Below are 56,275 nucleotides of genomic sequence, written 5' to 3' on the forward strand. Positions count from 1 at the left end.
TTAATGTTTTATTATTATAATTGTAATTGTTATTTAATATTAATTTTTTAGACAAATGTATCTTTTGTTAATATGTAAACTTCTTAATGTATTTATTTGAATACTTATGATTAAAAAGACCACAAATTTTAATAATATTATTGAATTAAGTACGATAATGTTTATTTTTTTAATATTATAGTGATATTTGTATTTTTAATATATATATATATATATATATATATATATATATATATATATATATATATATATATATATATATATAAATTGATAACTTAAATGATAATTCTTAAATGTAATTGTATAAAATATTAATCATTAGTTATGCAAATTTTGATATTGTGTGAACTAAATTGTGTATTATGAATGATAATGACACAATGTTGTCTCAAATAATAGTCTCTTGTCATGGTCTCATTAGAAAAAGTTGAAAAGACATCTCATGTTTGTCATATCTCATATTTGCACTAATATTATTTTTTAAGTGAGCATTAATGAATGAATGAGTTTTATAAATATTTGTAAGTATATGTACCATATGTGAATATTTATTAAAATAAAATATTTTAATAAAATAAAATAAATTTATACAAACAAATTTGAATTAAATTTTGAATTGTTTTTTTTTAATGTATACAAACAAATAAAATAAACATTTATTTATACTAAAAATAATAATTTTGAATTATTTTTTTATATATACTAAAATTAAATTAGATCAACTTGATTATATTGTAATTAAAGTTATTTAAGTTTTTTCAAATTACAACTGGAGCATGTCCTATTAATAAGAAGCAAGTAGCGAAAATCTTTTTTTACCGTAAGTATACTCTCATTCAACTATTTATTTTCAATTTGTAGTAGATTTTATTTATGGGTACAAATTTTTATTTTGTCATTCCATTTTTTTCATCCCTAATCATTATACTTAGGACCCAAATTAAATGATGGATGAAACAAAATAAAATTTGAGTGTTCAAGCAGGGTTTTTACAATTTGAAATATTATTTACTAATTTTAAAAAACCACATTTAAATTAAAAATAAGGCAAGAAATATATATTAATATTATCAATTAATTTTAAGAAATCATATTTAAATTTTAAAAAATAAGAAAAGAAATATTTTTTTAAAAATATGACAATAGAATAATTTTTTTATTAAAATGCTAAAAAATATTTTTAGAAACAAGATAATGATTATTGTAATTAAAAACATTCCATTAGATTTAATAAATTGATTGCCATATATAATATAATCAAAATTCATATAAAATCTAATTGAATGATTTAGTCAAAGTATATATTCATTGTATTCATTATAATTACTATAACTACGTATTTTTATGAATTAAAAATTTGAAGCGATATTTTGACAATATTTAAAGCATGCATATGTTTGTAAGAAATTATAAATTATATCCATAAACTTGAATATTTGGAGTTATTTTAGATGAGAAATTTTAGATATACTTTATCTTTTTTTTTATATCTTTTAATCGAATAAAGAAAATTAAAATGTGAACTTAAAACATTTAATAAAATAAGTTCAAATAATATACTTCTCGTCCAATCAATTTAAATATGTTATTTTTATTTTGCAAATTTCAATTCTCAATACTATTCCAACACATGTAAATCTAGTTAATGAATTTTGGGAAAGTTTTAAAATGATTGTTGTTAATGGATAAAAAGTAAAATTAACAATGACTACTAAGTGAAAATTTTAATATAATAAAAATATAAAAAATCATAAACAATTTGATAAAAAAAAATGATAAATTGTACCACATGAATCTAAATGTCTTTTATTTATTTATTTTTATTTTCAGTTATAGTTTTATCTTTATTTCTTAATTGAAAACAAACTCATAATTGGATTAGAATTACAATGTGTTTTTATTTGTCAAATTTTAATTTTAACTAACTTAAAAAATTCAAAAAATATATAAAATTAGAACTAATCCTTTAAAATGCACAATTTAATAGTTAATTAATAATATTAAGATATAATACAAGTATTTTTTACAATGAAGTGAATCCTTGTAAGCATGCAATCCAATCAAGCAAAAATAACAATAACTATATGAAGGAAAGACATAAATGAGATCAAATAACTATACGAAAGAAAGACTGCCAAGTATCACAAAGGAGTGAATCCTTGTAAGCAAGCAATCGAAAAAAAAGAAAAGAAAAATAATTAGTTTTTAGAAAACTGAACAAGAGATTCTGTTACATAAAACACACAATTATAAATTTTCCCAATTACAAACTAAATCACACCATTATAGTTTTTCCCAATTACATAAAGAAAACAAAGAAAACAAGTTTTTGTTATGTATGTTTAGCATAATATATACTCACAACAAAAACAAATTTTAGTTGTGCATCTGATGCACATACACAATATAAACTTGTTTCCATTAATTGTGTATCATGGTGGACATATGCAACAAAAATAATGCCAACGTCTTGGGAGGTTTGAATAACAATGAGGTAGGTGGCAATAGTAGCTAGGGCCCTTAAACCCTCTTCCACTGCACGTTCCACTAGCTATCACTTGAGCTACACCTACACTGCAGGGATATCCATCATGGTTTTGCAGAGTTCTCTGTATGACATGGCCATCGAATCACTCAGGCCCATGTCGAGAAAAAATGAAACGCATGTATGCAGATTGTTTTCGGGCAAACCCAAATATGCAACGAACTTTTGTGTGTGTACATAATGAGATCCACACATTCACTAACAGTATGATACTATTATACGGGAACATATAATCATAACATTTATATTAATAGTTTATTTTATTGAATTTAATATAATATAATATAGTTTAAAGATATTTTATATTATTATTTAATCACGAATTATAAATGTATATGACAATATATTATTAGTTTTTACAATAATCATTTTAAAAACAAATTCAAGATTAATTGGTTTACAATAACACTATATTAAAATTAAATTATTTTAATTTAAAAAAATATATGATTTTTTTTACAATAAAGTTATCAGAAAGCATATTAAATGAGAATATTAGAATCGCTTATTATTTCTTATTTTTGTTCTATAGAGCTGAAATAAAATTAGATGATCCAAAAGGAATGGAATTGAAACAGCCGGAGATTAGTGATATAAACTCCACCAAATACGAAAATGAGAGAGTTGTACAAGTGAGAGGATCCTTCAAGAGACTTCTAAAGTCTAGAAAAACTCCCTCCCCCCAAAGGCACAAGCTCATAGATTATTAAAACTCACATCTTGATCCTAATTAAATATAAAATGGGAAAAGGAAAATAAAAAGATTGAGCCCTAGATCCTTAAATAGATAATTAATATAACAAAAAAAGGGATACCTATATGGCTATATCGATCCCTTTAACGCGGTTGTTCAAGCGATGAGGGTGCCATCTTCATTGATTCCAAGCTCCTTGAGGAGGTCCAAGCAGCCAGGGAGACGATCCTTCTTGAGGAAACCAAGAGGGTTGGCCTGGCGAATTGGGGACACAATTCCATTGTTTTTGGTGATGCTGATCCTTGCAGCTTGCTGAAGGTGAGACTCTTGATCAACCTCGGAGCAGTCTGCTCTTGGACTCTTCAAGAGGGTAACCTCACACGTGTCTTCTTCGTGGTCTCCGTCCACCTCCACTTTGTATGACCCTGATGCATCTGTCACTGCCTCTTTGCTGAATGTCACGTTCTTCGCATTATCAACTTGTGAACACACCACACGCACGGTAGCTCCTTCAATATTACACCATATTCAACGTTATTATCTCTTAATCGTACATAAAAGCAAGCGTGCACTTATAGTTATATGGTTTGTCTGAAATTCTTCAATCATAAAAGTGTGACGCGTTATTAGATTGTATTAACAAACTAGCAACCATAAAGTCAACACAGGTTAATTTATACAAGTGCTTAAGAATTCGATACAAACTCCCATTATTTTTATATGTCTCCTGTTTAATGACTAGTTGAATATATAGTACGTTGTTACTGAGCGAAATTTCCTTAAATCTTTTAGATAGACTTTAGTGGGTGGTCTTAATATGTCATTGGAATCTTATTCGATAATATTAGGGTTTTTTTTTTCATTCTATCACTTTTGTAAAAAAAAAAACTAGCAACCACAAATGACAATTTAAAATTGGCCTATGCATGGTGACAATTTTACACCATATTATGTCGTACGTGTGTCGTACAAAATGCAGTTTAAATTATATACAATTCATGTGTCACATGTGTGCATTGGTATGAAACAAGTACCTTCAAGGAACTCAGACAACTTGGTGAGGAATTGGACGCGACACGTGTCACAGTAAACGGTGCCCTCCACCATGAAGCGGTCTCGGGCATAAGCGGAGCCTAGGAAGGATAAGAAGCAAAGGGTGGAGGCAAGGATGATGATTGTAGTTTTTGCCATTGTAAATACTGCTTGCTTGCTGGTTAATTTGGATGAGGGTTTGGTTCAAAGGAGAACGTACTACTGTGTTAAAGGAAGAGATGATTGCGTTTTTATAAAAATATGGGTCAGTTTAATGTGTGAGGTTCTCATTCATCCCTTTACTTGTTGATTGTTGAAATTGTTCTTTTAGCCCACTTTTTTCGCTCCTTCTTTTTTATACTCCCGGACTAATTGAGATTGCACTGTCAATTGGGCAATCAGAACCACAAAACTGAGATATATAATTAGTCACAAAGAACGATTAAATAGGAAGATGCATGGCAACCATGCCCCCATTGCTCGTTTCTATAACAACACTGACCATATTGTCTTAGAGTCCTATTTTTCTAAATAATTAAGTGATGCATTTTTACGCAATACACATTTATATTTAGATTTGACATCAACATGAAAAGTCGGGCATTTTCTTCCATCCATTCATGTAAGGTACACTCTAAAAAAAGCAATAAATGTTTTAAAAAGAAAACAAAAAAAAAAAACAGAATTTTTTTTTTGAGAAATGCATACACATGGTAAACAATCCCAGAGATATAATTAATTTATTTTAAAAAGTTCTTTAATTTTAATAGGAACTAATGTAACTATTATATTTGTTATATAATCCAAAGTTCTTCAAACATTTATAAATATTGCAAATATTTTACTGATTATTTGATGTTTGGTGCTATATATTGACTACTTATACTGTTATCATGTGTTTCAGTGTTGAATTGTTTTTTCCCTTCCTTTTTTTTTTTTTTTTTACCTCAATAACCTCTGAGATTACTTTTACTTGTGAACAAGATGAAGATTTATTGTAAAAAGATGACTCAAGACTCAATCAAGTTGTGATTATACAAAAGATCTGACCATAAGATACTTGTTAAAGTAGAACGAGAATAGAATGACCTGTCATAAGATACAAGAGATGAACAAGCTTTGAAGATGTCAATATAGATAAAGGTAGAGGTAAAGGTTCTGTTTGCAGTTGAAGCAGAGGCAAAGGAAGGTAGTCTCCAAACAAAGCTACAGGGGAGCATTTTAAGCGTTACAACTTATAAACAACAACAATAACAAAGCCTTAGGGGAAGATATCAGAGAAGTCGAAGGTATGAGAGTTTTGGGAAGGGTGTCACGGAGAAGCTTGAGATGGAGGTGTCGGAGGAGAGGCGGTGCTGCTATAGGAGGTAGAGGGATTGTTGGAGAAAGAGGGGGAAGAAGGGGTTGTCAGATTTTCTTTAATTTTTACTTAATTTAATTAAATGATAATCATATTTATGTTTTAATAAACCCATTTTTAAATGTGTTATATTATCTAATATCAATTATATCAGTTAATACTAGGAATTCATAGAATGTTACAGTAAAATCTCAGGAGGATCAAAATTAAAATTTTATAAAAATAGAAAAATCAAAATTATAATTTAACTTATTTTCAACAATTTTTCTTATTCTTTAAGAAAACATTTGTAATTACTTTGATTTGGTAGGTCAATTGTTACTCTTAGATGGATAAAGCCACATTACTGGTTGAAGTTATTAGCCAAGTGAAGGAATCGAAAGAATAATGCAGCGGAAGCAAGCATAGGTTTTCTAATCCCAATCAATTATGGGGAAGTAAAAGTTGAACCATATATATGAAGATGAAGGAGGAATTAGATCAATGTCTTCCTGGGCATCTGTCTGCGTGTGATGACCCACCTGAGCTGCTATCTGAGCTAAGACAAAATCTTGAGTCCCTTCAACTACAATTGGTGAATCAACCTTCGTGAGACATAGTGAAGAATGCATTTGTCAATAAATGCTGCAAAGAATCTTGTGCATGTTGATGCCAACCATTTGCTTTGTTAATAAAGTACTAAATTAATAAAATGTTTCATAGTTGTCTGTTTGTCCTAGATTGTGTAGATAGTAGGGTTGCTTTTTTAATTTTGCAGGCAAAATATAATGTACTGAATTCCAAAAATATTTTATGTTGATGTTATTGCCTCCGTCATTGCTATTTGTTAGTAACTCAGTATCATCTTAATTAGTCTAAGATGGGACTATGGAAATATGCAAATCAGTTGTAAATCTGTTATTGATAGGGTAATGGGTGGGTTTGGGTAAATTTTATTTTTAAAAGAAAAACACTTATTTTAATTAAAAAAGTATTTATTGTAATTTTTTAAATGTTTAAATAATTTTTTTAAAATAAGCAGAAGTTAAAAATAAAAAAAAAATTGCTTATTTTGAAAAGATACTTAGAGTTACTTCTCAAATAAGCATCTGTCAAAGCAAAATTGTAAAAACATGAAGATTCATTTAATAATTTTATATATATATATATATATATATATGAGCGAATTTAAAATCTTCATATACTTTGTCTATCATTTTCCAACAAAGCACCAGTGGTCTAGTGGTAGAATAGTACCCTGCCACGGTACAGACCCGGGTTCGATTCCCGGCTGGTGCAATTTTACTTTTTTGTCATTTTTTGTATTTTTATCCAATGTTGTCTCTTTAGATTTAGAAAGACAAAAAAAAAAAAAAAACCCGGTTTCGAATATTTGCATTTTATGTATGAATGGGTCATATAATTTAATCTAATGTTTTATTTGGCAGTCATCTTTGTTGGTCACAAACCACCCAATAAAAATCTTCCAATTTTGAAGAAATTGTTATTTTGTGTGCAGATTAAGCTTAAGTTGGCCAAATTAAACACGTATATCAAAAAGCAAAATCGGGAAGAACTACAAAGAAAGCAGAAGGAAATTTCCTGAATTGTTTGAATGACTCGTGGATCATTTGACCATTGCATTAGCCAAGCACTTAAAAAAGATACATAGCAGATCAGCTAGCCTTGAATGATACTTGGACCACGTGGTGGACTATTAAGAAGTTCAAACTAACCGTAGTATAGAAGAACCTTCGTGAATTGGGCTTAGAAGTTAGAAACAATGAAAAGTGTCACATGATGGGGGTCTTAGGACTTATAATAATCCAAAAAGGCTCCTGCCTCCAAATTATGGAATATGCACATTGCAGGATTGCACGCAGAGCTTGCCCTTGTGGTGGGTCTTTTACACTTTTTCTTTTTTTTTTTTTGTCTTTCTCAGTCTCAAGAGCCATCATTGGATAAAATTGCAACCAAGAGCCATCAATGTCATCAACCTATCAACTTCTTTTATCCCTTTGGTGGCACTGCACTTGGTGCTTGTTGTGCAAAACCTTTCCACCTTTTTAAACTCAAGATTTTTCATTAGTGGGGCGCCCATTTTGACTCCTACATTCTTCATTATGCATCCGTGTGAGGACAAATCTCTAAATGGTATATCCCCAACTTGAGTCTCCCACGTGTGATGACAAATCCCTGTTCAGGTTTTGCCGTGATATGAAATTATGAATCCATGTGGTGCTCTGATTGATGCAATGAGGCCTAACAGCCACATATTTATAATCCGTGAACCTTGATTTCTACGGTTGGTATGGAGTTGCATTAACCAATAAGAATGTGCCGGATAAATTAGTTTACAAAAGGAATTTAACTGTTTTTATGGAAGGAAAAAGTAAAAAGGACAAAAGCTTTCTCACTTGTTCCCATTTTATAATTTATTTTTGGGTTAAAGAATACCGTAGCCAAATATTTATACTTTTCATCCTTAATTGAACTTTAGGCTATTTGTTTCTGATGATGTCTTATTTGTAACTCTTATATATCCTTTTCTTGTGTTGTTTCTTTCTCTTTTTTTAAAAGAAATATTTCAAAAAGGTTAATGTTACACATTGTTTGGCTTAGCTTACCTTCAACTGTTTATGTATAACAATGTTTTAAGAACTTTCAAACAAGCATATAGATATAATTTTACACCCATGACATTGGGTCAAATGGGCACCGTGCAATGTAGTAGGGCTAGTAGAGTTACTCGATAATACTCTTACTAATGTTTCTTTATTTTTTTTTACACTCTTACTAATATTTCGATCCTTTTAATTAAAATCTCTTATCGTGTACATATCATAAAAAAATCTCAGTAATACAATAACCTTTTGTAATTACTGTATTCAATTGTTTCCAAAATACTAAACATAGCTTTAATTTTAATCTCTACTTGATCAGGGGAAGAAAGAAAAGTGGAAAGTAGAAAACTTCTATTTGGTAGTAGAGAAGTTTTTGGTTTCAGGAGAATCAGATAATTTTTCATATATTTTAAAAAAATAACAATTCTGAAAAATAAGGATTCCTAAGAATTTTTTTAATCAATTACATACAAGAGTTTTCGTATGGAGATATGAGAATCTTATTTTTCTTAGTTTATTTTTTTATCATAGTAAAAATATTATATTATTTTTTATTAAATTATATAATATGATAAATAATTAAAATAATTAGTAAAAATATGTTTAATTCTTTAATTCCTAAAAATTTTATCTAAATTCTTATTGATCAAACAAACAAATTTTATTCATTATAAACACAATTCTCAAGAATTATGATTCACCGGAAATAAAAAATTTATCCCTATCAAACACCCCTTCTACCACTATCTGGTTTAAATCAAACATTATTAATTAAAATTAATAATAAGGTAATGTGTGTGACACGAGTTCGTGGTCCTCTCGTTATAGTGTTCATGCCGCGAAATCTCTGGTCTATCTTTGGTCAATGGCCAGTATTGATGGAAAGCGTGTCTGAAGAAAGATTTACCTCAATCATCCAAGACTAGTTTTATTGAGAATACCATGCAATATGCATCAGCAACTTGGTCACCGTATGTATATGTATACGTCTTCACGTGCGCAACAAGTTGACACATGACATGAACATAATCAGATTTTGGAATTTTGTTTAACTTTACTAGCTCCGTGCAAAAGATTCCTCTTCGTGGGTTAAAATTAAAGTTGTAATTTTGTAAACTAGCCTCAACTCCTTGGGAGGAGATGACACGAATTAGAATATCAAAATCGTAATTCTTGTAAGAAAATTGCATAACTGGAAGAAAAATAAAATACTCGCGTTAAATACTAGTAGTTCAAAATAAACTATGAATACGCGAAAAATCACTTGTGTGTGTTAGTTTACTTGTGATAGTTACTTGTTGACTTGAGAAGAATTTGACTAAAAACGCTAATAAAAGAACAATTTAACTAATAACGCTGTTGATGCAATTTAACTTTGCTTGCAAAACACATTTGCGCACATTTGGAACTGTAACCAAATTGTGCAAGCTAGACATTAATTTACGATATTCCTGGCAGTAAGAAACAAATGTTTATGGTGATACGTAAGTTCTGGGAGTGGCACACATCATATTTGCACTGTCACACACACACACACTGCTAACATCAAAACGAAAATGTAACTACTAATGATGAATGAGGTGCTTCCTTCACACGTGGGAAACTTCAGTGCCTGCAATTCACGAATGGATAATTACTTGTAGTGGACTCCAACATGGATATGCCACAGCCATCAAAATCTCAAATATATCTCTTTCTCCCCACCCAAAGAAGTCTATACCAATGTTTATTACTGTTAACTAAATAACCTTATTTTGTAGGTCTAAATTGGTCATGACTTTGCATACGAACGGTGCATTTAGATACACTTACAGGTTTTTAACATCAATCAAATTTAATTAATTGAATTGAATTTGATTATTCACTCAAAATACCTTAATGCCGACATCAAACTAATAAAATAATATTTTCTCTTTAGTCTTTAATGCATTACTACCTATCCATCTGGCTTCTTCAGTTCTTATTCTAGATTATATTTCATTTCTCGAAGAATTCCACCAGCATAGCCACATATTCTCCTAGCTCAAATCTCTATGATAAATCTATAAACTGCATGGTTTTAAATGCATTTTTAATACAAAATAAATTAAACTTAATTTCTCTTTCAGGATCATAATCGAAAAAGGAATCCAAAAAATTAATGAATGGCTGCTCCTCTTGCTCCACCCTTCATTCATGCAAGGGAAGCTTGGCATGATCAATCTCTAATGCATGTGAGAATATCACAGCTACCGATCCAGATCAGATTGTGTAGCCAATGAAGGATTATGAAATGATATATTAAGTGACCATTAATTAATGTTGACGCGTGTGCACTGCCCCAAATTTTATGGCTCCATAAAGGAATATATATAGGCTGGGTCTCCCTGATTCTCACATGCCCTGGACGTGAGTTCACATCAAAACCAAAGTCTATATTTGGTTCGTTGTTGTCTCTTTAAATGAATAAAATGCCAAGTCATATTACGCACCCTACTTGGGACCAGTGAACAAAGAGTTTCTCATCTATTATCCACCCAAGAAGGTCCCCCAAAATTGAATTTGACGAAGACATATGATGGGTCCTAAGCCCATAACATTTCATCTCCACTATTTTATAGATTAGTTAGGTGAGATCGTGAAGCAAAGAAAGACCAAGCATCAGGCGTTAGTGATGTAGTACCAAATAGTTTGTTTATCTAAAAAAAAATGGCTATATAGACTATGGACTTTTAACTAAATAGATTTAACTACAATTAAATCTACAAGCAATGCTACTTAGTATATAATATTTTAGTTCAAACATAGTCACAACTGCATAAATCATTATATTAGCACCTTGTGTCCCTAGTGAAGTTCAGGTACGGAAATCTTTTTTATTAGAACAAATGATGCATAAATATTAAATTCCATTACTTAATAAATTCATAATTTGAGATTTTGCATCATAATATCAACCATTACATATTTACATTTACATTTAAACGGGACAGCACTGTTTTATGCATGTGCCCTGTGCTCCCCCTGTACTTTAAAGTTCACGGAGCTCTTCAAATAGTTTCATTGATTCGTTTTCTCTCCCTTCTCCCTCTGGTCTCTCTCTGTCTCCAAAGTCAGAAACAGAAACTAAAATTGTATAAGAACCAAACCCCAAACACTCACTTTTCCAAAATTTCAATATCTTGCTTTGTTTTCTCCTTCCTCTCAAGCATGTCTACTCCTTCATCATCATCATCTTCTTCTTCTATTTGGGTGTTGTCTAACATAAAACTTCAGTTCTTTGGCCGCATCAGAAGGTTTCTCCAATCCAAAGCAACCAAAAAGCGTTATGACCCCTCTGATCGGTTTGACACAGCTAAGAGCAAAGTTGAACACAACAACAAGGTTGAAAATCTTGAAACGGTTCAAGTTATGGAGAAGCATAAAGAGGAGGAGGAAGAGTCTGTGATCATGTTGCAGAGAACTGTGAAGATGCTTCACTTTGGAAGCTGGGAAGAGAAGGAGGTGGCAGCAAAGGAGATTGAAAAGTTAGCCAAGGAAGATGTTAAGGTTAGAAAATTGATAACAGAACTTGGGGTGGTGCCGGTGTTGGTATCTATGGTGGCGTCGCCGGTGGCTAGCCGCCGGCGAGCAGGGTTGACGGCGTTGATCCACCTAGCTGATGGAACCTACACGTAAGTTTTGCAACTATGTTCTGTTAGAATTGTCTTTTAGTTTTTGCCATGCAACACTTTATGAATGATTGCCACCTAAACCACTGTTTTTTAGTGCTTGATAGTCTTAATTTTCTTGTTTGATTTAAATGTAAAACTATAAGTAAGAAATTCAATAATATAAAACTTATGTTATATATTAACTTGATGTTGAACTTTCTGTTTGATTCAAATTTGAAATTCTGTTATTGATTTAATAAGTTCTTTAGATTTTATTTGTTGAAATGTTGAATTGATTTTACATAAGAACAGTTTGAAGAGTCTAAACTGTTAGGTGTTGCTAACGTATATTCATACCCAGAATAGATGCCCATCCAATGGCACAGAAAGATATAAAATGAATTATTAAAATTTTTAACTGTGCAATTCTTTTTAGGTTAACATAATGTGAGAGAAGAAATAATAAAATAATTAGGACCGAATTTGTAACATTGGTTAAGGTCCACTAACTAGAAATCAAGGTGCATGAATTATAACTAAAATCTTATTTATCTTAGTCATACTTTTATTGTCTTCTTATTTGTCATATTGTTTGATATGGAATAATATGTAATCATATTTTATAAAGAAACTGGCGAGAGTGGAGCCTTCGTGAGCATTGAGTACCCGCTCATTTTGACTTTGGGGGGCGAAGACAAGACTGATGTACACATAGTGGCGGTTGGCCTTGGCGGGTTTGTTTCATGACTCCACAGTCACCACAACCAAAGCGTTCTATACATTTCCATAGGGTAAAAAAATAAATACTCCTAAATAAAAACAAAAGGCAAAGACATCATGTGGGTGGGTGTAGAAGCATGAAAGTTATCAAACTAATTAAACTTGTATCCATGACATTTTAAATATGAGAAAGAAATTTAGCCAGTATTTTCGGATCAAATTTTCCCAAAATCACACTGTGCTAGTACCATGCTGTGATGTGTTATGCCAGTATTAGTTGGAAGAAACATAATTAATACTAGTATAAAATCACCAAAACGTGCAGTGTCTACTGAGTTGCAGGGTTGTTAGGATAAGCTAGAGCCTAGAGGGGACAAAGTTCATATTGGAGCGACATTTTTGTCCTAGAATTTATAAATTACTGATTACTATAAAATATAGGGTAGTTAATCAGATTCCTTTATGATCTTTAAGAAAATTTTATGTCTTTTGTTGACCTTCATTTTCCAACACATATATTTACTTCAGATTCTCGTTGACTTCAGTCTGCTATAAATAATATTTTTTTAATTTAGTTGGTTTGGCCTTCTCATTCTTTATTACACAAATTGCACCAATCCCATCAAAAGAAGAAAATATGAATTGAACAAGGTGGGTTGATGCTAGTAGTTGAGAGTTGAGTTCCCCTCTCTGGTTTATTCTGACTTTTAGAAAACTTCAACTGTAGGAGTAGTATTATTTGTTTCTGACCTAACTTTGACTGAGTTGAAGCATGCTTTCCTTCCTTACCTGACGTATCTATTACGTTCTTTCTTCAGGAACAAGGCTTTGATAGTGGAGGCAGGAATATTGTCCAAGCTTCCTAAGACAATTGACCTTGTAGATGAATCAACAACAAGTAAATTGGTAGAGTTGCTTTTGTCATTGTCATCTCTAGCAAACACTCAATTCCCTCTTGCCATATTAGACTTTCTACCGTTACTTAGAAACATTCTTGAGAAAGGCTCAAGTTTTGACACCAAAAATTCATGTTTAGGTGCCTTACATAACCTATCAACTGTGTTAGAGAATGCATGCCCTTTGGTTTCAAGTGGGGTGGTCCCTATCCTCTTGGAAGTATCCTCAATAAAAGAAATTTCAGAGAAAGCACTTGCCACTCTAGGGAACTTATCAGTGACTTTGATGGGAAAGAAAGCAATAGAGAACAATTCAATGGTGCCAGAAACCTTTATTGAGATCTTGTCATGGGAAGACAAACCCAAATGCCAAGAGTTGTCAGTGTATATTTTGATGATTCTTGCACATCAAAGCTCATTGCAAAGAAAGAAAATGGCACAGGCAGGAATTGTTCCGGTGCTTCTTGAAGTGGTTTTATTGGGGAGTAATTTGGCTCAGAAGAGAGCAATGAAACTATTGCAATGGTTTAAGGATGAAAGGCAAACGAAAATGGGTCCACATTCTGGTCCACAAACACCAAGATTTGCAATGGGGTCACCTGTGAATCAAAGAGAAGCAAAAGAAGGGAAGAGATTGATGAAGAGTTTGGTGAAACAAAGTTTAAATAGGAATATGGAAATAATAACGCAGAGGGCAAATGCAGCAGGGGAGTCTTCTAAATTGAAGTCTTTGATTATTAGCACTAGTTCCAAGAGTTTGCCTTACTAAGGGGTTATTCTCTTAACCTTTTTTTTTTCTCCCCTTAAAATTTGAAATTGACTTGGTTTTAGCAGTTTAGGCTTTGGTGATATGTGCTATTGTTTGGCACCAGCCATTGACGGGCATCACTTTATGAGAACAAAACGTGAAAAATGTCACCTTGACATTTCTTTCTACAACATTGTAAATGTTGACAGATATAAATGAAAAGTTTCCAATCACAGGAACTCGTTGAATATTAGAAATTCAAACTAATTGATTTAAATAAAAAAACGCAAGTGCTTTTCATAATCACTTCAATATTTCAAGAGACATATTGATAGTATATTTGGATAACAACACAAATAATTGATTTAACCCCACAAAATCACGATGTCACCATAAAAATATAGATTTAATCCTTTGTTGCTTTGGTTTGAACAAGGGAGAGGAACATAATTTTGGTGCAACACATCATCTTAAATAATATTGAAATATCATCTAATGTAATTTTAGGTAAATGTTTATACATTTGGTTCCAAGGGAATTGATGATTGATTCTTCTACTTTTTTTAATGAACCTTGGTTAATGACTTTACAATAATGTAAGAGATTCTAACTAGGTTGACACTACAAACATTAAAAATCCTAAGACACATACCAAGAAAGAAATATTATTGATAAAAAAAGAGCAGCTTGAGGGGACCAGAACCAAAACTCAAGCTGGTAGAAACTATAAGAACCTATAGTTAGGTAACAAAATTTTTTTATTCTAAAATCGAATAGAAAAAAGAAAATCTTTCTTTTCACTAACCTCTAGTAAAAAAAATGAATAGGCAAGCTATCTCCCGATTATTTTAGTTTTTTTAGAGAACGACTCGGGAGACATTACGAAATTTTTTCAAATAGAAATAAGAAAGAGTATAAGTATGCAAATGAATCTGTCTTCAATCAGTCCCATACTGATGAAAGGGCTATGCATCGTATCACATTCTACACACCCATCTATCTATCCTGAACCTAGCTTAAGCTCGTCTATCAAAAGGGGTTCACTCGGCCAAAGCCCAATGTGACATTGTAAATACTTGAGGGAGTGAGATGCCCACCCACGCTAACCAACGATCCAATGCGCTTGAGTGGATGAACAGGATCCCTTGTTGGAAGAGAAAAAGCAGAGAATCTTCTTTCTTCTACAAGCAGTTCCGGAAGAACCCCTATTAATGAGGAAACGAGAATAAGAAGGTTTGGTGAATAAGAAGGCAGAACGACAATTGCTTAAATACGTTCGTATCGCCGAAAAAGCTAAAGGATCAACTGGTCAGGTTTTATTACAACTACTTGAAATGCCCTTGGATAACATACTTTTTCGGTTGGGTATGACTGCGACTATTCCTCAATCCTATTTTTTTCCTATTCATTTTTGCTGCAACAAAAAAAGAGGAAGTGTCCCACCAGCAAAAATCAGAAATAGAAGAAGCATGAGAGACAACGAAGTCTGCACAAGAGTTGTTCTCTCTGTAAATGTGACCAACTGAAAAAAACATATTTCTTGTTAGATCTATACAATTCAACCACCTATTTTTCCACCAACATTGAATCGCACTCCAGCCAAAGATTCTTCCAACCTTTTTTATTAGCCAACTCTATTGCAATAATGGCGCCCATAATCTCAGAAAACAGAGAATTTTGGACCCTAGAGGAGTTGTGAAACAACCAATGGGAGAACCCTTGGAATTTCTAAAATACCTCCACAACCAGCTCTTCCAAGACTACTTTTTGTTGATCCATCATAGTTACATTTAAGCCAGTTCAGCTTGGGAGAATATCAAATAACCTCATTAATTTTGTTGGCTTTCCTAGGGTGTCCATTAATCCCTAATTTCTTCAATATCATCAAATCAGAGTGATTCATCTTGAACGAAGAGAATTATAAATTTGTTTCTACATTTTACAAACATCCTTTCTAACACAAAATAATGGATTTGAGATCATGATTCTTACCGATAGAAAAAATATACTATCTCCTTTATTTAGCACCACTTAACATGCATTAGGTTAAAAGTTGAGTGTGTTTAGTTTTCATTTTCTGAAACCTGTTTTCATTTTCAAAAGATTAGGATTCTAAAAACATGTTTGGTTTGACTTCTTATTTTTGAAATAAAAATATTGAAAATATATGATATATTGATTTCTTGTCTTCTTGTATTTTTAGATTTACTTAAAATTACATTTATTGCCACGCAATTTCATTTTACATGAAGTGAGGTTTGTGTTCTCAACTGAAAACACTGAAAATGAGAATTTATTGTTTTCATTTTCTGGTTGTTTCCTGTTTTCATTGTCACTCTGAAAATGTTTTCAGAAATTTAATCAAACACATTTTCATCACTGTTTTCTGTTTTCCGTGAACATGAAAACAGAAAATAATCAAACCAAACACCCCTTAATACTTACTATTAGATATATAATTATTTAAATGAACGCATGGATAAGTTTTTTAGTTAACATAAGATACAAAGTTTGTAATAGTTACATGACAACAACAGATTTAATAATAATATAATTTCCTATTTTAGCTAAATCTTGATTTAGCTTATGAAAATATGACTAAATTTTTTACAAATTAAATGAATAAATATCATTTAGCCAACATACTGTCCTCATGTCCAGTCCCGATTAAATAATGAAATTTTTATTAAGTTTTGGGCCAAAACATGGTTTAGCCGTTTAGGCCCTTGAGTTTTAATTCAACCAAGGTTTTTGAAATCAAATTTTCCAGCACCTACCGGGCATTGTTTCCCTCGGTTTTGGGCTTCCAACACAAGGTTTCACACATGCAATTTTTTCCAAGAATTAGTGGGAGCTCACGATTATTCATGAGAAAAATGGCAAGTTTAGGGGTATTTTGTTTGGTTATTTTCTGTTTTTATTTTTACTAAAAATAGAAAATGATGATAGAAATGTGTTTGGTTTGTTTTTATTTTCGGTAAAAATATTTTTTCAAATAAATCAAAAACTGAAAACAATGTAATCTCATTTTCAGTTGAAACCAGGAACCTCATTTGTAAAATAAAAAAGAGGTGACAAATATTGTAATTTTAAGTAAATCTAAAAATACATCTCCTTTTGAAAACACATTTTTAATTTTTTTATTTCTTGAAAGTAAAAAACAAAAAATTAAATCAAAAATATTTTCAAAATTCTAGTCGTGTGAAAATGAAAACAGTTGTCAATACAGAAAATACAAATCAAATACATCTTTAATAGATCACATGAGATTTTATATTAGGGTTACTTATGTCATTTTACATTATACCTAATTTGAAGGTGGCACATAGTGGAGTACGACGCTGCAAAGTCACAAAAGTAATTTAGCGTACACAACACAAGTTTCGCGAGCATGGTGGACACATGGTTGGGTCCCACCTTCTGTAATACCCTTCCCCTCTCCTTCCCAACTTGTACCAGAATCCTCTCATCATCGTTTTCTTCTTCCTCGTCTTCAATGGCTACCTCTCCGTCGCAGCAGCACCACCATCACCATCGCCGCTGTTATTCAAACCCTAACCCTCCTCACCCTCACCCTCAGCCCGCTCTGCTCGTCTTTTCCGGTGGGACCGCCTTCAACGGCGTCGTCGAGGAGCTCAAGAATTTCACCACCCGCGTCGCTCACGTTCTCCCCGTTTCCGACGATGGAGGAAGCACTGCTGAGATTGTTCGTGTTCTCGGTACTGCGTTATGTTAAATTAATAATTATGATTACTAGTGTTTCTACATTTGGGAATTTTTGTGGAACCAAATTTCGGGGGCGAGGAATTAGGGATTTTGATTGATTGGGTGCGTGCGTGCGTTGCAGGTGGTCCTGCTGTTGGAGACATACGTTCCAGGTGCCTGAGGTTGTCTGATCAGAGTACCGTTGAGGCTCTCGCAGTTCGGAATTTGCTTGGGCATCGTCTACCACTTGATCCACTGCAAGCTAAATCAGAATGGTTGGTACCACATTCTTAATTATTGTTGTTGCTTGCCCAATGCCTCATACTTTCTGGTTGAATTATGGATATTTTGGCTTGGTCCCCTTTCTTCATGTTACTTGCTTTAAGTGTTACTGTGTTGGGCTAGGCATTTTGAGTTAATAGTGCGCTAATAGCCAAGTTGTGGCATTTAGGAGCGGTAATTTGTTACCTAATGTGGGAGGCCAGGAGTCATGGCCTCTTCAATTTTTTTGGAATCATAACATTCTCCTATACTCTCTGACCCTTATTTTTGTAATATATTTAGTAAAATTGTTGAATTGTCCCAGTCTCCACCCTAATTTTGGGTGGGGATAGGTGTAGGGAAAAAAGAGGTAGGAAAAAAAAAGAGTGAAAGTGAAATATGTGATAGGTGATATTATAAGAAATGGAGAGAGAAATAGGAAAAAAAAATGTGGTGGAAAAGGAGATGGAATCATGAAAGATAAAGTGAGTGTTTGAATATCAGAACCCATGTATTTGAGTGTTTGGAACTCTGAAAAGAAGTTATTTTGTAAAGGTCATTATGTGTTATATTTTGTGTGCATCTTTTTTTTTAAAGTATTACTTCATTCCTTGTGACTTATAGGTACTCTATTGTGGAAGGTGATCACTTTTTATGGAAAGGTGTGTCAAAACCCTACAGGGAGACTATTCGAGCTTTTCTGGTTTATTTCCAGAGTCAGGTGACTTCTACAAACAAACTGGGGCTATTTCTGAATATTTCTTGGTTGCCTCTTAAAGGATCTCGCTCTCTTATTTTTTATTGCATATCTTCCCAATGATCTTTTTTTTGGGGGGGTAAACTGCATTCATTTCCTTTGAGGTTTAGCAAAATTCCACCCGATACCTCTTTTATTTTTTACCTTAAAATAACCTTCCCCAATTCACATAACATAAGAAATCCGGGAGGGTAGGAGGGCCAAAATAGCAATGGAAAGGTTTGTTTTGGATAATTGCTTAGTTGCTTAGTTGCTTTTGATCAAGTTTTTTTTCAATCTTTTTGGCATTTTTTTTATAATTTGTCATTAAATTTGTGCTTTCTTTTTGGTCCTTTTACAGATTCTCTGCCGGGCCGAAGAATCATTTTGTTTCAGCAACGGCAGGTCCCTTATTTCTAATTCAGTAACATGCTTGCTGTGTTTTTTTTTGCCATAGTTATTTCTCCCCCTAAATAAGCTTGTTTTTATTGATTATATTCATCATGCTATAATGAGAAAAGTGGCTTCCCATTGCATTAGAAGCAGAGAGGGCATATGGTATTCAACAACAAAAAAAAAACAGATTAGGCATGGTGCCCCTTAACTCTTTTGTTGTTTCTTTCTACTTTCATCAGTGGAGAGAATTTAAAGTTCTAGATTTTGGAATGTGGCAATTGCCAGTGGGTTGAGTTGTGAACTTGTTAAGATCCAATTGCAAGGTATGGGCCTTGAGTCCCACATTGGTAGTATGAGATTCTAGTGAGGCATTTATAAGGCCTCGGGCTCTCTAACTACAACAGCTAGCTTTTGTGGTGTGGTTCTCCCAAGGTTCTATCGGGCATTAGTGAATGGTGAAAGCATAATTTATTACTTGGAGATAAATTGGTTTTTTCCAAGCTGGTTTCATGTCCAAATTACACATAATAATTATCCTTTCCAGCTGGTTGACCTTTTGGTGTGAGACATTAAAACATTGTAACTGACTTTTATAAACTATGCAGCATTGGGAATTTCTTTTTTGCAGGAGCACGCATATTTTTTCAGTCCTTGGATGCTGCCATATTTTTATTTTCACGGGTTTCAGATATTCCCCCTGAAAGCCTGGTTCTACCTGTGATTTCAACCAATGACAGACTTACTTTAGGGTGTGAATTGTGGGTATGCTATAAATCTATTTAACTGTACAACTATGGTTTATCAGCTTATCACTATTCTGAGGGAAAATTTATCTGTTCTTGTCAAAAGAACATGATATAATAACTATAAAAAAAATGATATAAGAATTCACAAAAATGTTTGATCTGTTATTTTAATAGTTATTGCAATATATTTTTATTCTCTTACATCCACATAGGATGGAACTATAATACGGGGACAAAATGAAATTTCTCATCCAACCAGTGGAACAATGGAGCTTATTAAGAAGGTATGCCAGTGTATTTTTTTTGTACATTATGTCTACTCCAATGATAATTTGTTTAAATCTCCAAGGATGTGAAGGGAACTTGCCTGAGATGAAAGCTTGCATGTTCTTTCAAGTCTCTTAATGAAAGGAAATGAGCACTTGTTCTTCAAGGGGATCCAATAGTCATCGTAATTTAGTAATGATATTTTTGGGTTATTAATGACCTGGAGTTTAAGCTGATGTTGGGAGCTAATTGAGTTTGAAATAGATGAGCTCTTGGAAAAATTTAGAAACGATAGATTTTCAGAATTAGTGTATTCCTTTGATTTTGCCTGTTCTTTTATAAAATCGGGTGAGGGAATTTACCTTCCAAAGTAATGGTGGATATTGATTTTAAATTGAAAAATAGAAATGATTAGTTTATTCCTTTGATTTTGCCTGTTCTTTTTTGAGGGAATTTTACCTTCCAAAGTAATGATGGATATTGATAATAAAGTAGAATATAGAAATTATTTTCTCATACACACACCTAGTTAGTAATTACATAATAGTGATTGGTAAGTCCAATCAAGTGGAAGTAAAGTCTATGTAATTTGTTCATTCACTTGATTGAGATTTTACAGTGCTGCTGGGCTGGTTCTTGTGTGTGTGTGTGTGTGTGTGTGTGTGAAAGCCATTTTTTACAAATGACAGAAGTAAATCTAGGCTATGCAATTATACATTTTTCAAAAAGTCATGAATTTTTTTAAAAAACTTCCATGGCTTGCAGTTTAACATTTAACCTTTCATGATAAGATCTTTGGTCCAGATTTACTTTTCTTACTCTCACATAAAAAGGCCCTCGCACTAGATACATTTTCTCTATATATTGTATTTCTGGTGTTAAAATTTTATATTTTCATGGGTAGGAAAGCTTTTCAGCTCCAGCACTTCCTTCGAAAATAAAACGGGTGTTCTACATGTCTAGCGAGGGAAAAAATTTGCTCCATGAGGTAAGTACTGTGTCTTGTTGGGCCTACTTTTTCACCATTTTGTTGAAGGACATTTGCTGTATATGTCTCTCACATCATGTTATGCATTGCCATCAACAATAGGTAGAAGAAATGCATTATATGGAAGATGCCACCAGAGAAGGCATTTATTTAATTATTTTTGTTGTAAATGAAAATTTTGTAGAAAGAAACTAGGGAAAGTTATCCAATAATTGGCATGGATATGTATTCTGTCTTTCTTTAAAGTATTTAACATGATATTAGATTTTAAAAAATGTGTTTTTTCTTTTGTTAATGTTAGAATAAAGAAGTCATATGAGATGGAGGATAAGACATGCTGTTGACAGAAAAGAAACAGTAAACACAAATAACAAAATATCAATAAACTAGAAACCTTCATTCTAGTTGAATGTCAATTAGAGAACCTGATGTGGAGGAGAGCCATTCTTATTGTAATGATACATACAGCCATTCTTATTGTAATGATACACACGACTAGAAACTCTCCTTGTTTGCGCCAGAAAACTTGAACTGTGGGGAGGGGGAAACACTTGTTACCAAGTGGGTGACCACCAGGCCAATGGCCTGATGGCTTATATCATGGAGCTAAATACAGCTAATTCTGCAAGGGTAGTAAGCAACATCTTATATTTTGAAGGTCGGTGCTGTTTTTATTTGTTTGCTTCTGTGATGAAAATATCAATACTCAGTAACTTTTAAACTTGCTTATCTTACTGTAGGAAATCTTAATATGATTTTGGCTATATAGTTGCAAACTTAAAAACAATTTATAATTGGAACTTCTTTTTCTCTTCTTTGAATAGGTCTTTCCCTCAGCTAATGCGGCTGTATTAGAGCAGTTAAATAATGTAGACTGCATTGTGTATGGCATGGGCTCCCTTTTTACTTCAATCTGCCCCTCACTGGTAAAGATACTGACAATTAGTTTTGTTGATGTTTGTGATCTCACATGGTAGAATTGACCCTTGGAATTGACACCTTTGATGATTATGGGACAGTTTGTTTAAACTTTAAAAAAAATCTGACAAAAATGATTTTTTTAAGTAGACAGGAGTTGCTTCTAAAAAAAAAAGCAGAAAAATTTTGTTTTTTTAAAACAGTTTAGACAAACACATCAAAAAAGCATAAAACTACTTATTTTATTAAAAGAAGTGTTTTTTTAAATAAATAAAAAAGAAGCTTAAACAAACATTTTAGCAGTTGAGGTTTAGATGCTTGGCCCTCTATGCTGTTGGTATTGTGAATGCATTGAGATTGTGTCTAAAATGTGGAAAACATGATTGTTCAACTCCAGTATTTATCGTGCCATTTTTACTTAATTATCTAATTTGTTGGAACAACTTCTAGCTTTTATTCCTTGCGACAATTTGGTTCTCCCATTAAATGTTTACTGACTTAAAAATTATTCTAGGTGTTACTGGGAATTGGGGAGATTATTTCTTCAAAGTCCTGCCTCAAGGTATTTCCTTGTCATGTTACTTTTTGCATTGTCTTTGGTTATTTGCTGAACATGTAATAGAAATCTTCTACCCTCAAAATAGAGAATATAGACTTGACAAGATTACTTGTTTGTTGCGGAAGAAATAGTTTTAAAGTTGTACAACTTGGCTTGACTGCTTCACACTGAGGGAAAATGGACCATAAGCTGATATCTTTTAATATGGGCACAAAAATCTCTGTTCCCATAGTCCCTTGCTTTCTAATCTCATACATGTAGTGACTTTGGATGCTGCCATCAAGTCACATGCCTTTATTATTCAATTTGTAAGCATGTTTCTAGATATGTGAAGCTTAGTGTTATTAAGTGGAAATTAATTCTTGCATAATTGCAAAGTTTTGCTGAGCTATTCCATGCATGAGGTTCAGAATGTTCTCTCAGTTATTTCAGTGGTGTCATGTTGGATTAGATTTGGCAATCTCTCAAACATTTAAAGCCATACTTTTTCAGCTCGATTATTGCTAATTTGATTGAAAAAATGGCAGGTACTTGTGCTAAATGGAACACGGGACCGGGAAACTAATGGGTTTTCAGCTTCTTGTTTTGTAACTGCCATTACGGATGCTCTAAATCGAACATATGGAGAGCCTAACAATCGCTTACAGAATCCCGTGAGTGATAATTTATTCTCTATTGAAACTGCTTAGTGTCATACGAAAAATTATTCTATCAATTCTTGTTCAAAATAAAGTATTTGATTCACATGACTCTTTAAAGAGAGATCAGATTATATAGTTTCAATGCCCACTTTTTATCCTGTTGAAAGCAGTACACGGTTAAAATCTAAAAATGATTGATTGATCTATTGGATAAATTTCACTTTCCCCCTCTTTTCAGCTGCAAATATCCCATCAATGCAGAGTTTACACATTCTTTGATTAATATATTATTTATTTTTGGTATCTCTACAAATTACTTATTTCCTTAGTGCCAAAGCTAATTGAAAATCACATTTTTTTAAAAAGGACAAATTATATTCTTTTCCTCGGCAGAATTAGTTGTATGAAGTGAAGTGCAGTGTGTGACCTCTATTTTTATTTTTCTGTGAATTCTTTTTACTATTGGGTTTTGTTAGGATATACGGAGAAGGGAGAGTTAGTTAAGATAGTTGGACTATTAATGAGTTAGTTACTTAGTTAGAGGGGTTTATTAGATATAAATAGAGGAAGAATGATAGGAGAGAAGCAGATTTGGTATCATTGTAAATTGAGTATTAGCTCTTTGTGAAAGGAGAAATCCTTTCTGAAGCAGAAACCCTTGGTGGAGAGTTTTTGTTCCCTACTTTCTGTTTTCTTACTAGCCAATAAAATCCTTTCTTTTCTTCCTCATTTCAATTCTTGGTTCCTAGCAGGTTTTCTAAGAAACCTCATAAAAAAAAGTAGCCATTTTTGTCACACATGTAATCCCAAGAAAAATACTACCTTAACTGTTTCATTAGTGTTATGTAAATATTTTCCTTTGATACAACATGAAATACTCAGTATGTAAAAATTAACATGTTTCATCAACTTTAGATACAATCATCATAATAAATGAAAACCAAAAAACACAGGACACAATGAATAGCGTAATGAAAGTAATTTATGTGCTGTTTATATTTGATGCAGCCAAGTCACTATATAAATACCCTTTTGGTACCAAGAAATGGTGAAATTCCAGTTGATGTGGACTGTCTGGCTGCCCAAGGAATATTTGACGTGGTATGTTTTTCAAATCTGTTCATTAACAAATTATTGAATGGATAGAATCTCTTTTGTTTAGCACAAGGAGATATATTCCAAGATTGTTTCTTTTGAATTTTACAGTGGAGTGTGGACAAGTTCATGAATGATGAATGGATCTGGCATGCTGTCTAAGAATTAATTTTGATTTACTCTTAATGTAAAACTTCTTTAAACAGTCAATCCAGTGATTTAACCCGTGCCAACTTTAAGCAATTGCTTTTGTTTATGTGCTCACAGTTCACATACCTGAAAATTATAGTAGTCATTCGGTACGCAGACCTTAATCATATCTTTAATACTGTTACAGATTAGTGATTTAACACGGGATCATATTCATGATGGATATGAGTATTCTTATTTTCGTACAGGATCCATGGTAATTTTTATGATGTATTTTACTTTGTTTATGACCATCTTACTATTCTTAAATTTGCAGATAGTTGTTGACTCCCTAAGAGATCCTAAAGTAGGTATAATTTATGACCCGAGGTCACTGATAAGATCTCTAGTTGACTTAATAGACAGATACATGAAGTCGCAAGTTAATGGCTTAATTGATACCAGACGTTAATGATTAACGAGAAGAGCCAGTGAAATTACCATCATTTGACTCTGAATCTTACTGTTGCTGTCTGTATTTCACAAGATACAAGGTATGATTTATTTTATTTTTCCTTTATCAACAACTTTTTCAACGCCTGTTGTCCAATTTTTTATACTGACAATGAATTGAGAATTGTAGGTGAATTGACATGTTTATGCGAAATCTTATATGGCAAGTTCAAATTCCCCCCTACCTGGTGTTCCTGTTTATTTACTACCATCAGAATACAGCGACTGGTGATAACGCTCGAGTACTCTGAATGCGATAATATTTTTGTGAAAAATATTTTTTGTTTGTTGGGTTTTGATCTAGTTGACGATAAACAAAGACATGTCAGAGCTGTTGTATTGTTGAGAATATTGAGAACAAAATAATCTAGTTTCTGTTGTATATAAATATCTCGTTCTTTAATTTTTGCTGTTCCATTATAGAGCTTCAGTTTGTTTACGGTTCTCTTTTCTGAGTTCTTGTAGTGTTTTTCTACTAATTTTCCTTTACGTTAGCTCCGATTTGGCGTTATAAAAAAATATATATCGATACACTAGAAAACCTAAAGTTCATCCAAGAATAAGTCAATACATTAACGGTCTAAAAAGTTTTTATACTCATTAAATTATCAACTCTCGTGTATGAAATATTATTTTTAAAGTTATTAACAATAATTTCTGATTCGTGAAAGTTTAATTACATTAACTTTATAAAGAAATTAGATTCATTATGTATGACTAACTAAATGTTTTCTTAAGGATTCAAGATTAAATGTTACTCATCAATTTTATGTCACTAAATTTTTTCATGAATTTATAAGAAAAGTTGGTATATACGTGTGATTAAGGATATATGACTTTCCCTCTTAAACCGATGTCTATTGTTTCTTTAAGTTTGACTTGAAAACATGATCGACTTCTATGCATGTCTGCATCCAATAAATACATGGGATTTGCTATTATAACTATTCATTATCAATAAATACATGTCTACATCCAATAAATACATTATCGACTTAAAACCCGTTTCGCCTTTTGCATAGGCAGGATGGAAAGAGTCAAACATGTTCACAGTTCATAATAATATACTTTAACGATCACTGATAAAAAATAATATATATATTACCTATAATGAATATTTTCTATAGATTTTTCTTTTTTTTTCCCTAAACAAATTCTTATTTAAAATTGGAATCACTGAAGTGTTTTATATATTAAATACTTATTTGAAGTAAAAAAAAAAAAACTATACAAAGGTCATTTCAATGAGTATATTACTTTTGCAAAATCTATATAATTAAATAATATTTAATAAAACTACTCCTATTATGCAAACTTAGTACTTTTTCTTCTCAAGAGACAAAAATAATATTAATTAAACACCTGTAACAACTCATTATATTGGTACTAATGAAATATAAATTATCTATTCAAAATTCAAATAATAATTTATTTTAATTAATATTTGATTTCAACCTTTGCATCTAATTTAATTAATTTTACTTCTTCAATTTTTTTAAATGTATTTTATAATCTATAAATATTATAAAACTAATTTTTTATTTACAATATAATTAATTGAATTGTTTTATCATTTCATATTTTAAATTTACAAAAATATTTAAATTTAACATAAGTTAAATACTTTTTAAAATTTTGAACACCAATTTCTCAAAGAAATTTATGAATATTTTAAACATCATATATATATATATATATATATATATATATATATATATATATATATATATATATATATATATATATATATATACACACACACACATATTCTCTATTTAAATACTCTCACCCTTTTTACATTTTGGCAGAACTTAAACAATTAATTATGTTTGTCTCAATTTAAAATTTTAATTTTATAAAAATATATTTCAAACATGCATGAAAATGATAGACAATTGCTATATTCACCTCTCCTCATTGCTAGGTAGACTTCCCTTTTCGTATTTTTTTTCCCCATAATATCCTTTTCTTGTAGAAAACTGAAACATCTAAAAGATATTTCTTTGAGATAGGCCAATAGTATTACTACGGGCACAGCTTGTCTGGCATCACTAATGGAGTGAGGAACTAAGAATGCATTCATCTGCATTATCAAATCTCAAACCATTTACATTTTTTATTCACCAAACAAGTTTTTGATTTTTTTAATGTTAAAAAACAGTTTTTATTTTTTTGAAAAATAGTAATCAAACTTAGCCTAAGTGTTCAGAAATTGGATTTGTGCACTCCCAAAAATCGGCACGGTCAACAACGCCGTCCCCCTCGCCGCGCTGCTCATGATGTGCTTCGTCGCCAACTATGCGCTCCTCTGGGAAGTCGTTCTCAACTCCGTCTATAATTAATTTGAGAATTTAAATGATACTACCATTTAATATTAACCTTTATCTATAAGATAAGTTTATAAATACTACATAAGAAATAACTTCAATTTTTTAGACATACCGATACTTATCATTTATTATTATTATTATTTTGTTTCACTCGTCTCAATTTCATTCTTGACATTATTTATTAGTCTTTAATCTACTTCTAGTTTTGAGTGTATGAATCTATCTTCAAATTAATTTATGACTTTAAACAGCATTGTATAAACTTTTAAAAAGTACATTAAATGTTCAATTATATCATCCATTTATCCAAACTTACTTAAATAAATATTTGGAACATAATTTATTGGAATTTTTTATATAAAAAGTAATTAATTTGAATTTTTTTTAATATACATTTATCTAAATTATATTTGACCCCCTAAGTTTCCTCACTGGATCCGCCCCTGCACACCGATGTCTACTGCTTGTTTAAGGTTGACCAGAAAACACAAAAACAGTTTTCTTCTATATATATACAGGTCAATATATATAATTTTATTTTAATAACTTAATAATATAGTACTCCATTAAATTATTGACTTCTAGAGACTCAATTAATTAATTCATCATCATTAAAAAAATAGCTAATTTAATTAATAAAATTAAATTTCTTAAATTATTTTTTTAATCAAAATTATCCTAATATTAATAAAACGTAATTTTTTTAAAATATTATTATTAATTTAATTTCTTTAATATCTCTCATCATTAATATATTTCCTGTTTTAATTTTTATTGGCTAATAGTAAAAGTAAGGTTTTCAAAATGCTTTTTAAACTAGACAAAGTTATACCTTCAAAGAACTTAAGAACCTAAGACATTAATATGTTCTATTTACTATTTATTGAACGCAGACAAATAACTCATATTTAAGAGTATTTTGTTTTAAAAAAATATTAATGCATAAAACATTATCGATTAGGTTTTATATATAAAAAGAACTAAGCATAATTTTTAATTTTGGTCTTAAACAAAATTGGAGGAAGTAAAAGTCAATATTGATTATCAAATAGGAATATAATTAGAAAATAAAGGAATTGGACTTATTTTAAAACGTCGATTGTTTCGATATAGAAAATAAATGTTAAACATCTAAAAATGTGCGGAGGTATATATATATATATCTTATCTTTTTATATATACTATAAAAAAATAGAGAAATTTCAATTAAAAATTTACGCATATAATTACATTCGTATATATTTAATCACATTTCAATTACTTCAAATTTTAAAAGTAAAATAATTGTTTTTCTTATTATTATTACAAGATTAAATTTATAATTTTCATCTTTTTAGAATCAATTTATCACTTCATAACACATTCAAATAAAATTGTTCATTTATCCTTAAATTAAATACAGTAACATCCTTTAAGCACTGTTTTTTTAGAGGAAGTATTTTAGCACTTCAAACTATCTTTTTACATAGAAATACGGGTTTAACGTTAATTTATGTAAAATGCATGCATGGAGTTAATGTTAAAAAATCAAGACACTATACTAAGTAGAAATTTCCAACGCCTCATAGATGATTAATCTTTATAAATACTACTCCATACTTTTTTTTTTATCAGTATACTACTCCACACTTTTTTTTACGCCATATGCTACTCCATAATAAAGAATGAAGAAGGGATTTTTTTATATATAAAGAATGAAGAAGTTAATATCACAAGCAAAAAATGAAGAAATTATACTCATTTTTTCTTCAGTTCCAATTCATGATCAATTAGTTATTTCATTATTCCTTATACAAAACTGAGTTATTCTTTCTAAGAAATTCAGGTAGCTATCATGGCATTGATCATAAAAACTTGAGTGATATCATTAAAAAATTTGAATTTTATTCATAAAAACAAATTTTGTTGAGTCTAAAGTACTTTATTGTAAATAATAAAGGTTTATAAAATATAATAATAAATAGAAAGTGAGGTATATCACTTATAATTTGATCTAACTTATAAGTAAAAAATAATTCATACTACATCTGGTTAAATCACATATTCTGATAGATTCGAATGTTCTAATGACATTTGTGAAGAAAGTATTAAAAGATCTTATATCCTCTATCTTAATTCTTAAAGTATAACTTGTATATTTGTTAGACAATTTTTACTTAATGTCATTTAATGTTAAGATAAAATCTAATATATTAACATAACCTATAATTCATCTTAGTAAACAATAATATGATGTGTGCTAAGCTGTATCGTAGTCCTATCATATCTTCAACACATCAATTAATAAACTTAAAAAATACAATTTGAAAATACTCACTAAGTACACATCTAGATGCATCCCACATAACTTAAAAGAGAAATGTATCATACAAGTATCAATGTCACATACTCATACACCAACAATATGTTACCCAAGACTCAACAGTGTCATTGTACCACTTGTTGAAAGCTAAGATCTAATTGGATTTCATTAGATACTGAATATAACAAAGTTGTACTGGTACCTTCAAATATATTTTACGATCAAGCAAACAGACATTAACTAGAAAGAAAAAAAAATCATGTGGCTTATACTTTCCGTCGAAAATACTGCTGCACTACTGTCTCTTTTTTTTTTTCCCGATAAGCATCCTCTTCAAGGAACACAGCAGAAAAGAAAAGAAAGGAAATCTCAACGCTGAAAGACTAAAAGTATCTTGTCCAATGCAGTAATGCACCATTTAATTTAAGGTGGGCAATTTGACTTTGTGCACAATACGTAATATACCACAGCAGCCAAATGAAAGATATGTTAGAACAAACAAACAAGCAGTTTAAAATTTGGGTAGAAAGAACAGCACCGGAATGTACTCAATTACATAATGCACCCTCAATAATTTTATTGAAAACAAAATACAAAGAAAAAATACCAGTTGTTAACATAGCACAAGTAATTTACATGCAAAATCAATTATCTTGTTTGACATTCCATCAAGTCTGATTTGTGATTCGTTTTGTAGTAAACATCTTTGAAGCAAATGTAGATGCAACTTGGCAAGAATTATAGATGACAGAGACGAAAAGTAAGGCTACAAAATAGTAAACATTTTACAAATACAGGGTACAAAAAAGTGAAAAACCACTTTTAGGGGGAAAATGAAAATCTTGAAATGCAGACAAGTTTGGATGAATCAATACATTAAATTTAACCACTGAAATAGAACAGATGTAAGCCCTTTTCACCACTATTTCCCACTATTTGGGTGGGTCTTGGTGCATAGGACTCTCCGTCCTTTGGCACGTCGTCGCCTTAAAACAGCTCTTCCACCTGGTGTGCTCATTCTTTTGCGGAAACCATGAGTGCGTGCCAATGATTTTCTTGATCTGCTTCTCTTAGTCAGACAAAGAGCAGCCTTGCCTGCCCTCACAACTAGGCCAGAACCTTTTCCTCTTCTGGTCCCAACATTAGATGTCAAATCCAATCCAAGTGACAAGCCTTAACATTGAAAATTCAGTTGAGATCAAGTCAAACTAAATCTGAACAAGAATTTTATCTTAAACATGTGGATTAAGCAAATCAACAACAAAAGCCTTATTCGACTAGGTGAAGTCAGCTAGCTAGTCAGATTCAACAGAACAGCTATGGTCATATACTTATATGCAACATTAAACAAATGCTCCAAACAAATCATAGCTAGTATCTTCCCTTCTTCTGCCCACAATTTCTCCTTTTCTTTGCCCAGTTATTTGCCAGAAAGTTTCATTGGCAAAATATGTTGAATTTTAATGTAAGAATGAGGTATGGCTTGAGTTCCCTATGTCTGGCATTGAGGTATTCCTAACTGACACAGGCTATGGATCCCATTTGAGTCTTTTCTCCATCATAACCTACCAGAATCCTTTACTTTCTAGCAATAAGAGTTCAGGAATCAATTATGTTTGTGTCACATCAACATGTTACGGATGGCAATAGGTACTACTAATACCAGATGACAATCATTACAGAAAGAATAAGAATTTTCATCACAACAATTAAAAGCATCGCTGCTACAATTTAGCATCATAAAATTTACAATTGAGGGATCGTAGGATTAAAAATAAAGTGGTTCTCCTCAATCTGGAATTCAGTCATGAAGCAGGAAGCAAGCTCATTGGATCTATTCCAACTAAATTACATATTCAGACATCACCAGTGGCGTCTCTAATTGTACTTAATCCGAAAACCAAAAGGCGAAAAATGCAAGCATTTTAAAGTGTTACTATTACAAATAATAGTAGCAATATAAGGCCAGTGTGAAAATAATGTTGATAGTTTGCTACATAGTTATCGGTAGTGGCATCAACTCCTATTTGGCTCAAATTGACAAAAAAAAAAAAAAATCTCTTTTAAAACCCACATGAACAACTTCCGTTCCAAAACGTACCCATGTTCAAGTTAAATTAATCCCAACAACAAAAACATTTTTTTTTCAAAACCCATTAGCAACATCAACCCCTATCAACACTTCCCAAAAAAAAAAAGTACACAAAACCATGGGAAACAAGGTACAATGGAAATTCACCCAGAAAATCGAAATTCAAAACGACCCAAATAATAATTAGTGAAGGAACCGAATGGAAGTGGAAAAAAAACAAATATCTAGATGGGAAATAAAGGCGAGAAATACCTGAAACGGAGGAAGGGGAAGAGAGATGGGAAGGAGAAGAGAGGAAGGAGCAATGGAGGAGCGGAGAGCGAGCGCTGGAGCAAGTGCGGGTAAGGTTCAAAGAGAGTGAAGATGGTTTTGGGGTAGTGAGAATGAGAGAAGCTGAGGGAGTGGGTGCTCTCATGGCTATGCAAAGCGATAACGAAGCCATTATCCACTCTACTCTTTTTTTTTTCCCCTTCACCTCTCCGTTTCACTAGTTTTCAAGTTTCATAAAGGGATGAGGGACAAAGGATCATGTTCTTTTCTCATATTCACGTTGGGGATAAATTTTGTAATTATTTTATCTTGATAATTCTTATAAATGGGGATGTAGCTCAAATGGTAGAGCGCTCGCTTTGCATGCGAGAGGTACAGGGTTCGATCCCCTGCATCTCCACTACTCTTTATTTTTTCAATTTTTTAAAATTTATTCTGTGGCTGTTAGTTTGGGCTACAAAATAGAACAGAGCAGAAATGTAAAAGTCCCAACTTGGGCTTTGTTTCTAATTTTCTATCACTTAGCATAGCATTTCTTTTTAAGGTTATGATTGAATATTCTAAATAGTAAACAAATTTCATGAAATAAATCAAACAAAATGGAATAGACTTTTCTATTATTTTGATATTTCGTATAGAAATTGGGCTTTAGTGTCATTTTCTTAAGATATTTCGTATCTTTCATACGATCGAGTAATGATATTTATATCTTACTATTCTATAAATTAAACTTTATTGACATTTATTATTTTTCCCTAAACATTCTTCTTTATTTTATCGCTTTCCTTCATGAGTATTAAACAGGCCGGTTGATGGGTGTTTAAGAACCATTTCTCCATCCAGTACTAGCCAGTTTCTAAACTTAGTGATAATTTGAATGATAAAAAAGACTATCTGATTTTGTTATTTTGAAGTTTTATTGTTAGATCTTAAATGTATACTGTGTTTTATATTTGCTATTTTTAGTTCTTCCGCCAAGATTTGAGAGACTTAAAAATACAAGTTTTTATTTCAGGCGAGGGACCAAAAAAAAATATTTTTCAAATTTAAAAGACTATAAAATACAAATTATTTGAGATACTAAAAAGTAAAAACATAATTAAGCCTGAAAAAATTGTTGAACATTGTATACAGAGTATGCGCTAGCACACGGGAATTAAATCTTGAGTCAGACGACGATCTGGATCAGTGCATGTCATACAAATGTGGGTTTTTAATTTTTTCTGGGAAAAAAAAAAAAAATATATATATATATATATATATATATATAAATGTAGTTATTGATACATTACATAGACATCTTGTTTTTGAAAACTTGTCTTCAAAATTATAACTAGCACAAGGGTTTAGCAGCACAGGCATGAGTGTTTGCATGATCATAGACAAAGAACAGAACTAGAATAGGAATTTTTAAGGTTCAAAAACAATTCCGCAGCGGTAATGTTGTTCCATGTTTGGGTGTGCATTCAAAAAATTAAATTAAAATTAATTTTATATTATTGATTTTTGTTAAAAAATGATTTTGAAATTAAATGATTTAGATTTAATATAATTTTTTTATTCAATATAAAAAATATCAACTCAAAATTAATTCCTAAACATAAACTAAGAAAGCAAACATTTGTTTAAAATCATCTTTTGAATCTCCAATCCAAGCAGCAGGCACTCTCACTTAGCCAACATTTTGCAATAATCCTGTGAAGAGTTCGATAGACACACACTCGAGACAAAAATAAAGAAAGCGCACAAGAAGAAAATAAAATTTCTTAAAATAAAATGGTTTTGATCTACAGCCGATGATCAATCAATAAAATCCCATGTTTGAAATAAATAACAAACCCATGAAAGAGTCAGCAAAATAAGAACCCTAAAAACATAAAAAGTGAAACCCTAACAACTTACCATGTTAGGCCAGGAGGAACATAAAAATATATGGGTTGGATCCATACCCCTTTAAGATGACGGCTTTCAGGTTGAGTTGCTGCTGCCTCAATGCTTTCACTCTTAATCACGATCCGATGAAATTCACCTTTAGGGTGTGGAATTGCAGTCCCGCATGTAGAAATCGAATCATTTTCTTCTAATAACCCCATTTTTCTGGTATTCTTATCCTGAAAAACGTTTTTACGTACCACATAGCTCAATGTTCTAACCGATGATGCAGGTTGATCCCTTGATCGTTCACGACATATACGATAGTTGTACCTGTTCCATTCTTTGGTTTCAGAATCAAAGATAGCCAATCGATTATCCACGTCCAGAAAGTGAAATTCCTTGCCTTCACAAAACAAAGCTGTTGTCATTGTACTAAGCTTATAGCCATCATAGCAGCGCGTGGACCATTCACTCTCCCCTCTGCAAATGAAGAAGAGTTCCAACTCAGAATCACTGATGCGGTTGACAACAGTAACAATGCAATCTTTAGAAGTGGGGGCAGATGAAAACGCTGCAACATGCTCATTAGTTGCTTCAGCGAAAGGACAATTTGGAAGCTCTATTGTTGCCCTGGAAAAGGGACTAAAGAAGAACAACGAACCGTGGCGAAAGAGAAGTAACCATCCTTTATATGATGCAAGGCATGCTGCTCCATGCAGTTCTGGGATGTTGATGGTGTAGCGTTTATTCTCAGGGCTCAGAAGGGAACACTGAGAGTGAGAATCTTCCTCTTCTTCATAGATGAGAAACCAAGGATCACACCTAAGAGATTCTTTAACTTCAGAGGAAAGTGTGGAAGAAGCCACGCGCCAATCTTCGCAAACACCACGGAAACTGAGAAAGTCAATAAGCCCTAGACCACTCACAATTTGTGAAACAAGGTCACGAGGCAGATTTGACCAGTCCCTTGTCATCTTGCTAAATCAACCTAGCTTTGAGGTCACACCTGCGCAGATTCATATAAATACTAAGCTGCGGCTTTGGTTATTGGATTTTTTTCATCGTAGGATTTGGCTTTTGATTCTTTATATCTCTAGAGGAGAGAGTTCTACTGATTTTATCATCTGGGGATATTGTTTAGATTTTTCTGAAAAAATCTTAACAATATCCTACAAAATTGAACCATAATATTTTTTTTCACTAAATAGTTTATTTTCAATTTAAAGATATTTAGATATATTTCAAAAAACTAATATTTAACTATACAATTGTCGAAAATGAGAGAAAAATATATTTTTAAGAGAGTAAAGTATAATACAATTGTTGATTAAAAAAAAATTTTAAGAATTATGATAAAATCAAATATATAGCAAATTTTAAAATTTATTTAACTTCAACCTTTATTTTTAATTAATTATTATTATTAGGGGAATTTATTTCACAACATGATATATATTTTATTCACAACAATCACATTCCAAAAATATTATAACCAGTTTTTAAAATTCAAAATAAATTTATTACGTAAAAATTAAATAAAAATAGAAGATAGGTAATAACTTATATTTTGTGAGAATATCACAATCTCATCCTTTTTCATAGATAACATTGTGATATTTAAAATCATACTATCAAATACTTTATCTTGTTTTTCTATGGATTTTTATTTTTATTTTTACAATGTTAAATGAATAAATAACTTATAACGTATTTTTTCTCCCTTTTTATCTTTTTAAAATTATTTTCAAAATCATATTATCAAATACTCCCAATTTGTTTCTTATATAAAAGACTATATGAAGTAAGTATTATCCTAAAAAGTATTTATAATATAGTTTGAAGAAAAACAAGATAAAACACATTCATATAATATAGGTGTGATAACGGAAAAGAGAAGTATTGCCTCTTTCTACTCCACAAAAAGTAAGACAATTTTGAGGTCGAATTTAATTATAAAGGCAATGATAAAAAAGTTCAACTCAATCTCACTTTTTTCAAATTTTATCAAGTTTGGAGAAATTTATTTGCCTTGCATTTTTTTTAAATTTTATTTTCTAAAAAATTTAAAATAAATTACATATTAAGTTATTATAAAAGTTCAATTAATTAAAAAAACAGTCCATACGAAAGTCGAGGTTTCCAATGCAGCATGAAAAATGAAAATAATGTATATTGAGAAATCTTCCGTTATATTTTAATAACAAAATATTATTTTAATAATATTAAAAATTTTAAATTTTTTAATTAAAAAAATATTATTTTAATAATATTAAAAGTTTTAATTTTTTTATTAAAGCAAATATATTATTAGATAAAATTAAGATTTAAAAAAAATGTTCACCGACAAAATGTCTTATATAAATTAAATAATACAAGATAAGTAATTATATTTAATAATATTATTTTCTTATTAAAAATTATTTTTAAAATCAATTAAAAATATATTTATATAATATAATATTTGTATTATTTTAATAATTTAAATTAAAATAAAAATTTAAACATACAAATTAATTTTAAAAAAAAGTGCAAAAGTCCTGATGACCAAATCCTACTTTCCAATGTAACATGAAAATGATGTATATTGAGAAATTTTCTAAAATCATGTGTAATTTGAGAAAAAATATGAGAGAAAAGGTATAGCTTGGAAAGAAAAACCAAATTTTTTCCATCTAGAAAAATTAGCTAGTATTTTAGATTCTGTTACACGGAAAAGATGTTTATTTTATAATAAATAATTCTAAATTTATAAATTATTATAACTAAAATTTGTAACAAATGAATACTTTAGATTCATGATAAATATTGATATTGTGATGATAAAATTAATAATTATTAATAATAATTTATTTTAAAAACGTTAAAATTTTACTTCAAACTTAAGATATTAAAAATTATAGATAAAAATAAATAAAATTTAATAAAAAAATTCCTTAAAATTTGTTTGTTAAAGAAAAACTCATAAAACTACTTTCTTTGAAAAAATGGCAGGCCAGGCTTGAAAGTCACTCGTTCATCTTTATTTTTAAATTAAATTTAAATATTATTTAACATAAATTAGTATTTTAGCTTGTGCGCAATGTACATGATAAAATGTTTATTTTATATAAATTATATTAAAAATAAAATTCTTAATAAATATTATATGCATAATTGTATTTAGATTTATAATCAATTATATTTATATTGTGATATAAAATTATTTTTAACTGTTCATAACTTTTTTTTAAAAAAAATATTAAAATTCAATTTGAAATATAAAGATAAAATAATAAATTAAAAGTGACAAGAAGTTAAAACAAATTGAAACATATATAAAATCAAAAAATCCATTTTGAATCTCCAATCCAAGTAGCTAGGCACTCTCACTTTTAACTAATAACTAACGGCCGTGTGAAGTGTTCAACTAATGTGTCCTCAAGACTTTTTAATCCATATAACCGACAGAATTGATAGTAGACAGTAACACGTAGACAGTACCCTAAAACAAAGAAAGCCTAAGAGAATAAAAAAAAAATTCAAATCCTTAGCAATAAATCCTTAAGGGAGGGTCCCAATTGGTAGAAAAAAACCCGTAACTCCTCTAATAATAATCCCAATTTTCTCTTCTTATCCTGCAATTGAAAATGGTTTTTGCTTATGGTAGAGTGCAATTTAAATGCATCCTTGGCAGATTTATCATATGATGATAAACGATATTCTTCGCATTGCTTGGTTTTAGAAGCACTAAAGGTAACCAACTTATCATCCCCGTCCAAAAAGTGAAATTCCTCCCCTCCATGAAACAAAGCTGCTCTTACTCTACTTAAACCGAACCCATTGGTTCTCCCCACGGCGATTCCTAAACAATTCCAATTCAGAATCACTAATGCGGTTAACCACAACAACAATGCAATCTTGAGAAGTTGGGGCAGATGAAAGTTCTTGAACATGCTCAGTAGTTGCTTCAGCAAAAGGACAATTTGGAAGCTCTATTGTTGCCCTGGAAAAGGAACTAAAGAAGAACAACGAACCGTGGCAAAAGAGAAGTAACCATCCTTTATATGATGCAAGATAGGTCGCTCCACGCAATTCTGGGATGTTGATTGTGTAGCGTTTATTCTCGTGGCTCAGAAGTGATGAACACTGAGAGTGAGATTTACATTCTTCTTCATACACCAGAAACCAAGAATCATTACACCCAACTAGGCCCTAGAGCATTAGCAATTCGTGAAAGCAGGTCATGAGTCAAATCTGACCACTGTACTACTCTTTTCTCTGTCGTTTTGCGTCTGGATGAATCAATTAAAGAATGCACGAAATAGCCAACTGCGATTAATGTGCTACGTATTGATTTTACCGTAGCGGGAATTTCTAACCCTAGAAGAAAATAAAAACAAGAGTTATGCGGAAGAACTTATGTATTTTTAGTACTCTTCTCACTTTAGAGGATTTTGCTTTCTGTTTATAAATTTGTTATCATCAGTTTTACAAAACAAAAAATCGTAACCTAGTACATATGTTTGAAGTTTTTTTTTACAACGAAAAATACATAAATAACGTATAATATGTATTATTTTCCCTATTATTCTTTTAAAATTATATCAAAATCATTTCATCAAATAATGTTTTATTTTTGCAAAAAAATTTAAAAAATTATCAAATATTTTAAAAAATAAATCAAAGCAAAAAAAAAAACCCATATCTTTACCTTTATATTAATAAAAAAATAAAGAAGTCTGGGAGAAATATTTAAAATTTTGAAAAATTAAATTAATTATTATCAATATGTATAAAGGTATTTCTATAATATTAAATTAACTTAAAACTATCTATAAATATTGGAAATTTCAATTAATTAGATTATTTATTAAAAATATGATTTAAAATTATGAATATGTTTTCATTAATAAAGATAAATTCTATAATTTTAAATTAACCAAAAATTATCTATAAAGATAAATAAACAAATATATACATTACTTTATAAAAAATATCATGTAACATTTATAGTGATAGCATCTTAGTATTTTGGAAGAATCATGCAATACAAAAAAAGCAGAATTTTGATATCTCAAACATTTTAATTACATTCACACATCAACATCAGCGTGACAAGATAGAGGGGATTACTCTCAGTTACGGTATTTTCTAATCAAATGTTGTGGTATTATTTTAAATTTTTTAGGCTAATAGTGCAAAATCGTTACAATTGGTGTTATTGTTGTCGTGCGAGTGTGCAAGAGTATAAAGTAATAGAAAAGACATATTGGTCTTTATTGCATGCTATGAGCATAAGACCTGCCACAATGGACGATAACCAAATGGTATATGGGTCCAACCCAATTTGGTGCGTGCTTGTGGATGACATGGCTTGCGTAGTGTAGTGGGTTTGTTGAGAGTTGAGACCACTAAACTAGAAAAAGAATCTAAGCTGCCTTTTGGGCTTTAGTGGCTTGCAAGGTCTGTTGGTTTATTTAGGAGCCCAAACTGACGGTTGCAACCGCCAGATGGAGGGAGGATTATGTCCTGTTTAAGACAATGATATTCTAATCTCAAAGAATATTAAGGATGTTAAAATGGATTGAATTGATCCATGTAACATGCTTCAACGAGTTGAATAAGTTGAGAGGTTTAACCCACCAACCTTCACAACCCAATGGTCAAACGACAGGTTGAATATAGTTTTCCAGTCCTTTGGCCTTTCTTTGAAGTTTGAAGTAAATTAATGTAGATGAATAAATCATTATGATTTGATTAACTTTTTTGGTTTAAAATTGTGAAGTGTCAAAGGCAAAATTTTGGAGTGATTATAATTTAAAACAAATAAACATACCTTGGAAATTTATTATCATCTTTTAAATATCAACTATTGAGTTAAAAAATATATTATATTTTTTGATGACTAATTTTATAATATTAATTTTTTAACAGGTTAGATAAGTCAGATTAGATTGACTAGTTTATATAAATAAAATTGGGTTGACATGTTTATTTTAAAATAATTATTTTAAAAAAGTTAATAATTTTATCACATACATAATAGATTATAATTGAATAATTATGTAAAATATTTTATACCATCAATGTATAACATTTCTCTCTCATATATATATATATATATATAAATTTTTTCTTAAAAAATATAAACTAAAATTAATATATACACAATCTACAGTAAATAATTTTAAATGAAAATAGGAAAAAAATTTAAATGAAAATCATGTATATAATTTTTTTAGGGGTAAAAACATGTATATAATAACAACACGAATATTGTATTATACAGTTACAATAAATGTTAATAATGAGAGAATATTTTATTTCCTCAAATTCATAATCTACTTTCCTATAAAACGTATTTTCCTATTAGTAATAAATATATATTATTTTATCCTGATTTTCAACGACGTTAGGTAACTTCTTCTTTTTTTCCTTATTTTTAATTCTTTATTTTTTCATCTTTTTTTTTATTTTATTAAAAGGACTCGCCAAAAAAGTTAAGAGACGTTAACCTATAAAAAAAAATTAAAAACCAAAATTCTAAAAAATCTAGAGACTAAAAGTTAGTAAATCTTAAAAGTTAATATTTACCTTAAATATATATAGAGAGGCTGAATATAAATATCCCTTGAGTTGCATAGGTCAAATGCACACTAGTTTATTGAAACAGATTACCTTTGGCCCGTGACAATTTAGGTGGTGACTACTAGACCGATGGAATGGAATGCAAAGAACATTTCAGTTCACCCCGTTAAGTGGTAAGTAACATTTGATTTTCCCCATAAAAACAAACCTTTTTCATTTTCAAATCCCATAACCACAAACACAAATCCATCCCAAGATTTCCCCCTTGTAAGAGAGAGAGAGAAGAAGAAAAAAAAAAAACAGTGTCCTATAGCACCCCACCATGGGAACCCACCAAGCATTTCTTTTTGTCGTGTCTCTCCGTCCTATATATGACCCATAAGCACACACAAGTGTCATTCACAGTCCCATTATTTATCTTTCATTTTTTTAGGCTCATAAATCTTTTTATGGGTTTCAGGATCACTACTACTCTGTCTCTGCTCTGCCTGTTTTGGTTCTTGTCCCTGCACCAAGCAAGAGCTGCAAAGTTCCACAATGTGAGTGGCTTGAGAGGGAATAATCTAGTTGTAGCAAATGGGTGCAATTTGTTCCTGGGAAGTTGGGTGGTTGACACTTCTTATCCTCTCTATAACTCTTCAACATGCCCTTTCATTGATCCCCAGTTTGATTGCCAAAAGTATGGAAGACCTGACAAGCAGTACCTCAAATACGCTTGGAAACCTGAATCATGTGCCTTACCCAGGTATTGCCAACTTTCTGAATTCATATATTAACATTGTTCCCAGATTCAATATTTATGAAAGGAAAAAAAACAACGAAACTTTGATGTGATTTCTTAATTATTTTTTTGTACTATTTTTCAGTTACTATTAGTGTTATTAAAGGTCAGCATAAGTTGGCGTGAAATTGTAGTTTTGATCAAAGTACAACTTTGAAATAATTACATTTTATGTTTTGAACAATATGGAAACATATTTGAGCACTAGTTTATATAGGTAACATTGAAATATAGCTTTCATATGTTGTATCTCCATTTTTCCACAAAAAAAATAACTTGAAATAGATTAATAGTATGTTTGGATTCACGGTAAGAATAAAATCTGGTGATATCATCACAAAAGTAATTATTTGTTGCTTCAGAAAATCATGGCAAGTTCAACTCAGCTTGTTACCAAACATTCACTAACCAAGTGAATTTTGGAAGTGCTTGATAAATGGGATTTGGCAATAATTCTTCAATTTGATTTTGTGGAAGAGACCAACCACTTTTGTTTCCAGATTTCACGTTGAATAGCACAATTGAGAAACATGTTTAACCTTTTACTCTCTTGTATATCAGCCTACTCATGTTTGTTTGTTTTTTTTTGGTCCCTCTATTATTCTTATGCCAAACTGTGAGGGAACATGACTAATAAAACTCTTCTAGAAAGTGTTTGATAAATGACTTTTTGTAAATATCACAGCGATATTTCTGGTGTAGGTTCGATGGTGTGGATTTCCTGAACAGGTGGAGGGGTAAGAAGATAATGTTTGTGGGTGACTCACTGAGTCTGAATATGTGGAGATCACTGACCTGTGTGATTCACGCGTCGGTGCCAAATGCCAAGACCGGCTTTTTGAGAAATGAATCACTGTCCACTGTGACCTTCCAGGTTTGCTTTTGTATTACTTTTATTTTCATATCGTTGTCTCATTAATTCTCTTCATTTTTCATCTCCTTATTTGCTTCTCAATTATGCTCCATGTTGGTTCTTCCTTTGTTAATTTCCTAGTTTTCTCCAGCCCCATGTTTTACAAAATTCAAGCTAGATTTTGAGATAAAAACTAGAAAAAATGTTACTTTTTTTTTGGTACAATAAGTGACCATAAAGTCTAAACTTAAAACTTTAAGTAAGCTAATTAGCTTGACCCAAATGGCCAATGGGTTAGAAAAAATGTAAACCACACATGACACTTGTCATTTTTAATATAGAAATGTAGAAATGAGGTTGGAAGGGAAGCTAGATTGAATTTTCCATTTTTGAATTTTTTTTCTTCCAAAAGTTGATAGGCGGAAGGTCGGAACTACATGGATTTAAGTATGCGAAAAACATTGCCAACAAAGTTACGGGGGCGGATATGATGAACTAACGCTTTAATAATATACCTTTGAATAGTTCCTTAGGCAAGAGAAGATTCCTTTTGCTGGGCCACGAGCAATCAAATGTTCAAAATAAAGAATAGAAATAAAAAGTACCAATGTCCCAAAAGAAAAAGAGGAGAAAACAACCGCCAATAGTAATTTTCATTGTAGGGAACCCAAAATTCTACTTATTATTAGGAGAAGGACCTGACTTTGACAATAAATTGTAGAATTTATCTAAGGTAGATGACAGATTGTGCATGCCAACCTGTGATTACAACTTGGAGACTCCCGCAATTATTTGGTTCATTATGTTAGTTTGTTTGATATCAATCACTGAACATGACACTGTAGTTGGCATGGCTTGCTATTTGAAAACGATTTATATGGCGTGTTAATATTGTTAAGCTACAAAATACATAAAATTTTAAAGCTCTAAATTTCAGATCTCAATCACTAGGTAGCAATTCCCAAGTATATTGACATTAGGTGGAAACGCAAATGAATTCAGCTAAAGCTCTGATCAGAGCGATCTAGTGTCTTGCCGCCCTGTAAATTTTATTCTGAGAATTATTCACGTGAAGAAGTTGACAAATCTTGCAGTTTGAATAATCACCGTTTTCCAGTGCTTTATAGTTAACTACTCCAATAAATATATAGTATATCCCTCTAATTTTAGCTTTATTTTACCTAATTGTCCTCGCTTCTATTTTTATATATATAAAAGTATATTCAAATTATATCTCTTTCATATTTTCTTAGTTGACTTTTATTTTGTTGATAATTTATTATTTTAATTCTTTACTAATCAATTTCAAAATGATAGTGAAAATTATTATTAACATATAATAGTTAATAATTAATTATTAATAATTATAAAAGTGTGTAGCATAAAGTGAAAGGATAGCATTATTATATTTAAAAAGTGACTTTGACAGAACAGAACAGAACATGGTTGTAGTCTTGTAGATTGTTATTATTTTTCACGTGAATATTTTATGCATACCAATACATGCTTCCCCTTTTGAAAATGATGTTATGTCGAATTACTTTAGATCACTTTCATACTGTGATAATTATTGAAAACAAAATTAGACATGAAGTATGTTAGATCTTTATCGTTTCTTGTTTTATAATAACGGGATGAGGTTATGTTGAAGATAGAAAAATTTAATTTTCTTTATCACCATCATCATCATATTTGATACTTTTTCCTAGAATAAGAGATCATGCAAAATCCATATGTAAGCAAAAACATGTGTTTTTATTTTATTGTTAAAAAGTAATACAAAAATAATATATGAATATCAGTTAACTTTTATTTTATATATAAGAATTGGATTTGGATGAATGCTTATCGTGAGTTCTAGTTGTTATGCACTTTATTTATTGTTTGGTTTGTCATATAGTATCTCATATGTGGGTATAATGTAAATGCAAATTGACACTGAGCCATGCAAAGTGTATTGATAATGATTAGCCATTGGGTGACTTTGTGCAGGACTATGGACTAACTATACAGCTATACCGCACACCGTATTTGGTAGACATAATTCGAGAAAATGTGGGGCCAGTGCTTACATTGGACTCCATTGTTGCTGGAAATGCGTGGAAAGGCATGGACATGCTCATTTTCAACTCGTGGCATTGGTGGACCCACACTGGAAAATCTCAAGGGTATGCTTGGTTTATTTAGAATCAATCATTATAGTTGCTGCAAAAAATTTAATACCTATTAGGATAAAGATAAATAGTACAAAATTTCAACATAATCTCATTACATTTAAATTTAACATGGGAGGATCTATTTTAATGTAGAATCGCAAGTTCAAAGATTTTTACAGTCAGCATTTGATTCTGCTGTGAATATTACCTCATTGATTCACTGGCCCTTTTGTTTTCCGCTCTGACCTAACGGTTGTTGATAATGGTCATATTTTCAGATGGGATTATATTAGAGATGGACACAATCTGGTTAAGGACATGGACCGTTTGGAGGCATACAATAAAGGTTTAACCACTTGGGCTAAATGGGTTGAACAGAATGTTGATCCTTCCAAAACTAAAGTCTTCTTTCAAGGCATTTCTCCTGGACATTATCAGTAAGTAACCCCTTCTCTCTTCTTTCTCTTAAAAGTTGATTGGAGCAAAGGCCCAATTTTGCTTTGTAGTTTGTATTTTGCAAGATACGTATAATTGAGATTATAACATTAGCTGATTTTCCATACTTATCATTTATCAATAACTAAAATTTGTGTTCAAAATTCCCTTGTTTATAAGATTGATTTAATTGAAAATCAAGCAAATATCAATAATAGTTTAGACAAAAATCACAAGATGTTAATATATAAACAAAGAGATATAAATGAAGACCATAAATATAAAACCTTGTGTAATGAATGTTTTACATAACCATCAGAAAACAATAAAAGAAAATGGAACAAAAATGGGTTAGAAGTAAGATTATTAGAAGTATTTGATATTTGCAATATTTCAGAACTGAAACGTATTTGAGGATATCTTTGTAATTCAAACAGAGGCAAGGATTGGAACCAACCAAAAAAAACCTGTAGTGGAGAGCTTCAACCAATATCTGGATCAGCATATCCAGCAGGTCTACCTCCAGCAACTACCACATTGAACAATGTGTTAAGGAAGATGAGTACTCCAGTTTATCTACTTGATATAACACTCCTCTCACAGTTAAGGAAAGATGCTCACCCTTCTGCTTATAGTGGGTCCCATAAAGGCAATGACTGCAGCCACTGGTGCCTACCAGGATTACCTGACACTTGGAACCAGCTCCTATATGCAGTTCTTACCAGATGAAGGTGAAGGCCCCATACAAATTGATCCTTCTCTTTATCCCGTGGTTATATATTCAGCTAGTGAATTTAGAATTTCTTTATTATTTGGGGGGGAATATATAGATACTAAAGAGGGGTGGAACTTAATTGTAAAATTATATATAGGATTCTTGGAAGAATAATTTACAACACAAAATAAGTTCGTTAGAGATCAAAATTGTTGCATACCAAGATTGAATAACAGAATGATGTTGAACTCTATTATTGATTGATGCACCGGCCATGTATAACATCCCATACTTGTGACAGCTACAAGGTTATTGACTTATTGCAACTATGAAACTGTTTCCTTCCTTCCAAGAAATTAGGAAAGGGTCTTACTGCATTTTACTACTACTTTCAAGCATGTCGACAGTGAAACATGAGAATGCTGTTTACGTAAACTATACAATTATTTCATTTTTCTTTGCTAATCATTATTAGGTTAATGTGCAAAGGGACAAAAATATAACAATTAGATCGAACTAAAAAGGACTTTGAGAAGTGACACCTAGGCTAACCTACTAACCTAGTATATAAACATCACGCGTAAAATTCACTATTGCACAATGTGAAATGCGCTAGAGGGCATAAATTTAGAAACCCAACTAATACAGTCGAGAAAGTGGTATAGGACCCATAGTTAGTCTTTGACATGTCAATAAGTTAGAGGTGATTTGCTTTATAGATGTTAGCCTTCATCTAAATGTCCCTTGCTAAACTATCAGACTTATTGGACCAAACAACCTTCTCCTCTTTGGTTAAAATTTCTTCATCAATCAACACACATCCATCCTAATCAACGGTTAGAGGATGAAACCTTGCTAAATGAGCCATTATTTCTACTTTCTCTTAGTATAGGTTCACTGACCAAATATCTCACGCAACAGACACAAAGTTAATCCAGCATTATTTAATATTTTATTTATATAAATTAAAATTGACGTAATATATATATATATATATATATATATAATATTATGAATAATTTAATCACCTTCTTTATTGTTTAATTTTTATAAAATTTGATACAAATATATAATTTGAACACCCTTGATTAACCAAGTGAAAGACTCGGAAAGAGTCAGATTCAACTGTAATTTTCCTGAAATCACAGTTCCAAGTCAACTGGAGACCATGGAAAATCGCCTAAAGCTCAGCAATGGTGATAAAAAAAAGTCCTCAACTTTGTAATAAAATTCACACAAGAAATACCTTCTATCAGATGGAGGCATCACGATTGACTTTGACGGAATCAATAGGAGGAGGATTCCAGCATGTAGAATCTATTCCCGTGGCATTAAAATTGATGATAAATCTGCCTTCAATCAAATGTTAGCCAAGGAAAGGTCATGAATAGTCATGGCAGGCCTTATGTTATGCGCTACCCATTTATAGATGTCCATTTATAACTTGACCAAAAATAAAAAAACGCACATTTATCACTCATACGTACCAAAAGAAGTTCATACTTAGGGATTATCTTCCCGGAAGAAAATCTTTCACATCCAATACTTTTTGAAATATTTTAAAATTATCTTCTTTTTTTAAAAAAATATTTCAAAAACACATGAATTTGTAATTCATAAAAATCATACGGATTATCCGTATGATTCTTATGGATTGTGAATCCATAATGGCCGGGTTTACCTCCTTGTCACCGCCGCGCCAACTCCGCTGCGCCACAAACCTCATCGACCGCTGCGTCGTACCACTTCGTGAACCACTATGCCAACTCTGCCGCACCGTAGCACCGCCACCTCCTCGCCACTGCTGCCGCCCTCGGCTTCAACCTCACCTCGGAGCGCCTCCCCCTCACGCTGCCTACGTACTTTGCCACCACCATCTCTTCCCTTGATGCCTCCAAGGCAGGGCTGGACCCCGTGGCACTCCCTGCCCTTGTGTCCTTCATGGCCATTGCCCTCCCTCTCGTCCCACCTAGTGGCATCGCCAAGCCGGAGTTGCGTGAGGCTGCTGAGATCCTCATGATAACGCTGGCTAGGGAGGGGGAGGGAGTGGACATGACGTGCGTGAGATTCATGGCCTTATAGATTGACAATCCATAATGGTCTTACGAATTGTGGATTCGTAATGATCTTACGGATTGATAATCCGTAATAACTATAAGTAAGGATGTCTTTAGCTTTTCACTCTCATGGTTAGGTGTAGAAGAAAAATGACGAGGACAGGAAGAAAATCCCTCACACTTATCACTCTTAGTCTCACTAAACCAAAATCTAAAATAGGATTCACTCATATCCACCCCACACACGCACATTCAGGAAAAAAAACACTCACACATCATATTGTTATAAATGTTGGGTGAGATGTTACGGATTTTTTAAAATACATATCATTATTTCTGTACAATAATAGTCATTGTGTCTAAAAAAATTCAATGACATTGAAACAAATATTTATTACCTCAGTAAGACTACCTATATAAACATGGAAAATATTTAAAGAGAGGGGAAAACAAAATAGTACAGTATTTGAAAGGCTACAGATAATTTAAGAATAAAGAGAGGAAATTTACAAGTTTTTTAAGTTACACGCGCGTAGCGTGAGTATGGTAAGAGTCTATAGTCTAATTATTATTTCAGCGCATTTCCACTAAAGTATTGCAATCCTTGAACTAAGTTGAACCGTAAGAGTGAATTGGATTTGGAATTGAAATGAAAGTCCGGTCATTTAAGCAAATGGGCGCCTATTTTAGTTACACTGGTGCTCATATATTACGATTAGAGGTGGTTTCTAGATTCTAGACGGTGGCTTCTGTTCTCTCCTGCACTCGGATTCTCCATTGCTGGACCTTGGATGGATTGTGATTTGTCAAAGGATAAAATAAGGAACCAATGGAATGATAAATGGCTGAAAAAGTAACACATGGAAATGTGCATCACTAATGTTATTATAAATTCTCATCTTTGCATTTAAAAAATAACGTTATTATAAAATATTAGTCATGTTAACACTCATCTCCTCGCCCCCTAGAAAGTATTATATAATTCCTTTTAAGTTTCATTATATTTTAAAAGAACGAATAGTCCAATTGATCCCGAAGGATATTCATTCTTAAGTGATAAAAAAAAGTTAAAATTCTTCAAAGTGCATTTCTTTTTATCAAATTAATATTCATGAGTGTTGAGAATTAATTTGACTGATGGAATATACACATTTAAGGACTAATATCAAGATTAATACATACTTAGGACCACAACTATATATAATTTTTAGCATTCAAGTGAATAACATGACTAGTAGTGTTTTATCTTGCATGTACTAATTAATTTGACTATTTTTTATTCAATAAAATGATATCAGTCTTAAGAAAAGTGAATAACAGCTGGTGCTTATTAATAGACAATACAACTCTACCTTTTTATTGAAATCTTTGTAGCACTATTTTTTTTCTAATTTATTTCTTATGTTCAGTTTCGTAATTACATTGAATTAATAAAAAAAGGTTATATATAAGTTTTTATTAGCCACAAAAGAACAACCGTCTCAACTAAATCAGTCAATGGATATGAATGAATCATGTAAACAAAATACTAGTATCAGGATTCGCTAAAATTAAAAAAAAAAAAAAAAAAGACACTATTAAGGAAGTGGTTTTGGGGGAATAACAACACCAACGTGAACGAGAGGAAAAAAATAGGTGCTACTGGTTGAGTGCATGTCTCGTTTCCCTTTCTCAGTCTTCATTAATAATTTAAGGTACACAAGATTTAAATACTTTTTTTAATTTAGTATTTTTTTATTTTTGTCCTTACAATTTTGTTTCTTTGTTTTAATCTCGATAAAACATATTTATTTTACTTTTTATCCTTAAAATACTTTAAATAACAATTTAAATAATAAGTGTTTTGAACAATAAAAAAATGTTATCTAAAATACTTTAAATAACATTTTAAACAATAAGTGTTTTGAACAATAAAAAAATGTTATCTAAAATATTTAAAGAAAAAAAATAAAACAAATATAGTTTACCGGTAGTAAAACCAAACAAAAAATATGCAAGGATGAAAATGAAGAATCTAAAATGTAAGGAGAAAAAAAGTATTTAAGCCATAATTTAATGAATGATGAATTATGATTGCACCCGGTAAAATGATGGCCATTCTATTGGTATTCACAAGCAAAATGTCACTATCTATACAGCAAAACCGGTGCTACTAATTTTTCTGAAGCTATGTTTGCTCCATCATGACTATTGACTAGCAGGTTGCAGACCTACAAAAGAATTTCTGTTGCTGGCTATGACATTGAAGATTGCATGACCTCGCTTTATCTCTCAATTCTTGGAATGCTCTCATTGTCTCCACATCAAACCCTCCAGCAAACTGCCAAAACACATCAACAAACAACTCATTTTTCAAAAATGGCCCCTATATGCTCTCTCTGGCATTATAACAGGCACCTGTTTTGTATTATTGTTCGAACATATATGTATGATTTACCTGATGTACTCGAAATGCAAATCTAACTCCTTGGACAATGAGCTCCTCTTCTTCAGGACCACCACCACCACTTGTCTCAAGCTCACCAGAGACTCTCTTCATGTACTTCATGGCTAATTTCACAGATGCCAGTTTCATCTGTCACAACATAACGTTGCAGGTACAAAAACAAAATTGAATTGAGCCAACCAACATTTGTGAATTTACCTTATCATTCTTCACTATGTGGCGCTAGAAATTGTAAATAGCAACCTACCAAGCTATCCAATCCTCATTATGTTTTTTATTTGCATGCAAGAAAGATATGGCCCTTTTGTTACTCTATTATTCATGTAATTATTTAAAGCATAGTGATTGTACGATGTACTATCCATAACCCTTCCTAGTGCCATTTGAGTGCGACAAAGATATTAACGGTCAAGAATAGAGAATCTCCAGTTCTTTATTCAATTTTAAAACACTACACAGACGAACGGATGGGTTTTAGAGATCTGTGAGTTCACATGTTCGCTACTGCACATGCAGAGATATGCACAGAAACAAGTAAGAACCCAACCATTGCTTTGTCATTTTGCTACCAGCACTGCATCTTGTTGATTACACCAGACAAGACATAGAGTAGTTAACTTTACCAACGCAAATGTTTTTTAGTGTTTGGGTTGTATCATTCCTGACATGATGAAATTTAAGGAATTGATATTTATGAACAAACGCTATTAAACAAATAAGACTGAAACAATTCTGTCAGAAATCCACAAAATAAATCATTTGGAATAGTCTAATACTAATAGTGTGTTTGGATTAGATTCATAGTTGGAAATAATCAATTATTTTGTCATGATGAAGGCAAAACAACAAATAGTTGATTTTACTTTTTTATGGTACTACCGTGATTTTGAGAAGTAGAATTCATACTTGGTGTTATCCAAACACCATATAAATCAATTGAAACAACTTTTGGCCATCAGTCAGTGAGACATTGAAGACAATTGATCGTGTAAATTAAGCATGAGTAATGTAGCTTCCAAATTGATGCATGGAAATTACCTGGCTAACAAAACCATTATCAAGCATCCATTGGACAGGTATGTGGAAGACTTTGTATCTATTTGTTGCTGACTCTCTCATTCTCGAGATATTGAAAACCCCATGCTCTAATCTGCCATGCAACCCATTTTTTTTAACACAACATTAGAGTGTTCTTTGATGAGGCTATGTGCAAATCAACGTTCAATTAACATTTTACAAATTATGTTAAATTCACATGTGGGTCAGGAATACACATACTTTTCAAAGAGAGCCTGCATCTTCTTGAGGGCTGGACCACATGGCTGCCGAGGATCATCACGAAACGACGAAGCCTCGGATTCTAGCTTCTTCAGATCACAATACCCAAACGCAGCCTCACGCAGGGCATCGGCCTTCTGCTCTGGCCAATCGAAGTGTTTCAGCACTGCTCTTTCATCCACCTAAAACAAAAACAAATCTTAATCTAAATGCAAGCGTAGAACAAGTGATAAAAATAATATAAAATTAAAAACTAATCTGATGCTATCTGCACTTAACATTCTTATGCAAATTTTTATGAAGATATAGATATAAAAACAAAAACAAAAAATATGTGAAAAATTGTGTAGAAATATTATTATAAAAAATGAAGTACCAAATAAGAAAGCTCGTCATCAAGCCATTTAACAAAGAGCACAACGTCTTCAATGTCTGTAAATGCAGCACCCTCCACTTCTTTGATTAAGCATCGAATAAAGTCTCCTTGTGTTTCAACATCGGTTTTTATCTGAAAGTAATGAAAGATTACCTATTTGTTAATGCAAGAAACTGGACAAAAAGCAAAATCATCTTTGTTTATGCTAAACTGAATGCAATTAGGCACTAATCACGTACCTAAAACTAATAACACTGTTCGACAGTAATTGATTTTCAGTTAATGGAATATTTTTTTTTTCCTTTTCCTTTTCTAGTTCGACAATTAAAAAAGTGATTCCATAAAGTGATGACTATCTTATTTGGTGCATTGTCAAAGTAGTGAGCATCCAAATTCGAATTTAACCACTGTCTTATGTGCAGAAAAAAAAAATCCATTTCAAATTAAAGCACGTTAGTAAGTACTTTGCATTTGACACTGACACCAGTGGCAAAATCGCAATTTTCTGCAAAATCAGGACACACACTTACTGCGAGCAGGTGAGATGAACGGTTCTCAATCTCGCCGATCATGTCACGTGGATTCGCCGCCGCAGGCGGCACTTCCACCACGCCGGAGAGCGATTCCCGCCGGGACTGCGATTCCCTCCTCATTAACGAGTGGTAGAACTCCACCACTTCCGGTATCTTCCTCACCTTCGCCGAAACCTGCCTACTCCCCTTCGGCGGCGGTGGCGGAGGAGGCGGAGCAGCCTTAGACGCAGCCATGGGAGGAGGTGGCGGAGGAGGCGGCGCCACCCTCGGAAGTTGTAAAATCACAGGCTCTTTTTCAACATTGCCGTTCTTAGAATCAGAGGAAGAAGAATGCAGAGTCGAAGAAGGCAAAGACCGTCTCGGCGGCGGTTTGGGAACACGAGGCGCACGTGATCTGGTTAAGTTGGACTCAATAGAATCGATGAGTTCCTCCGAGTCACGGCGCGGCCTTTGACTTTCCGCCACCTCTTGTTTAAAATCCGCAACAACAACAGTAGCTTCAAACTGTTTGTGGTTCAAGCTTCTATAATCCAACGCCGTTTTCTTTAAACTCCTAATAAAATTTGGCCTCACTGGCACCTCCAAATGTGCTTGAAGAATGCTCGTCGTTTGCAAATGCTCGTCGTTTTCCAACGACTTGCATTCAAGCGAAGAATGCTCGTTGTTTACCAGCGCCTTGCAAACGTGATCCGACGCCGTTTTCTTGAGCTCCGCTATCTCATTCTCCAAAGCTTGTATTTTTCTCAGATTCTCTGTTTTCTCTTCTTTCATTCGGAGCTTCAGTTCTTGGAGCTCGTTCCCCAGTTTCTCATTCTCAGCCTCCAGTTGTTCCATCTTCTTGGCATTGCTTTCAATTTGCGAGTTCTTTATGGAAATCTCGTTCTCGAGAACGGGAACAATGGCGAGTGTTTCCTTGAGGAGTTTGTGTTCGAGAAGCTCTGTTTTGAGGCGAGACTCTCTCTCGCGGAGGTCCTCGACGAGACGGAGGAGGTCGAGGACTTCGGAGGGGCGGGGTTGAACCTGAGAGGAGGAGCGTGAGAAGTATGCACCGAAAGAGCGCGTGAAGGAGGACCTTCCGGGGGTTGAATGCGGAGGAGTAGGGGGCGCCGGGGACTTGGGAAAACCCATCGAGAGCTTGGCCTTGCCAGCTACCATTGCGGTCAAATGGGGATGGAGGATATTAGGATTAGAGTTTTCTGGTTTGCAATGTCATAGGAAATGAAACCTAACACTAACAAAACATGTCGCTATCTGAGTGTCTGTCTCGGGATGGGAAAGAGACATAGAGAGAAACAACTAACAAGTGAAGCTTGAGGGAAAATATTAAAGAGGGCACACATTACTATGAACACACTTCACTTCTCGGAAAATATTAATCAAATGTTTATTTGTTATATATAAAAATAAAAGTAACATTTTGATTGCATGTTTATAGATTATAAATGAGTGAATAGACAATTTAGTCCCTCAGATTGTAACCACTTTGTATATTAGTCCCTGACTTAAATTTTAATTCATAATAGTCTCTAACTTTACCTCCGTTATGCAAATAAGTCCCTGCTGTTAAAATCTAATTTCCTCCGTTAGTCAAATATCTATTTGGCAAACGTAAGCATCCCAATGTGGCAGGTTTGAGTCCAAGTCAGCAATATTATGTGGCAAGGCAAGGATTGAATTGAAAAATTAGGTTAAAAAGAAATCAAAAATAAAGTAAACCCATTTTCCCTTTCACTGTCTTACTGCTTGTAGGGTTTTTTAACTGTTTGCGGTTTGCTCTTCCCTCCCCTGCATTCTCGTGATTGAGGGTTCACGCTTTTTATCAGGTTGGTGGTTTCATTCATTTCGTTTGCATTGTTTTGGTGGTTTGATATGCACCGAGAGGAGGAGCGTGAGAAGTATGCACCGAAAGAGCGCGTGAAGGAGGACCTTCCGGGGGTTGAATGCGGAGGAGTAGGGGGCGTCGGGGACTTGGGAAAACCCATCGAGAGCTTGGCCTTGCCCGCTACCATTGCGGTCAAATGGGGATGGAGGATATTAGGATTAGAGTTTTCTGGTTTGCAATGTCATAGGAAATGAAACCTAACACTAACAAAACATGTCGCTGTCCGAGTGTCTGTCTCAGGATAGGAAGGAGACATAGAGAGAAACAACTAACAAGTGAAGCTTGAGGGGGCAAAATCACCCAATTGGATCCCTTTTACAAATTAATTACTAAAATGAGTTTGTTTCATTTTTATTTACTAAGGGGGTCTGTTATTTTACTACAAAGCACTTACCTGAGGGGCGCGTTCCACCAGAACGCGACACGTGGCGTGGCTTGACAGGACGATGGGACAGGGGTGGAAGTGGTGGCCTGCCAGGCACGACCATTAGTGGTGGGGCCCCAGGCGCTACCAGTAGTGGTGGGGCCCCAGGCGCGACCACTAGTGGTAGCTTGTCAGGCACGTCCACTAGTGGTGGGCCCAACCATGTCCCTCTTCCCTATAAAACCCCTTCCCCTCAATTTCATTTTCACACAAAAACGTTGAAGTGAACTCAGTTGAAACGTGTTGAAGCGCTTTATACCCGTTAGAAATTTTGCTCAAAACTAGTAAATATTTTTTATCTTCGATACATTATAGCATTAATTAATATTTATTTTGTTGATGATAATAATGATTATATTTTGTAGGTGCATAAACAAATTGACACGAACTATAAAATGAAATAGTAATTTTGTTTATATTTTTTGTGTGATAATTAGTAATTTTTGGTAACTTAATAATTTAATTTTTGGTTATAATTATGTTATATTTGTTTGTTGATGACAATAATTATTTATTGTAGTAGTTTTTATGTCTAGCACATTATTATTATTATTAGTTAAGCTCATAATTATTTATGTTGTTGGTATATTTTTTTAATAGCCAAAATTTATACATAGACATTAAAAATAAATGCCGATTGTTTTGCGTCATAAGTGTGCGAAGTAGGAAATTGTTGTGACAGTATTTAATTTATTTAGAGTAATTCTAACGGGTATAAAGCGCTTCAACACGTTTCAACTGAGCTCACTTCATCGTTTTTGTGTGAAAATGAAATGGAGGGGAAGGGGTTTTATACGGAAGAGGGACGTGGCTGGGCCACCACTAGTGGACGTGCTTGACAGGCTACCACTAGTGGTCGCGCCTGGGGCCCCACCACTACTGGTAGCGCCTGGCAGGCCACCACTAGTGGTCGTGCCTGACAGGCCACCACTTCCACCCCTGTCCTATCGTCCTGTGAAGTCACGCCACGTGTCGCGTTCTGGTGGAACGCACCCCTCAGGTAAGCGCTTTGTAGTAAAATAACAGACCCCCTTGATAAATAAAAATGAAACAGGCCCATTTTGATAATTAATTTGTAAATGAGACCCAATTTGGTGATTTTGCCGCTTGAGGGAAAATATTACAGAGGGCACACATTACGATGAACACACTTCACTCCTCGGAAAATATTAATCAACTGATTATTTGTTATATATAAAAATAAAAGTAACATTTTGATTGCATGTTTATAGATTATAAATGTTTATTTTTGGTTTTTTTCCGTAAATATATTTTTTCTGATTTTTTTAATCTATTTTATTTTATGATTTAATTCTCAATATACTACCTGAGACTTTTTTCTTTTTTTTTTCTTTTTTTTTTTAAATTTAAAATATTATAAAATGTAAATATTATATTATATAATTTTTTTAATTAGTTTTAAAATTAATTATTTATTAAATTAAATTTTATAATTTTGTTTTTTTTTATTTTTTTTAAGAAAATAATATACAGATAAAGAAAAATAAAGATATTGGATAAAATTAGAGTACAATTTTTTAGTTACTTTATATATATTATTTTCTTTAAAAAAATAAAAAAAACAAAATTATAAAATTTAATTTAATAAATAATTAATTTTAAAACTAATTAAAAAAATTATATAATAATATTTTTATTTTATAATATTTTAAATTAAAAAAAAAACAAAAATGAGAGAAAAAGTTTAAAGTAGTGCAT

The 56,275-nt window shown here is 32.0% G+C and overlaps 7 protein-coding genes and 2 non-coding genes across 10 annotated transcripts; 5 read left to right on the top strand and 4 right to left on the bottom strand.

Annotated features, from left to right (window-relative positions):
• Positions 1–3,109: 3,109 nt before the first annotated feature.
• LOC114373952 (olee1-like protein) lies at positions 3,110–4,509 on the bottom strand. Its single transcript, XM_028331533.1, has 2 exons — positions 4,274–4,509; positions 3,110–3,748 (listed from the first exon to the last, which is right to left on the bottom strand). The coding sequence occupies exons 1-2, from the start codon at positions 4,428–4,430 to the stop codon at positions 3,396–3,398; spliced, it is 510 nt and encodes a 169-aa protein (XP_028187334.1). The 5' UTR covers positions 4,431–4,509; the 3' UTR covers positions 3,110–3,395.
• Positions 4,510–6,838: 2,329 nt separating this feature from the next.
• Positions 6,839–6,909, top strand: TRNAG-GCC. The gene has a single exon. It is a non-coding gene; the product is annotated as a tRNA-Gly (tRNA).
• A 4,242-nt stretch (positions 6,910–11,151) lies between these two features.
• Positions 11,152–14,469, top strand: LOC114374339 (U-box domain-containing protein 7-like). The gene is made up of 2 exons (XM_028331976.1): positions 11,152–11,887; positions 13,405–14,469. Exons 1-2 carry the CDS (start codon positions 11,220–11,222, stop codon positions 14,249–14,251), a joined length of 1,515 nt encoding a protein of 504 aa, XP_028187777.1. The 5' UTR covers positions 11,152–11,219; the 3' UTR covers positions 14,252–14,469.
• Positions 14,470–17,563: 3,094 nt separating this feature from the next.
• On the top strand, positions 17,564–25,604 carry LOC114376360 (uncharacterized protein YNL011C). The gene is made up of 13 exons (XM_028334453.1): positions 17,564–17,949; positions 18,078–18,210; positions 18,821–18,917; positions 19,294–19,337; positions 19,934–20,090; positions 20,287–20,358; positions 21,246–21,329; positions 22,154–22,255; positions 22,762–22,809; positions 23,334–23,459; positions 24,456–24,548; positions 25,009–25,225; positions 25,315–25,604. The coding sequence occupies exons 1-12, from the start codon at positions 17,622–17,624 to the stop codon at positions 25,141–25,143; spliced, it is 1,419 nt and encodes a 472-aa protein (XP_028190254.1). The 5' UTR covers positions 17,564–17,621; the 3' UTR covers positions 25,144–25,225; positions 25,315–25,604.
• A 4,803-nt stretch (positions 25,605–30,407) lies between these two features.
• On the bottom strand, positions 30,408–32,412 carry LOC114373133 (50S ribosomal protein L34, chloroplastic-like). The gene is made up of 2 exons (XM_028330671.1): positions 32,161–32,412; positions 30,408–30,989 (listed from the first exon to the last, which is right to left on the bottom strand). The coding sequence occupies exons 1-2, from the start codon at positions 32,348–32,350 to the stop codon at positions 30,739–30,741; spliced, it is 441 nt and encodes a 146-aa protein (XP_028186472.1). The 5' UTR covers positions 32,351–32,412; the 3' UTR covers positions 30,408–30,738.
• Positions 32,413–32,505: 93 nt separating this feature from the next.
• Positions 32,506–32,578, top strand: TRNAA-UGC. The gene has a single exon. It is a non-coding gene; the product is annotated as a tRNA-Ala (tRNA).
• Positions 32,579–34,076: 1,498 nt separating this feature from the next.
• Positions 34,077–35,027, bottom strand: LOC114373306 (F-box protein At3g56470-like). The gene has a single exon (XM_028330797.1). The coding sequence runs from the start codon at positions 35,025–35,027 to the stop codon at positions 34,077–34,079; it is 951 nt and encodes a 316-aa protein (XP_028186598.1).
• Positions 35,028–40,684: 5,657 nt separating this feature from the next.
• Positions 40,685–45,889, top strand: LOC114374824 (protein trichome birefringence-like 38). 2 transcript variants are annotated; one of them, XM_028332523.1, is made up of 6 exons: positions 40,685–40,793; positions 41,081–41,365; positions 42,104–42,275; positions 44,247–44,422; positions 44,689–44,847; positions 45,283–45,889. In XM_028332523.1, exons 1-6 carry the CDS (start codon positions 40,750–40,752, stop codon positions 45,572–45,574), a joined length of 1,128 nt encoding a protein of 375 aa, XP_028188324.1. In that variant the 5' UTR covers positions 40,685–40,749; the 3' UTR covers positions 45,575–45,889. The 2 variants fall into 2 exon arrangements, with proteins under 2 accessions (XP_028188324.1, XP_028188323.1); XM_028332522.1 differs by lacking the exon at positions 40,685–40,793 and having other exon boundaries at positions 40,907–41,365.
• A 3,722-nt stretch (positions 45,890–49,611) lies between these two features.
• Positions 49,612–53,559, bottom strand: LOC114374924 (protein CHUP1, chloroplastic-like). The gene is made up of 6 exons (XM_028332649.1): positions 52,248–53,559; positions 51,718–51,849; positions 51,342–51,523; positions 51,102–51,213; positions 50,055–50,192; positions 49,612–49,937 (listed from the first exon to the last, which is right to left on the bottom strand). The coding sequence occupies exons 1-6, from the start codon at positions 53,403–53,405 to the stop codon at positions 49,812–49,814; spliced, it is 1,848 nt and encodes a 615-aa protein (XP_028188450.1). The 5' UTR covers positions 53,406–53,559; the 3' UTR covers positions 49,612–49,811.
• Positions 53,560–56,275: the final 2,716 nt, after the last annotated feature.

Source organism: Glycine soja, chromosome 11 (assembly GCF_004193775.1).
Source record: "Glycine soja cultivar W05 chromosome 11, ASM419377v2, whole genome shotgun sequence".
Classification (NCBI taxonomy): Eukaryota; Viridiplantae; Streptophyta; class Magnoliopsida; order Fabales; family Fabaceae; genus Glycine; species Glycine soja.

What these genes read in the sequence shown, in the direction of transcription:
- LOC114373952 (XM_028331533.1), bottom strand. Translation starts at nt 4,430, where the DNA reads ATGGCAAAAACTACAATCATCATCCTTGCCTCCACCCTTTGCTTCTTA. An exon ending in GTTGTCTGAGTTCCTTGAAG is followed by an intron (nt 3,749 to 4,273) that starts GTACTTGTTTCA and finishes GTAATATTGAAG; the next exon opens with GAGCTACCGTGCGTGTGGTG.
- LOC114374339 (XM_028331976.1), top strand. Translation starts at nt 11,220, where the DNA reads ATGTGCCCTGTGCTCCCCCTGTACTTTAAAGTTCACGGAGCTCTTCAA. An exon ending in CTAGCTGATGGAACCTACAC is followed by an intron (nt 11,888 to 13,404) that starts GTAAGTTTTGCA and finishes TTCTTTCTTCAG; the next exon opens with GAACAAGGCTTTGATAGTGG.
- LOC114376360 (XM_028334453.1), top strand. Translation starts at nt 17,622, where the DNA reads ATGGTGGACACATGGTTGGGTCCCACCTTCTGTAATACCCTTCCCCTC. An exon ending in TGAGATTGTTCGTGTTCTCG is followed by an intron (nt 17,950 to 18,077) that starts GTACTGCGTTAT and finishes CGTGCGTTGCAG; the next exon opens with GTGGTCCTGCTGTTGGAGAC. An exon ending in GAAAAAATTTGCTCCATGAG is followed by an intron (nt 21,330 to 22,153) that starts GTAAGTACTGTG and finishes TTCTTTGAATAG; the next exon opens with GTCTTTCCCTCAGCTAATGC.
- LOC114373133 (XM_028330671.1), bottom strand. Translation starts at nt 32,350, where the DNA reads ATGGCTTCGTTATCGCTTTGCATAGCCATGAGAGCACCCACTCCCTCA. An exon ending in TTCCCCTTCCTCCGTTTCAG is followed by an intron (nt 30,990 to 32,160) that starts GTATTTCTCGCC and finishes TTCAATGTTAAG; the next exon opens with GCTTGTCACTTGGATTGGAT.
- LOC114373306 (XM_028330797.1), bottom strand. Translation starts at nt 35,027, where the DNA reads ATGACAAGGGACTGGTCAAATCTGCCTCGTGACCTTGTTTCACAAATT.
- LOC114374824 (XM_028332522.1), top strand. Translation starts at nt 40,992, where the DNA reads ATGACCCATAAGCACACACAAGTGTCATTCACAGTCCCATTATTTATC. An exon ending in TGTCCACTGTGACCTTCCAG is followed by an intron (nt 42,276 to 44,246) that starts GTTTGCTTTTGT and finishes GACTTTGTGCAG; the next exon opens with GACTATGGACTAACTATACA. An exon ending in ATTTCTCCTGGACATTATCA is followed by an intron (nt 44,848 to 45,282) that starts GTAAGTAACCCC and finishes TAATTCAAACAG; the next exon opens with AGGCAAGGATTGGAACCAAC.
- LOC114374924 (XM_028332649.1), bottom strand. Translation starts at nt 53,405, where the DNA reads ATGGTAGCTGGCAAGGCCAAGCTCTCGATGGGTTTTCCCAAGTCCCCG. An exon ending in ATGACGAGCTTTCTTATTTG is followed by an intron (nt 51,524 to 51,717) that starts GTACTTCATTTT and finishes TTTTTGTTTTAG; the next exon opens with GTGGATGAAAGAGCAGTGCT. An exon ending in ATAATGGTTTTGTTAGCCAG is followed by an intron (nt 50,193 to 51,101) that starts GTAATTTCCATG and finishes ATGTTGTGACAG; the next exon opens with ATGAAACTGGCATCTGTGAA.